A 72,089-nucleotide genomic window follows, 5' to 3' on the forward strand; every position below is an offset into this window, starting at 1 on the left:
CAGAAACTGTTGCAAGCTAAGGTGCATCTTCCACAGAGCCAACATGCAAACAAACAGTGAAGAAATGGAACTGCGCGCGCACACGTAAATACTGCATTCGGAATTCATGGAATTCAAGCAATGCCACAAATAATTACCAATGAACACAGAACTTGAGAACTGAAGGCATAGACGTTAAAGGAACAGTAAATGAGTCCAACTGCACCACAAACTGTGTGCAGGGCTGAGCGATACGCTGAAGGCTACATGGGCGTCTCACACTTATTGGAATTCCACGTCGCAAATGCAAAAGACATTTGAAATTTCAAACTTCAAAATACAAAAATACAATGCAAAAACCCAGGTGAAAATCAGATAATAAAATTACTGCTAGGATCACCAGCCGTAACAGCTGCAGTATCTAATAGTTTTATGTTAACATTGAGCTAAATGACATGCAGTAGGGTCCGTCACAGCAACATACCTTGAGTGAATTATAACCCAATTCTGCAGCTCCCAAGCTAAAGAGCCAGATGTTTCATGAGTTATTGGAGACCAAAACGGAACTAAAAGGAGATAATATTGGACTTCCGTTCATCTGGTCACCAAAGACACGACTCCTAATGAATGCTGTGTCTGCTGGAGGTGTAAATAATTAATAGTTTGTCAACACGTTTAAGCTATTCCATGGCTTGACTTGAGTTATGGTAGTTATACAAGCTACTAGTTAAGGCCCAATTATTTTTGGACATAACTACCAGCTAGCAGCAATAACTTTTTTTTGAGGACTTATTAAAACCTCTTAAACCCTAGGCCTATTTTGAGACCTCTGCTCGTAAATGTCATACCCATACTCAAGAGACTGTAGATCTCTAATTACAAGGTCTATTTGAATAATTTAAATGGCATAACACCACAAATAAATGTGAGCTTTGTTAAGATGTGTACATATCATTGTATATGTTACTGGTAAATGCTGGATCAATGTTACACACAGCTCAAATTGAACATTTTCAGGTTCGCCTGAAAAAAAAGCACTTTTATTGATTTGAAATGATGCAGACTGTGACGACACCTCCCTTCCACTAGGGGTCTATGTCCTGTTTGTCTTTCTGTCTTTCAGGTTGTTGCTAATCAGCTGCCAACACACACCTGAGCCTGGTGGGAGTGCCAGGTATAAAGGCCCCAGCTCCTACTCTTTGGCTCCTGTCTCCTCTCCGACTCGCCTAGGCTGACACGGCTGCCGCTTCATTTGATAGATTGTTTGTTTAGTTTAGTTTAGTTTGTTTATTTGTTCGTTAAATAAATGTCTATTTATTAGTTTTATCACTCGTCTTGTCTCCGTTATGTTGCAGCCTTTGAGCCAGGTCGTAACAAGACGAAGGCATAAACTCTCCCAAATCATATCACAACATGTCAGCAGTCCTTTTAAAAAAAAAATTGGCTTTGATAGAGTGAAGTATGCCTGAGAAATCAAGGCCGGTGTACAGGTCAGCTTAGGTCAGCCAACGTCAATTCTGATTTTGGAAGCAGCACATATAGCTGTTTTATTGTACTTTTATATACTATATAACTATATATTTCACTTCTTTTATCACTAATAGTGTTCAATCTATCTAATACAGCAGTTTGGCATCATTATGAGAGCCTGGGCCATATAATAACCTGTAAAACATGGCTCATCTTCATCTGAATTTCAGTTTTAGGGAATGCAATTGAGCCTTACCAAAGCCTGTGATTGGCCGATTTGCACATTTCACACAGATTTGAACCCGGAAGAATGTGGGCAGTGTAGTGATGTGTTCTTTGAGTTGTTTGACAGAATTTTAAGCCAATAAAATAATCGAAAACCGTAGTCCGCCCCCATGGGTCAAACCCATTGGCCAAAACTGAAATTATTACTCATTCGTCATAGAAGCTCGTAGAGACTCAGTTTTTTCGAAGAACGGAGGACAGAAAGCAGCTGCAAATGGAGGAAAGGATTAAAAAATGATTGGGGCGATTTTCTTTCAGAAAAACATCTAAAAGGTACGGAGCGTTTCAATTTTCATCATCATGGGCAGAGTGATGATCTGCGGGAGAATAATTGTAACTTTCTAATGGTTTGAAGTAGAATAATTCGGAAGCTATGGTTCGATTCAGTGTGTTGTGCTCGTGCTCTTGGATATGCGGTGTGTGTGTGAAAGTGCCGTAGGTCGCACCTGGGATCGGTAACGGTGAACACTGCTCGCCTTCTCCTGGCGAAAAATAGGTGAAATTGTGGTAGTACTTGTAGTATCTTGAAGTACTTTGTCTATATGTTTTTGAGTGATTAAAATAGGTTACATGGTCCATTTTATCAGAATTTCTTCGTCATTTAGGTTTTTGAAAAATATCATTTAATTCGTTCTCAGAAGTGATTTGTACTACATGTGTGTACTCTGATCCCCCTTTAAAGTGCAAGAGGTTTTAACTTGCAGAAGGAAACAACAATAGCCGTGTTACCATTTACATATTTTTATGCGCATTTTGAAGCAATGAAAAATTTGTAAGGAAACGTGAAATTTAAAAAAACGTCCTCAGTGGAGCAAAACATTTTTTACGCTCGCTTATGGTGGTTTTCGCCTTTGCCAAAAAATGGTTGATGCACTAAATGACTTACGGAAAACGCCTTTACCCAACATTTAAAAGGGCCAGTGTGCAGAACTTGGCGGCATCTAGCGGCGGTGAAGTATCTGAAGAAACAGATAAAATGACCCTGTCTAAAGCCAGTATTTCGTTTGTCCATTCTCGGCTACTGTAAAAACATGGCAGGCTCCGTGAAGAGGACCTGCTCACTATGTATATAAACGGCTCATTGTAAGGTTACAAAAACACGATTCTTATTTTCAGGTGATAACTTATAAATACATATAATTATCATATTTTATTTCTGTCAATAGATTCCCCCTGAATCGGCCCTTTAACTCTCATCACTGATCAGCTGTTTCTGCTGTCGCTGTCTTCTCAAATATTCCCATAACTTGTGAATGCTTGTCTTCATCTCCAGACAGCATGAAAGGATACTTGTTTGGTACCGGTTTGCCAACTTATTGGCAGATTACAGCGATGTGTATCCTCTGAGACTACGCTGTAGCCTAGTTTATTCGCTGCACCAGTTGGTGGAAACGCGGCGAAATAAGATTGTTTAAATTCGCTCGACAACTGAAGGGAAACACGGCTGATGTTCGAATGTCAACAGACATAATATCCACCTAAAAATCTCGTACCATAGATGAGGAGCTTCATCCGTGGTGCAAGAAGCCACAGGATGATGACTGGTAATTAGAGACAATGGCATCTTAGTTGTCTACTTTCACAAGCATAATATTCCAGACAAGTCTTGGAATGCTTCCATCAGTTCCAATACCTTTTGAGGGTCTTCTGTCATCAGGAAAATACTGACATAATAATATTGTGTTCACTCCTCCAGTCACTTTGGTAGGTAATCTGTTTTTGTCAAATCAAAACTCAGTTTGTTTTGTAAACTAGATACAGTGGCTTAAAGATTTGTAAACCAAAAGCCACCCGGCAAAAAAGAAAAAAGTTTCCTGCTCTGGTCTTGTGTATTGCCGCCAACAATGGGTACCAAACCCAAAAGAATTAGACAGACCCCCAAAGATAAACGCCAGTTACTGGTGATGCAAAAGCCTGTTGATTCAAACAGGTTAGTAGCAACAAAAGGCAGGGGTTGGATTTGTGCCCTCGTCCTTTTACCTAGAGCCCAGTGAGGTCTACAATGGCCTTGATGAAGATGGTGTCGTCGCGTAAGTAGGAGTTCTTGGAATCCAGCTTGGAGAGCGGACAGAAGAGCGGGCAGCCGCTGGCGATGTTCATGTCGCTGACAGGCCTCTGGAAGGACGAGGAAGAGACGTCGGGCCGGAAGGCATCGATTATGTGCTCCCTGTTGTTCTGGTCGAGCAGCATCAGGGTGACCTGGGTACAGGCGTTAGGAGTAGAGCCGAAAGTATGATATTTTAAGGTGCTTGTTGGAATACGAGTAATGGTTTATTCAAATGTAATAATGGATTGTAGTAAAGGCAAGTCTCTTAAATAATCATTTTGGTGCAATAATGAAACAAAAATGTAAAATATTTTGTATTTTAAAGCCATTTAAAAACAACTTAGCCAAAAGCAGCCAAAATTAGCAACTAAAACAATAGAAAACTTAAAACTTAAAATATCCACACTGTCCATAAAATACTGTGCATTTTATTAAATTATCTGCTTTCTTCTTGAAAATTGGATGAGATGATAACAATCTCACTCTTTACGTTTGAAGCTGGAAGCATAAAGACGGGGGGGGGACAGCTAGCCTGACTCTGGCAAAAGTAAAAAAAATGGTGTGAATTCTAAATTTCAGAGCATATCTATTGCCTCCAAACGGTTTTCAACGTGGCGGTGGCTGAGCCGGCGGCTAGCAACAAACAGCGCTAACAGCACCAACGATGGGCTGACACAGCTAAAATTGTTTACCTGTGGTGGAACGACTTTATGAGTTGTAGTCGCCGCGTTAGAGCAGTGCTGAGCGGCGGGCATGAGCTAGTTTATGGCTCATGCCATAAGCTAGCTCAAGTTTAGCTTATTAACATGCACTTGCAGCCGACCCAGTACACACACATTACTCCACTATATCTTTACATTACAAATAGTTGTTTGATGCTATATTAATGCTACGAACATCACAAAGAGAATCTTTAAGAACTAGCGCAACTTCTCCTAAAGCCACAAATGGTGATTTTTACATTTCTGTTTGTGTACAGATTACACAAACAAGATACAACAAGTGTGTGTGTAGGTGTTGCTTGGTATAATTTTGAAGCTAGGCTAACCCTGTGCTGACTGCAGCTCCGTACTTTAAAGTCACAGTGTCATGGCATGTTTAGCTTATGGATGGGGTTCAGTTATGTGTGTATGCATATATGCAGTGAACGAAGAATTACTGAGATGTTTAACTTAAGTAAAAATATTAATGACACAGTGTTGAAATACTGTGTTACAATTAAAAGTCCTGCATTTAAAATGGTAAAAGTACTAAAGTATTGGCATCAAAACGTACTAATTTTGCATATGGGTCCATTTCAGAATAATAAATATAACATCACTGTATAATAATTATTAAGAAGTAGAAAGTAGCATGCAAGTACAAGTACCTCAAAACTGTATTTTAGTACAGTACTCTAAGTATAGTACCTACTCAGTTACTATATACTGTATGTATATGCATTGTTGAAAGTAATTACCATTGTCCGGTAGCATTATTTTGGTGTGCGGGGTGGAGACCACTGCTTGAAACGTGTGTTACCTTCTGATTAAAAGGCCACTTGAGGAGCGCGTCGCTGTGTCCTCTCATCACCACAAAGAACAGAGACAGGTGGGTGCCACGGCCCGTCCCGTCACCATTCAGGTAGATCCGCAGGCACATCTTGTAGCCATATTTACTGGTGTAAAAGGCTGGAAAACAAGAACACGGCGTTAAAGCGCAACAATGTCTTTTATTCACTGCAAGAAGTGGAAATCCCTTAAATCGGACACACGCGTCATCATTGTCTGGTCATCACACAGAGTGCTTACCGGGAGAGAACATGGCGGGGGCGCGGCCCGCCACAGCGTCCTGCCTCTTCTTGGTGAAATCCGAGATCTTCCAGACAAAGATGCCGTCGTACGTGGCTGCAGACATCTCCCTCATCTTCCCCTCCATCTCCACGATGGACAGGTCCCTCAGACTCACCGTCCTCTCCAGCTGACGGACCTGCAGCGCACAAAGACACGGGACAGGACGGTTCACTTTTCTTAACAACACTTTTAGCAATGTTTCTATTGAGCTAACTATAGGTATGATATAGGCCTATATGGAGTTATAGGGAACTAATTTAGCAACTTTTGCATTACGTTTCACTTTTAGAGAAAAAAGCAAGATGGAAAAACAGGGACACGGAACTTCATTGCACCTTTGACTGCCGCAAGGATCTGTACATCATTTTTATATGTGTGTATGAAGCAGTGGTGGGCCGTCAGGGCCTGCAAAGCCTTCTCTGCTGGCCTAAACAGAGTCACAAAGTTATAGCTATTTTATAATTTTTCTGAAATACACGACATGTATCATAATTCATAAAAATATTTTCCCCATTATCTTATTTTCTCATTGCACAGCTACTGTCTTCCTCAATTGCTCTGCTTCCAGTGCAGCTTGTTTTAAGTAGAGCTTTTATCCAATCAGATTTCACCTCTGTGTCTCTAGGTAAGAAGAGAGGCCCCAGGCCTGCAGACTCACAAGTGCATCCATGTTCAGTTTAAGTGAATGGGGACGATATTGTTGAGTGTCATAGTCTTCAACCAATCAGATCTTTAGTTTAACATTATTTGACGCGCCAGAGCGGCCTGCTGGCCTACAACTACGTCAGCATTACGTGCAGCTCTGAGATTCAGCGTGTGCTGTGATTGGCCAGTGGGCGAGCATGTGACTATCGTGAAACGGATTTGTGAGTTGGGATTTAACTGTGGGATTAAACTCTTTGTCAACAAAGAAAGGAGGATGTGATCAGCATTTGGTAAGTCAACTGGTTCGTTTTTTTACATCTAATATCTGAATGGCCCTTGAGTGTGTAGCAGAATGCATGTTACTGCTGTTGTTTTTCCGTTAAGCTAGTTAGCGTAGCCTCGCAGAACACTTGCGGGGCCCCAGCTGTTTTTGTTCCGGTTCAGAGGTCACACAGACCGCTGTCTCCTAGTGAGCGCAGAAAACATTATATTTCCTACAATTTAAGCTTCTGCATTTTCCAAATGCACTAGTATGATTCAAACGTATTGTTCGGTTTGTAAGCCTCGTACCGAACGGTTTGATACGAATACGTAACGTTACATAGTTACAGCCCAAGAAACGAATAATAACCCTAGCTGTGGCGCCATCATGTGGTTATAAGGTGGTATTTCAGCAGTGGAGGCCCAGGTATAAAATGCACGGCCCGCCACTGGTATGAAGTGACGTTTTCAAATTGTCTTTTAATTTCTGCTGCCTTGACAATCTGATTTAAATTTCTTTATCATTCTGCTTTAAGATGTATTTCAAACTCAGGCTACAGGACTCATCTCACCACATTGAGCAATCGTGTCGTATGGTCTTCAGTTGCTATTGCCCTGCATGCAGCACTGGTTTGTTTGAATTAGTTTACCAATGTACAATATTAGTTCCAATATTGGCTGGGCTCTGAGGTGCCACCTGTGCGGACCGAGACTGGGAACAGGATTCGATTTTGTTATGGGCCTTGGTCTTGGCTAGACTTAACTTAGACTCCCTCATCTCTCTGACCGGACTTAAACTAAAGTTAACAGAAGGTTTTATCACACACTGTTCTTGTTACAATGCAAAACAATTTTGTCATGTCTTTATGCCCTTTTGTCCTTATGTATTACACACTATCTGTGTATATTTAACCTCTTCTGTTGATGCATGGACAATGCATGTTTTATTTTATATAGGAAATCAACGTAGCCTTCTTGGCCAGGTCACCATTGTAAAATATATTTTATCTCGGTTGGTTTTATCTGGTTAAATAATGGTTAAATACATTTAAAAAAAATGTTTAATCCCTTTGGGATCATTCAGATTTCAACTTAATCTTGAGGAATTCACTGCTGGATTACATGTGTCTTTTTTGTCACCTTGTTGTTGAGGATCTCAATCTTGTCCTGGTCCAGCCGGTGCTGGCGGTTGTAGGCCTCCATGGTGGTGCAGGAGCGCTCCATCTCCCGGTTGAGGACGCAAACGATGTTCTCGAACGTGCCCACTTTGAGCTCCAGCTCCTGGCAGCGGCGGCTCAGCTCTGCCACCTTGGCCTTTTCGCTGTGGAGCTGCAGCTCCAGGGCGGCGCCTGTGGAGCTGGGAAGCGGGCTGAAGGAGGTGGCCAGGGACGGGGCGCACGCGCCCTGCACAGGAGTGGCAGTGCCCCCTCCCATCTGGCTCATCTTCAGCTCCAGGTCCCCGAGGGACTGGTGGAGCTCCTGCAGCTTGTGGCTGGCTACCTCCAGGCTCTGGGGCTGCAGGCTCTCCAGGCTCACCTTGATGCCCATGATGAAGTGCAGGAGCAGGTTGAGGTGTTCGTACGAACACTGCCGCTCGTGGTCGTGGAGCTTCTCTTTCTCCACCTCCACTCAAAGAAAGATATGAGCAGAAGCACATTAAGAACACAAACTATAATCTTCATCCATTACATACGAACAGAAAGGGAAAGTTAGGATGTTATGTGAAGTTGTGCCACAGAAGAAGAAAAGAGAAAGTGTACAGCAATGAAATAATGGATCTAATAATGGAAATACACGCTGTACAAAGTATTCATCCCCGCAATTTTTCATGCTTTATCGTTTCACCACATTGACACAAAACAACAGCAAAAATAGTTGAAGTTGAATGGAGACTAGCTCCGGTAATCACAGTGTCTTATTGATGTTATGTTAAATCTGTTGAGCGAAAATTGTTAACAGTTCTAATGTGACTTACTTTTTTTAATCTTACTTATCTTGTGTTTTCTATCTGAATTGAACTTTGGCCTGCGGGCAACTGAGAAGGGGTTTCCGGCTTCTTCTGGGAACCGAAGTGGGGGGCAGCTTCTCATATGTGGGGTAACTTATAGGAAACAGATGGGTCACTCGATCTTAATGTAAACATCCCTCAGACACCAGGATACTGACTGACTGACTGGAGTTTGATTGACAGGCAGCTTCCTGCTGCAGTGAGAACACGTCCCTCAGACGTGCTTAAAGGGGAAGGGTCTTTGTGGAGAAACTAGAGTCTATGTCTGTCCTTCGGGGTGAACAGACATTTTCAAATTGCTTCAGCTGATAGCAAACCTATGACTCTGTGTTTAATCTTGTGTTTATATTCTGTGTTTTAATGTGTTTTTGTTCTGTTAAACTGTAGTGCACATTTGAGCTGTTTGAGCTCGTTAGATCTATTTGATTTTGTTTTGTTTGTTTGTATGCTATTATCATTTTTCTATATCTTTAACTTGTAATAAATACTTAAAAGACAGAAAGCTTAGAGATACTTTTTGATTTCTCTCAAGGAAATACTTTAATTTCCACCACAAAAAAAAAAGTCAGTTTCCTGTCAAAAACAGCATGAAGACTTAAAGACATCCAAACAAATCCAAAATAATAAGTTTATTCGTTCATGGCGAAGGATCGAAATTCGCTGAGCCGCCACGTCGCCACCCTTCGACAACTTCTTACAATCTTAACAATGAAGCATTATCAAGGTTTTAAGGCTTTCCTGGCAACATTTGAGAGGGATCTGATTAATCTGTGAGGAGCAGGATGTCACTAAGTGGCGCTCTTACTATGATTCTAAATTTTCATATAGATGTGTTCTGAGTCAGGATGATATGACATATGAGAGATTTGGAGCAGATTAGACAATGTACGGCCGAGTTACAACAACTTCCTTTTTCATGGCGAATGGTGTTTTTTTTACGCCACGGATACATAGTTCGATAACTTTTTGATCTTTGAGTAACATTTCACTGCCAAGGTCTCAAGAGCATACTGAAAAAATCTCAAGTCGATCGCGTTAAATCTCTAGGAGGAGTTCGTTAAAGTATGATGCCTTGAAACGGTCCAAAAATGTCATAAAATTAAAAATGGCCGACTTCCTGTTTGGTTTAGTGGAAAATTCCAAGAGGGTTTTTTGTACGCCCCATAACGTTCCACATACCTACCAAATTTCATACAGCTAGGTGAAACCCAATGTTGGGGCTACTCAATAGGGGGCGCTAGTGAGCCAACATTTAATAACGCAGCTGGACAACCCAATCAGATTGCAATTTTCACAAATTCTGGCTTACATGCAAAATTTCAAAGTTCTGCCAGTATCCCAAGCACCTCCTTTTTGCGACGAAACACGAAAATTAATAATAAGAATTAAAGCTGCGAGCAGCATTGGTCGGGCCCTCGCACGTTCACGCACGTCGAGGGTACTGGCAGGACTCTGGTTGACGCGGCCGTGCATTTCCGTGACCATCATACACTGCGTGCACGAGTTAGATTATCTTTCCTGCGTCGACCAGCAGCGTAGCAAGATCGTGTTGCCAGGTCTCAAGCCTCAAATGTGTTGAGGGTACCTCCAATACAATCATAAATGCTTCAGTGTTAGTAACATAACAGACTCTCAGTTTACTGGGATGGGGTTCAACTCCCTGCAGTGTCCTGCTGATTGGATTTGGACTTACGTGAAAGTTAAGAAAACAGTAGTGTCATTTGCTTTCACTTGAACACTTTAATTAGGGCCCGAGCCACCGACAACGTGTGTGGGAAGGGAGCTTTTTGGGGCACTTACCATGCATGAAAACTCACCAAATTTGCACACCTTTCACATCTGGTGTAGAAACTCTGCTGCGCAAGGTTGCATATTTGTGTGTAAAAAAATGGCTCTCTAGCGCCCCCTACAAGGCGGATTTGCGGCGCCTCTCGGCCAGTATGTCCGATTTACTTGAAATTCAACACACATGTCCAATCATGCTAGATCTACAAAAAAGCCAATCAGACCCCTAAGCTCCGCCTACTTAGATTTTCCGCCATCTTGAATTTAGTGAAAAACACATCTTTGCGAACTCCTACACGCTGGCTCCGATTACTACCAAATTTGCTGTAGATCATTATTGGATGTATATCACTCAGATTTGTCAAAAGCTTTTTGATAGCTCTTTGCGTTGATAAGATATGGACCAATGAACTTCTTAAGGGCGTGGCTTAATATCAATACACATAACTTCTCAACCATTTATCGAAAATTCACGAACCTTTCAGCATATGTGCACATCGCATCCTGTAACATACCCTGAGATTTTTTTTGCATTCAGCCAATAGGGGGCGCTACAGTAAACCCGCAATGTTGTGTTTTTTGGCACATTTTCCATTTTTCAGCCTTCGTACTTTAACGAACTCCTCCTAGAGAATTTATGCGATCAACTTCAAACTTGGTCAGGATGCTCTTAAGACCTTTGTGATTAAAAATTATTAAAAGCTAGAGTTTTCGTCGAAGAACCTTGACGTGGCGTGGCGGCCATTTTGCATCATTTTTATGAAAAAACAAGTTGTTATAACTCCAAGGTACATTAACCAATCCACACAAAACTTCTTGTGCATGATGCCACTTCAAGCCTGAACATACATGAATTGAAAAAATAAAAAAAAACTCATAGCGCCACCTACTGGCTGAAGGAAATATTTCTGATTTCTTTTTTTGTGGGGGAGGAGCTTTTTGGGGCACTTGCCATACATGAAAACTCACCAAATTTGCACACCTCTCAGGTCTGGTGGAGAAACTCTGCTGAGAAAGGTTGCATATTTGTGTGTAAAAAAATGGCTCCCTAGCGCCCCCTACAAGGCGGACCGGCGACGCCCCTCGGCCAGTTTGTCCGATTGACTTGAAATTCAACACACATGTCCATATCCGCTAGCTCTAACAAAAAGCCTCTCAGGCCCAAAAATGACCCCTGGAAAAATTTTCTGCCATCTTGAATTTAGTGAAAAACACATCTTTGCGAACTCCTCCTACACGCTGGCTCCGATTGCTACCAAATTTGCTGTGGATCATTATTGGATGTAGATCACTCAGAATTATCAAAAGCTTTTTCATATCTCTTTGCGTTGATAAGATATGGACCAATGAACTTCCTAGGGGCGTGGCTTAATATCAATACATTTAACTTCTCAACCATTTGTCCAAAATTCACGAAACTTTCAGCATATGTGCACATCGCATCCCGTAACATACCCTGACATTTTTGTTGCATTCAACCAATAGGGGGCGCTACAGTAAACCCGCAAAGTTGTGTTTTTTGGCACATTTTGCATTTTTCTGCCTTCGTAATTTAACGAACTCCTCCTAGAGAATTTATGCGATCGACTTCAAACTTGTTCAGGATGCTCTTCAGACCTTTGTGATTAAAAATTATTAAAAGCTAGAGTTTTCGTCGAAGAACCTTGACGTGGCGTGGCGGCCATGTTGCATCATTTTTATGAAAAATCAAGTTGTTATAACTCTAAGGTACATTAACCAATCCACACAAAACTTCTTGTGCAAGATGCCACTTCAAGCATGAACACACACAAATTAAAAAAATTTCAATAACTCATAGCGCCACCTACTGGCTGAAGGCAATGTTTTTTTTTTTTACTTTCATTTATTCCTCCTAGCCACGTGACTCGATTAGTCTCAAATTGTGCTAGGATGGCCTTAAGACATTGATGAAGATTTGGCATAAGTATTGTGAGTTTTCGTTGAACGCTGTTTCCGTGGCGACGCATCGTTCGCCATGCAAAATTGAAATTGTTATAACTCCAAGGTACATTTTCCAATTTGCACAAAACTTCTTGTGCATGATGCCACTTTAAGCCAGAACATACCTGATTTGAAAAATTTCAAAAAACTCATAGCGCCACCTACTGGCTGAAGGAAATTTGTTTCAGTAGGTTAGGATGCTCAACAAATCATGTTACTTTGCACAAGTGTCAAAGGCATCGGAAGAAATATAGGGAATGATTTTTGGCCTTGTCCGTTTTAAATTGCCTCTGTAGCGCCCCCTACAATATTTCAAAAGAGCAGCCCCGGCGCTACGTTTGAGCTACATGTACGAAACTCGGTAGGCACACGTATCCTGCGGAGACTTAAAGATAAGTCTCTTGGCACCATGCTCTAAAACCTACCAGAAGTCGGCCATTTTGATTTTGGTGTCATTTTTCCATAGCATAGTAGGTTAGGATGCTCAAAAATTCATGGCACTTTGCACATGTGTCAAAGGTATCGGAAGAAATATGTGGTATGATTTTTAGCCTTGTCCGTTTTAAATTGCCTCTGTAGCGCCCCCTACAATATTTCAAAAGAGCAGCCCCGGCGCTACGTTTGAGCTACACGTACGACACTTGGTAGGCGCACGTATCCTGTGGAGACTAAAAAATAAGTCTCTTGGCACCATGCTCTAAAACCTACCAAAGTCGGCCATTTTGATTTCGGTGTCATTTTTCCTTAGCATAGTACTATTTGCAAAGCATCATTTCCGGCATCGATCGGTCCCACGCGGGATCGACGACGTCTCGCTCGCGGACGCGCGGTCCGACGGTCGCGGACGTTCTCTGACGCGCAGGCCGGAGTCCGCCGCCGGCCCCGACGCGCCGGGGAGGCGAGGGCCCGTTCATCGCTGCTCGCAGCTTTAATTTAACACTGTTTTCATTTTAAGCTCTTCTGTAACTTTAGATTGTAGTGTGAAGCATTCATTGTAATATTTAACCTGATTCTCATGTAGAAGCTCTGGACAGGTCATTTATACTAATGTCGACTGACATGGTTTGAAAACCCACTGTTATCTAACTTTTGCTCTCCAAGCATCTTAGTTTGCACATATTTAGATCAGAGAAGTCTTTTTCTCATGGTGTGCCCACAAACCCTTTTAATAAGTTCAGTGTTTGGTCCGCTGTAATTATAGAATCCTGCTTACGTCCGTGCTTATCAGTAGGTGGCGCTATGACTATGAGTTAATATTGGCATGCAGAAGTCCTAAAGTCATGACCGTCAACAACCATGTCAAGTTTGGGACAGTTTTGACAAAGTACAGTTGAGTTACAACAGCTTGATGGATGATGGTGAACCATGTAAAATGGCTGCCACACCAAATCCACGTCGTTTGATGAAACCTAAAGCTTTTAGTAACTTTTAATCACTAAGGTCTTGAGATTGTTCTGACCAAATTCTAAGTTGATCTGATTAATTCCCTAGGAGGAGTTCGTTAAAGTAGAGCGCCTGGAAATTGCACAAACGACACTATAAATGCATAATAAATTCAAAATGGCCGACTTCTGTTAGGTTTAGAGCATAGACCCCTAAGACCTTTTTTTAAGTCTACATGTGATACACCTGCTTACCAAATTCTATACATGTAGGTGAGACGTACTGCGAGGGCTGCATCGTCGAAATATTGTAGGGGGGTGCTATCGAGCCGACTTGCCACTCTAAAGCAATAATTCCTACAGATACAATAGGGACCTTGCGGACCCGACGTTGTCGGTGCTCGGGCCCTAATAATTCCTAGAGTTTCAATAGGGACATCGCGGTCTGACGTTGTTGGTGCTTGGGCCCTAATAAACATTAGATTAACAATAGGTCCTCTGCTCCGACTCTGTCGGTGCTCGGGCCCTAATAATTAAAGCTGCGAGCAGCGATGAACGGGCCCTCGCATCCTCCCGCACGTCGGGGGTGCCAGTGGTACTCCGGCTTGACAGCGCGGCCGCGAGTTTGACGTTTTTTCCCCGCGTAGACCACCGACCGTTTGGAACAAGTCCAGCTGAGTTACATCAGCTTTGTTGATGGGGAATCACGTAAAGTAGCCACCCGCTAAGGCTAAGCCATTCCGTCAAACGTAAAGCTTTTGATAACTTTTGTGACGGCCCCTGCCTTTAACCGTTGTCCCTGCAGGGTACTGCGAGGGCATAAAAGCCCTGCTCCAGTGTTGCTCAGGGTGCGGCCTTTCTCCTGCATACAAGGAGTGATCTCTGCCAGCGGCGGCTCGATTATACTTTGGTTTTGATCTTCTTGTGTTTACTTGGTTAAAATAAATAGTTTGTGTTGGGGATTCGACCCCTGAGAGACTGGTGTAAAGATGAAAAATTGACCACTACAGGGTTCCGGTCAGAGAACACGCAGACATCAGTTTGTTCCATACATTTCTGTATTCACTCTGGCATACAGTTTTACTGCATGGTGACAGATTTACAGATGTTGAAAGAGTTTGTACGAAGTTGAAAGAGTTTCTGAAATAAACACAGAAAACGAATTACAGAACTGAAGCATTAATACACATACATTGACAGAAATACAGGCTTGCTAGCCAGGTTAGCCACTTAGCTCAACTTTGGGCTATTAATTGAAGGGCTAATTACGTGACAAACACTTACTGAAAGTAAATACACTTAAGAACATAAGTACAAGTACAAACAGAACAGTTTCACCACATGAGTCCAAAATTAGAGTACGATGACTTACATCATCAATGACTCGATCTGATTCTACCGTTGGTCCTACGTAGGATCTACCGTTAGTGCAGGTTAGTGTAGGATCTACCGTTAGTGCAGCATCATCTGTCCGTGAAGAATTCACAACAGTTTGTTTTGCCATCATCCCTCGTGTCTGTTCTATATTTGTCATAGCCTAAGAGCCGGGCTGTGACACTTTTAATCATAATGGTCTTGAGATTGTATGGACCAAATTTGAAGAGGATCAGACAAATTCCCTAGGAGGAGTTCGTTAAAGTATAGCAACTACAAATGTGCAAAAATCTATCGAGAAATGACACAAAAATCAAAATGACCGGTTTAGAGCATGGTCCTAAGAGACTTTCTTTTAAGTATTTACAGGATACATGTGTCTACCAAATTTCATACATGTAGGTGAAATGTATTGATGGGGCTGCTCTTTTGAAAATGTGTAGGGGGTGCTATGGAGGCAAAAACGGCCAAGCCAAAATCCCATATAAAATATGACTTTGCATGACTTAAGACCCATGTACAAAGTTTCATGAGTTTTTGAGCGTCCCAAGCCACTGAACCATCAGTCGGACAGCGCAGCCGCGAGTCCGACGTTTTTTTCCAGCGTGGGCCGCCTGATGCTGGAATTGATGCTTTGCAAATAGTGCACCACTTCCTGTATTTGCTGGTTGGTGCAGTAGAACACGCGCATACATGCATTATGTTCCTCTATATCAAGTGTAAACCACATTGTGTAAAAGTCATGTAAATCGGATGCCGTTTGTCAGAAAACGCAGATTTCCTTTCGCCAGCAGGTGGCGCTCTGAGTATTAGTGAAAATTTGCTTGTAGACATCCTCGCGCCATGAGTGTTATCAAGCATGGGAGGTTTGGGACCGTTTGTAACAAGTCCAGTTGAGTTACATTAGCTTGTTTTATGGGGAATCACCTAAAGTAGACGCCCGCTACAGCTAAGCCATTCGACCAAACATAAAGCTTTTGATAACTTTTAATCACAACTGTGATTGGGCCTTCGCTGGCCCGACGTTGGTCGGGCCCTAATAATAATAAACATTAGAATAACAATAGGTCCTCCGCTCCGACTACGTCGGTGCTCAGGCCCTAAAAAGTAAATTACAACAACATAAGAATAAAAAGAAGCACACAAAGTAAAAGAAGTGTATAAGAAGTAATAATAACAGCAGTGCCTAATAGAAACTAAAATAGAAAATGTATATTGTACATGACATTGAGAGAAATATTGGCGATAACATTGAAAAGTAATAAAAATAGCACAGGATATAGTGAAAGAAGTACTACACATGATAATGAATCCTCCTTAAGATGGATATCATGTCCACGAGAATGGACGAACAACCCGAAAACATCATTTAAAAACTGTAGTTACCGGATAAAGGACACCCTAATTAGGGGTTCGTACCACATAAAGGGGTTCGTTTTGCTGTGTGTGGCCCCCGAGAAGAGTAGCTGCTACCTTTGTGGCAGCTAACAGTAACAAATAAAGAATAATAAACTGCAATCAAATGTGTGTTTTATATTTGCACTAAACTCTCCATAAACAGGTCTGAATCTTGTTTTCACTTTTTCTGCTGATCAGTGTCAAAAAGCCGAAGGAACTCCATTTCATGTGTTATTATAAAACAATAACTTGTTGTTTAGGTGAATACTTTATGTAGGCTTCATGCATATACAGTACACACTCAGGCTTCGTGCTCAACAACCCAGCCTGCATTCACAGGCAAGCAGCAACAAATTATGCAATAACTGCTCAATTATGTAATACATTTGGAAACTAAAGAATATGCTCTAAATGTAATAAAGACTGTTGTTATATCAGTAAGTATACATTTATCTTCTCATATATTAGTTAAAGTATTGTGAAAATGTATGTTAATATTTACCTTTCTACTTAAATCATTGGTCTGAAAATGTATTTTGTAAACTCGTTCTGGGAGATTTTGTTGAATTTTGCCACGTTATTACATAATCCAGTTGTTGTTACATTAGCCACTGTTACACATAGAGCAAATTATAACAAATGTCTACTTACAGACGTATCGCAGCCAACAACATGAAATCTGCAAGGTGCTTTACATTTACTGCAGAACTTAATATGGTCCACATACTGCAAAACAAAACAAAACAAAATAAAAATGAAAGGAGCTAATGATCTGCAGAACATGTTGTAGATTAAATGGTTAATGAGATAAATCTAACAGAAACTATGAGAAATCACTTTAAAAAGAAAGATGTGGGATACCTTTTCTCTGGGGATCTTTTTCTTCGCACAACCTTCGCAAATCATCGGGTACTTTGGACAGATTTCATCATGAGCCTAAAAAAAGAATGAAAAGTACCTAAAGTTAGATCACTATAACAGAAATATTTCATCCAGGTGTAGTTGGCAACAATGTTACTAAATGTATCTTACGGCAGTGGTCCCCAACCACCAGGCCGTGGGTCATTTGGTACCGGGCCGCACTGGATTCTCTCGCAATTTCATCCGCCTGTGGCTCTTGACACATGGCTAGACGCTTGTCTCGGTCACGTGATACGTTACCTCAAAAATTAAGCCCGAAAACTAGCGAAAATGAGTAAAACACTTTTGGAGACCTTCTTTGAAAGGTCTCTACAACTGTAGAGCCTACAACTTCCAAGAAAAAGAAAACTTCATTTAACAGACAATATCAGGAGTCTAATTAAATATCAGGAGTATTTCTTATGCGCCAAGCCTGCTCTGCATAATATGAGGTGACAGAGGAAGATCAGCTGCTGGAGATTGTAAATGACGGTGGCCTTAAAAGTATGTTTGAGACAACAACTCTGCTGGTGTTTTGGATTAAAATCAAGGCTGAATATCCTGAGATCGCCACAAAAGCACTGAAAACCCTGCTTCCAGTTCCATTTCCAACATCCTATCTTTGTGAAGCAGGATTTTCTGCAGTGACAGCAATCAAAACAAAAGGAAGTAGACTGGACATAAGGAACACACTTCTGGTGTCATTGTCTCGTTGTTAGCCGATGTAGATTGTACAGCGATGTTGGCATGTATACCCAGTGCTAACCCGAATATAATTACGGAGGAATAAAACAACTTGGGGCATCACTTCTGTTCAGTGGAACTCTTTTTCCAAAGTAAAACTTTATTGACACATGTCACCTTCAGAACCTCTTATTGGCTGTTCTCTTTGTCCATCACACAGTACCTGAATTAACTCTATAAAGCCTGCATATGACAATACAAATAGATAACATATAATTGAGAACACATTTCTTCGTGTATGTTAACACTCGTTGCAGAGAAACAAGCTCAGGACTCCCACTGATTCAGCGTTATTGTGAGTTGTATTTATTTATGCATTTTTTATTTGTTTTAATGCCGATCGTATCATTTTATTTCGTCGTGTTTATCCGCCACACGTTGAATGCCGGTCCATGAAAATATTGTCTTACATGAAGCCGGTCCGTGGCGCAAAAAAGGTTGGGGACTTCTGTCTTACGGTATAAAGTTTGAGCTGGTTAAAATTCACAACAAATCGTGAATGGTGATTGGTTTGTGGACTGCTGTTTTGAAGCATTGAGTTCAGCAATTTCGCCTTTTCCATCTTGGATTATGGTTGTCACCATGTTGTGTTTTCGCAACTAATGAACGGAAGTTAACATATTTGGAATGTGAAGGAGTGACGTAGAGACAGTGTATATGGCTCTGGTAGCAACAGCAACCTGTCAATCACAGTGTGCCCGCCCTAAAGCATACTCTGTTTTATGGTCTATTTGACTCTAAATGGACTTAATAAATGAAGTGAGAAGTAGGATCATTTTCTCATAGACTTCCATAGTATTGGACTTCTTTTTGCAACCAGGAGTCGCCCCCTGCTGGTCAGTAGAGAGAATGCAAGTTTTAGGACACTTCGGCATTTGCTTCACTCGGCAGGACCGAAGGTTCCCGCCTGGTTCCAAAGCAAAAGATAAAGAGAAAGGTTTTATTTCTCTGAAGGATCATTTCCATACTGTTGACAGACACTTATAAAAACAGTCTGAGTCTGTCAGTGGCACAAACAAGCACTTTTAGTTGACGTACATTGGCGGTGAGGAGTTGGCTCGAGTGATAACTGTCTGCAGCGTTCTACCTCAATACCGGACCAATTAAAAGAATTGTTGGCCCTTAGACACAAAGAAATAGCGTCCAGGTAGAAAAAAACAAACAGAAGTTGCCCCTAAACACAACCCATTCAACAAACCCTAAAGACAGAAAGTCCCATTGGTCATTCATGTCATTGGCTGACTGGAGGAAAACATATACAACCTGTTGTCATGTGACCAGAGTTCTGTCCCGCCAACCGTTATGACAAATGAGACATGACTATTAATAATATACTTTCAACACAACAAAAGTATGTATGTCCCTGGATCAGGCGGCAACCTCCAGTTCTGTCGAGTGAAGCAAATTCTGCAGTGTCTTAAACTTGTATTCTCTCTACTGACCATCAGGGGCGACTCCTCTGATTGTATAGAAGTCTATAAGAAAATTACCATTTCTCACTTGAATTATTACCTCAGTAAACATGAGTGTATGGTCTCAATCTCTAGTTTCAAGTCTTCTTCAATACAGCATAATGTTCAATTAGTAAATGATGGTCCATTTACAGCAGACCTGGGCATTGTACGGCCCACGGGCCATATCCGGCCCGTTGGCTGTCAACGGGAAATTAGGAATAAAACGTAAATAATTGTACATCATGCACGGAATACAGATGCATTGCTTTTATTTTGAAGGCAACTGCTCCTGTTCTTTAGCTCAATTTACGTACGTTAGTACGTTCGTGGATGTGTGCGAGCAGCAGCATCACTGCAATCCCAATAATGGCAGTGTCGGCAGCCAGAACCGGGCCGGCGTGTTTCTTCAGGCATGCCGAGCTTACGCCGGAGCTGGGCCAGGTTATTTTGGCTACCTGGGATGTGATGGTGATGCAGAGCGGACACGGATATCTGAGGCTTTGCTAGCTAAGCTGCAAAAACCAACATGCTCAGAAGATGCTGGTTCCAGATCCTCTCTCACCGACGATCACCTGTCAGCTGTCCTTCACATATACACCTCAGACATTCAACCTGACTTCAGTGCACTCGTTGACTGAACTGAAAAACTGATAGAGGTAATTGGACTACAAACAAAAGTAATAAAAGTACTAATTTTGCAGAAACATGATCCCTGTCAGTGTTTTACTATTATATATGGATATTACAAATATATATTTGTTTGGCTCATTATTCCTGCTACAGATGTTTATGGTGGAGCTCATTTTAACTCCTTTATACACTGTTGTTCAGTTATGAAAGGTTTGAAAAATTATAATGTGCAAAGTAACTAAAGCTGCCAGACAAATGTAGTGGAGTAAAAAGTACAATATTTCCTTCTGAGATGTAGTGGAGTGAAAGTACAAAGTTGAATAAAATAGAAATACTCAAGTAAAGTACCTTCAATTTGTACATAAGTACAGTACTTAAGTAAATATACTTTGCATTCCACCACTGATCATAATATTTACTCTTACCACCATACAAAACCTTATCAAAACCATACAATTTACTTTTTATAAAGAGGTGGAATACTGTTGAGCAGGATTGAGTTCAGTCTATTAGTCCAGCCCCCCACAACAGTCCCTGTTTCTCATGTGGCCCCTTGGGAAAAATAATTGCCCACCCCTGATTTAGAGTCAAATAGACCATAAAGCAGAGTATGCAGAGGGATTACTGTGATTGACAGGTTGCTGCCGCTACCAGAGACATATACGCCGTCTCTACTTCACTCCTCCACATTCCAAATAGGTTAACTTCTGTTCATTAGTTGCAGAAAATTGCTGAACTCAAGGCTTCATAACGGCAGTCTACAAACCAATGGGTGACTACGTCCACTTTTTATATACAGTCTAATATGTTACAATATTACAGTATGTCCCTAAAAACATCGGCTTCCTAAATTAATTTCATATACAGTGAAATACTGTATTTTATAATTCTAGTGATAGAGAGAAGCCTGACCTTGATGTTCTTTAACAGGAAGGGTTCCTTGCAGTATTTGCAGTTGAGCGTCCTCTCTGGACATTCTCTCTCGTTGTGGCGCTCCTGTTCGTTGGCCCTCATCAGCTCTTTGCAGGAGGGACACAGGATGATCATGAATTCACAGTTGCCCTCGTGGCTGGCCTGCAGGTGACCAACAAAAAAACCTTTAACACTTTTTATAATGTCCTGTCCACTTACTGTTCGATGAACTTGGGTGTACCTTGATGATGTCACTCATTGTAGATTGGGGAGTGTATCAGGATTTAACTGACAATTGCCTTGAAAAAGTCCAGTGTGTTGGAAACGTTATGTATACGCTAAAGTCATTCTGTTTTTTACGTAACGTCCCATAACAGGCGCGTCTCCAAATACATGAAAAAAACTTTGTTGTGAGCTTAATATCCATCCAACATCAGACAGCCCTCTAGACGTCCTATTTTGGTCTCACCATAGCACAGGAACAGCACATATAAAAGTTGGAATGATCCGCATATAAATACATGCTCTCATAGAGTGGTGAAGTCCCGCACCTTCCGTTGGACCACAATGGGACCTTATTTCGAAAAAAAAATAAATATGTACAATAGAAAACGGCGAAAGACACATTTTTTTAATTGTTCCATTTATTACACATATGTTTGTCAATTATAAGTCAAGAGAGTCACATTTTGTCCTAGAACTGTTGAAGTTTAAGACCAAAAAAACATATAATTAGAGAGACTGCACAGACAGAAGTTGCGTGAGTGACATCTCTCGCCGTAGCTACGATGACTATGTGTTCCGTAAGGGTACAACAACGGGTATTGCTTGTTCTTTCCCCATCAAAGCTAGACATTGTTTTGTTTTTTTCTGCTACTTATATACAAAGCTCTAGATTACCTTGCACCAGGGCTGAGCGATATGGAATAAATCAAATATTACAATATTTTGACCAAACACCTCGATATCACTATTGCTACAATATTGTAGAGCTCTCTCTCTGCGCTTTTCACAAACTATTCACATAATGAGATTTTTCGTAAATAATCATCGGTAATCTGGATATTATGAATAAATCGGTAAAGGCAATTAATAAAACAGAACGGTCTGGTGAGTTAAAAAAATGACATCACTTCCCAGAAATGCAGCCTTTAAAACCAGGAAATGATAACACTTATTCGATATTTCAATATCCAGAATCTAAGAAGATATCTCGTCACATATCATGATATCGATATAATATCCATATTTTGCACAACCCTACCTTGCACCTAAAAAAAACATGCTGATTAGATACAAACCAGCAAGAGCCCTCAGGTCCACAGGTGTCGGTCTTTTAACCATCACTCGTTCTAACTCGAAAGCAGCTTAAAACATTTCTCTTGAAAAGAGTCTATTGCTAACGTCTTAGCGTGTGATCGTGATCGTGTGTGTCATGTTTATTTTGGCATATGTATATTCCGCACTGAAGTAATTGCACTTGCACTTTTTTTATGTCATTTTTCAAGTAAAGCGCATTGTGTTGCATTTCTTTTACGCATATAATCTGCTTTATGAATAAAGTTGAGTTGATAGTACGAGGAACAACCACGAATTTGCACCTCAAATTCTTTGATGGTCCCCGTCCACGTGCATCCTTCGTTGGGACAGACGGCCCTCAAGGCCTCCACTTCTCTCCGAGCCGCATTGTCGGGGAAAGCCTGCACGGAGAAGCAGAGGTTGTTGTCCGGTTCGTGTCTTCAGTTCCAGGCGGAGGAGTTGTGTTACAAATGCTCTGCATCAGTTTCCTGGGGATCAAATGTTTTATCTCCTGGCTCTAATTTCCACGGCACTTATGGTCATTCTAGGGATGCGGGACTATCATGGCTTCTTCTATTTTCTACGCTTGCCAAAAATATTTTATCGTGCTGGCTCTACACTCCGACACATTGGATCGGAAAACAAACCATGACTGAGACATTACAGTGTTGAGTACAGAGTTTTAACATCCTCAGAAATGTCGTCTCTCCACACCTGCTACTAGGGCTGCAACAACGAATCGATAAAATCGATAAAAATCGATTACCTCTTGAACCCTAGGCCTATTTTTAGCACTCTGCTCGAAAATGTCTTACCCAAACGCCAGAGAGTGTAAATCTCTAACTACAAGGTCTATTTGAATAATTTAAATGGCATAATAACACAAATAAATGTGAGCTTTGTTAAGATGTGTACATATCAGTGTATATGTTACTGGTAAATGCTGGACAAATGTTAAACACAGCTCAAATTGAACATTTTCAGGTTTGCCTTTTTTTTTTGCCTAAAAAGCACTTTTATTGATTTGAAATGATGCAGAAGCTGGCCTAAACTCTCCCAAATCATATCACAACATGTCAGCAGTCTTTTAAAAATATAATAACTATAATAACCTGTAAAACATGGCTCATTTTCGTCTGAATTTCAGTTTTACGTGATGTATTTGAATCTTACTAAAGCCTGTGATTGGCCGATTTGCGCATGTGACATAAGATTTGAACCGGAAGAGTGTAAGGAGTGTATGATGCGATCTTCGAGTTGTTTGACAGAATTTTAAGCCAATAAAATAATCGAAAACCGTGATCCGCCCCCATGGGTCAAACCCATTGGCCAAAACTGAAATAGGTCAAATGTTAGTTACCCTAAGTTAGATTGATCCCAATTTCTTCAGGAAACAGTTCAGAGCCACATGATGGGTTAGGGTTATTGGTATGGACAGGATATATACAGGATGTTGATAGAACAGTAGGACCCGGGGAAATATGCCTTTGTTTACATCAAAACAGCACAAAGGTAAGGAGTTTTTGAAATATTAGCGGTGAAGCTGGTTTGTTGTTCTGGTGCTTGTTTGCTCACAGCTCTGTGATGGTTTCACTTAGATCAATAATGAAGATATCTTTGGATTCAGTGTGTTATTGGCGTGTTTTCTGCTATTTCGGTTTTCCGTGTTAGCATTTAGCTTCTTCTTATTAGCGCCTACCGGAGTGTGTGGTCGGCTCAGCCATGGCGAAAAAAGAGTGATATTGTGGACATTCTTTTAGTTGCTTATTTGAGTTTGTGTAGAATTGTGTTTGGAGTGTGTACACTGGCTTGCAGGATAGTGTTGAACAGAATCTCTTCGTTAATTTGGTATGAAGCATTAATAATATTTTTGCATGAAAAGTCCATTCTACGACATTTGGAACAGAGCCTCGGAACAGAACGGAGACCTTTTGGGCGTCTTCGGGTACAAGAGGTTTTAAAAGAGTTTGCAACGAATTTCATTATCGATTCGTTGTGTTGCATGATTATTACGCCACTCAATAAAGTCGCGGAGATGTTTGGTGTAGGGCCGAGATCCTCCTTGTGGCACTGGCACCCCAGTGGCAAGTCTTTGGCAGGTGTCGGAACTGTGTCAGTCAGGTGCCACAACTGTGTCAGTCAGGTGCCATAACTGTGGCAGGCGAGCGGCACTGTTTGGTACCCGAGCGGCACTCGTTCGGAAGCTGCTGAGCTGAGCGGGCGGAGCCACATTTCCTGAGAACACCCTTTGTTGTTACGAGAGGTCAGCTGCCATAAATCAGTTTTATGATTTTAGTTGAGTCACCGGAGCCACCCGTTCTCTGTATACATTCTGAGAGTAACCACGTTGTACTTTTTTGTTTCTCATTCATTTTATTTAAGTATGATTTTGCTGGTTTTGCAACAAAAGGGAACATAATACACTCTTTCCAAATTATTACTTTTATAGTCATTTACAACAATCGGCTAAAATAATGAAAATAAATCATCCGTTTTATTATCATTTTAAAGTATATATATAAAAACGTTTTAAAATTAAAACCCATAAAATCTTCAATCCAAAAATACGTGTCTGAAAATATCTTCACTCTTCCTCTGCTTATATGTAGGTGTCAGTAGTAGCCACAAGCTGCCAGTGCCAATAGTTGTCACAGGAGTGCCGCCAGCAGTCAGAGGGGTGTCGGAGAGTGCCAGAGAGTGTTGTAGTCAACTATTGTTGCTAACACACTCCCATCAGCCCACATTTATTTATTTATTTGTCTTCTAATGCTACCCTGGTATGTGCTTGCATCATAGACGAACCATTTTCTTGTATATGGTCATTCTATTACCTTTATTTTGACATATTCTTACTTCCGGACTACCTGTCTTACTTTGCGTCGCTCTTCAAAAGAAAAACAAATAAACCATAAAACAGACTATCAAAACATACACGGACCGGGGGGGGGGCACACCCCTCTGACTGCTGGCGGCACTCTCTGGCACCCTCCGACACCCCTCTGACTGCTGGCGGCACTCCTGTGACAACTATTGGCACTGGCAGCTTGTGGCTACTACTGACACCTACATACAGTGGGTACGGAAAGTATTCAGACCCCTTTAAATGTTTTACTCTTTGTTTCATTGCAGCCATTTGCTAAAATCAAAAAAGTTCATTTTATTTCACATTAATGTACACTCGGCACCCCATCTTGACAGAAAAAAACAAATGTAGAAATTTTTGCAAATTTAAAAAAAAAGAAAAACTGAAATATCACATGGTCATAAGTATTCAGGCCCTTTGCTGTGACACTCATATTTAACTCACATGCTGTCCATTTCTTCTGATCCTCCTTGAGATGGTTCTACTCCTTCATTGGAGTCCAGCTGTGTTTAATTAAACTGATTGGACTTGATTAGGAAAGGCACACACCTGTCTATATAAGACCTTACAGCTCACAGTGCATGTCAGAGCAAATGAGAATCATGAGGTCGAAGGAACTGCCCAAGGAGCTCAGAGACAGAATTGTGGCAAGGCACAGATCTGTTCAAGGTTACAAAAGAATTTCTGCAGCACTCAAGGTTCCTAACAGCACAGTGGCCTCCATAATCCTTAAATGGAAGAAGTTTGGGACGACCAGAACTCTTCCTAGACCTGGCCGTCCAGCCAAACTGAGCAATCGTGGGAGAAGAGCCTTGGTGAGAGAGGTAAAGAAGAACCCAAAGATCACTGTGGCTGAGCTCCAGAGATGCAGTAGGGAGATGGGAGAAAGTTCCACAAGGTCAACTATCACTGCAGCCCTCCACCAGTCGGGGCTTTATGGCAGAGTGGCCCGACAGAAGCCTCTCCTCAGTGCAAGACATATGAAAGCCCGCATAGAGTTTGCCAAAAAACACATGAAGGACTCCCAGACTATGAGAAATAAGATTCTCTGGTCTGATGAGACCAAGATTGAACTTTTTGGCGTTAATTCTAAGCGGTATGTGTGGAGAAAACCAGGCACTGCTCATCACCTGCCCAATACAATCCCAACAGTGAAACATGGTGGTAGCAGCATCATGCTATGGGGGTGTTTTTCAGCTGCAGGGACAGGACGACTGGTTGCAATTGAAGGAAAGATGAATGCAGCCAAGTACAGAGATATCCTGAAAGAAAACCTCTTCCAGAGTGCTCTGGACCTCAGACTGGGCCGAAGGTTCACCTTCCAACAAGACAATGACCCTAAGCACACAGCTAAAATAACAAAGGAGTGGCTTCGGAACAACTCTGACCATTCTTGACTGGCCCAGCCAGAGCCCTGACCTAAACCCAATTGAGCATCTCTGGAGAGACCTGAAAATGGCTGTTCACCAACGTTCACCATCCAACCTGACGGAACTGGAGAGGATCTGCAAGGAAGAATGGCAGAGGATCCCCAAATCCAGGTGTGAAAAACGTGTTGCATCATTCCCAAGAAGACTCATGGCTGTACTAGCTCAAAAGGGTGCTTCTACTCAATACTGAGCAAAGGGTCTGAATACTTATGACCATGTGATATTTCAGTTTTTCTTTTTTAATAAATTTGCAAAGATTTCTACATTTCTGTTTTTTTCTGTCAAGATGCGGTGCTGAGTGTACATTAATGAGAAATAAAATGAACTTTTTTGATTTTAGCAAATGGCTAAAATGAAACAGAGTGAACATTTTAAAGGGGTCTGAATACTTTCCGTACCTATAAGCAGAGGAAGAGTGAAGATATTTTCAGACATGTATTTTTGGATTGGAGATTTTATGGGTTTATTTTAAAACGTTTTTATATATATATACTTTTAAATGATAATAAAACAGATGATTTATTTTCATTATTTTAACCGATTGTTGAAAATGACTATAAAAGTAATAATTTGGAAAGAGTGTATTATGTTCCCTTTTGTTGCAAAACCAGCAAAATCATACTTAAATAAAATGAATAAGAAACAAAAAAGTACAACGTGGTCACTCTCAAGATGTATACAGAGAATGGGTGGCTCCAGTGACTCAACTAAAATCATAAAACTGATTTATGGCAGCTGACCTCTCGTAACAACAATGGGTGCTCTCAGGAACTGTGGCTCCGCCCGCTCAGCTCGGCAGCTGGGTGCCGAACAGTGCAGCTCAGGTGCCGAACAGTGCCGCTCGCCTGCCACAGTTCCGACACCTGCCACAGACCTGCCACTGGGGTGCCAGTGCCACAAGGAGGATCTCGCTGTCTCTCGATGTTTGAGTGTTCAAAGCAGGCCCGGTCGCCTGAATACCGCAGTTAGGAATAATGGAATAGGACTCCGGTTCTATTTTGTGGGTTTTTCTCTGAACTGGGGCCATGATTAAGAGGGACGGCCGGGGGAAACCTCAACCGACACGGAAAGGATTGACAGATTGATAGCTCTTTCTGGATGCTGTGGGTGGTGGTGCATGGCCGTTCTTAGTTGGTGGAGCGATTTGTCTGGTTAATTCCGATAACGAATGAGACTCCGGCATGCTAACTAGTTACGTGGCCCCGTGCGGTCGGCGTCCAGCTTCTTAGAGGGACGAGTGGCGTTCAGCCACACGAGATTGAGCAATAACAGGTCTGTGATGCCCTTAGATGTCCGGGGCTGCACGCGGCCACACTGATGGATCAGCGTGTGTCTACCCTTCACCGAGAGGCGTGGGTAACCCGCTGAACCCCACTCCTGATATTAGTCCAGTTTTTTTTTTAATTATTACTTTAACAGCTCAGGGATGTTTAAGGAGCAACCTGTTTGTGCACTTTCTGAAGATTTGTTGCACTGTGAATTTGTCAGTTCTGTTTTTGAATAAAGAGTTGGAAATTAATGCTTTCTTTTTTTTATCCGATTCATCGATTAATCGAACAAATAATCGACAGATTAATCGATTATTAAAATAATCGTTAGTTGCAGCCCTACCTGCTACACAAAGATACCAAAGCAGGCCGAACTCTACTACTAATGACAGACTGGTGATTATGTCAACAAACTAGGGAACTTATGCTGCATTCACATGGAATCGGGCAGACGGTAGATGGCACGGGAAAAACAAACAGTCCAATGCAATGGCAGGATGGCAAACAAAATACATTAAGTGAAATAAATGTATCTCTACAGATAGCAGGTAGCGTGTGTGCATCCATTAGTGAGTGAGTGGGTGTAACAGAGTTAATGATTCCACTTGACATCACTGGCCATTATTTGCCAGTTACTGTATTATTTAAGTTATTACTAATCAATATTATTTCCTCCTATTTCTGTAAATATAATTTACAACTTATTATCATTAGTTTCCCACGTAGACAAGTGTGTTGTGTGTCACATCAGCGCCCTCTGCTGGGCACCTGCAGACTTGAGTGGTGCGCCCTGCTTTCCGTGACCAGTCATCAACACGCAGTCTCCGTGGTAGGTTGATCTGTGACAAGCTCCATTGTGATATCTGTATAAGTTCCATTTTGTCCGTACAATTGTTTCGATTATAATTTCTAGAGCAAATGTTTTATACTGATAACTTTATTTAGCATTAGTAACATGCTAACAACAGCTTAAGCATTTGTTTCTTTACTATGGCAGTTCCCAAAGTTTGTGACCACGAGGTGGGCTGTGTGAGACACCCTGATGTGCATCTGTTTATTATCAGATATGCTACATATATGCTGTCCTATGAATAAACAGTTGGGTGAAGCCAAAGAGACATCAAGTGTGCCTGAATTCAAACACAACGCAAAGAGAGAGTGCACAACTGCTACATGGGCACCTCTGTGTCTGTCCACGGCTAATCTCCCATTCTGCTACAGCAGACTGCATTATATTTTTGGTGGTGAGTTATGGCTGCATTGTCAAGGATCTCTCTTGGTTGCCGTGACTCAAAACACCTTTTGTTGCCTGTTTTATACTGCTATTGACCCTGCTGACTCCTCACTAACTACTCTTAACCGGCTGCTAGGGGCCGCTAGTGATAAGATAAGATGCAATGTAGGGTGAAAAATGTACGTACACCGCCTTGCTTGAGAATGGAGGTGGGTTCCTCAAACAAGTCTTCTTTGATGCAAGCACTGCACTTCTGTGGTCCAGAACTTGAAGGGAGGAAAGGCAAATATTAGATAAGTATAGATACTGTGCCAAAATTAAACTCCCATCTACCGTGTGTCGGACAATATAGATGCTTGATGTTACCATCACCACTCTCCAAATGCTGTTTAGGTCCATGGAGTTCACTCAAGACCCTAGGATCAGTGATTATAAAAGGTAGAATCTCAACTAAAGGTTTTGAGCTTTTGACCGCATCTCATGGTCCTCAAGTGAACACCAGACCAAAACCGGTCACAGCTCCATTTGCTGACGAAGACCCTTGAGATGAAGGCTTCAATAAAGCTAGTAAGTAGACCTTGAGTTGAGATAACATATAGAGCTGAAATTATTACTTGAGTATGTGATTGGGTCGATTGACGAAAATAAATAATCAACCAACATTTTGATTCACTTTTTTTTCTTCAATTAATTGGCTTAGTCGTTTTTTAAACATAGTTGACAAATATTTACTGGTTCTAGTAGTTTGGTATCATTCTGAATATAATATCTCTGGGTTTTTGGACAGTCGGTAGAACAGAACTAGTCATTTGAAAACGTAAATTTTGACAGTAGAAAAATGTGATTTGTGATTTTAATGAAAAAATGATTGACCGATTAATTGAGGAAAACATTGGCAGATAATGGAAATAATCATTAGCTGCAGTCCTACACACGCACTATAGTCTATTTTGTCATTTTATTGAAGGTATTCCTTAAGTTCATTAAAAAAATGGTAAAGTCACAAGTTTAATTTATATCCACACAAGAAACCAGACAACTGTAGCAAATGATATCAGAAGTAATAAGAGAGAATAACATGTTTGTATTGCAATAGTCTCACTGCAGGAAACCCCCGATTACATGCAGTTGGTAAGTAATCAGTTGCCGTCCTGCAGCAAATGCATAACCAGATTTGGGGGCCCTGCTTTTGGGCCCCTATCCAATCTGTGTAACTGTATACAATATGTACCTTGACAAGTTCCCAGCAGGTACAGTGCACAAAGCGAAAATATGTTTTTTGTCATTTAGTTGTGGGAAGTCTATTTTTTTAAATTATTACAGTTCCTGACATAAGACAAGGCATATGATAAAAAATAGCAATAATAATAGTAACAATAATTTAGCAATTAGTGAATACATATCTATACCTACACATGCATGCATACATACATACACACAGAACCATGTAGACAAGAGTTTCACATGCACTAACGTGCACGCATAGCTGGCCAGGTTTTGTAAACAAAGCACAGAGAAACTTGGATTTTAACACACACGGAGGGAGTGTGTCTATTCTCAGGTAGACAATACAACACTATACCTTTTATATAGCACATAGTTGTTTTCGGCTATATATCGAATTTAGCACCATTAACTAAAAAAATATTTAGGAATATGGACTATATAAGCACAATATTAACTAATACAATGTCTGGATTTCAACCAGGGGGACCCTCTCTCTAGGGAGAGTCATTTCACGTGCTGTTCTACACAGGGTTTTTTTAAAAAATAAAGGTGCTTCACAGAGATGCAGACAAGATATGCCTGGCTGTGGCAGCAAATGTTACTCTTTGCAATGCTTGCAACAAAAATTACTGATCCGAAAATACAACTATCTGAAAAAGTAATAAAAAAACGGCGCAGACACATGCGCACTGTAAGAATGAAAAATCAGTGATCTTACAACCAAGCTTGACTTCTCACTGCGCCGTTAGTCCAAATACGAAAAATTATGATATATAGGATTTTTTTAAAGCCTATTCCTGTTTCTGTTTAATGACAAACAAAAGAAACAAACTAAGTCAGTCAAACTTTCGTTCCTACTGCTGTCATTCTAATATAGAAAAACTACTGAAAAGTACACGTAGTAACTTACATGTATTGGATAGACACTTGTCGGGTCACCTTATCCAACATATGGATAAAGGTCATCATAAACTCAGATCAGAAAATGCAGAGTTTAATATTGGCTCGCTTATCGACAAAGATACTAACTGACTGGAATACATTTGAAATGTTCTATCATTTGCCGGACCTTCTAGTAAATTCGACAAACATGTCAACCTGATTTTACATACAAACACTGTGAAGTTCAACTCCACTGCTTGCTTGGGATTGCCACGTCAGAGGAAGCGGGACTAGACTATGAGGGCACCTGGGACAACCCATCACACAGGTTCATATTTTATTGGGATCAAGTGATGATTGGTGAATTACCTGCACGCCGAATTGTTTAGTGGGTCTTCGCACAGTGTTCATCATACTTGTCCGTGTGGTTGCATAGGAGTTGCCAGCAACAATAAGCAGGGCAGCATTACATGTAAGGATATTTAAAGAAGGGTTGGTGACAAGCTCCGATCGCTCATACGGGCTACCCATCTAGCTAGCTCTTTAGCAACGACACTACTCACCTCACAATGTTGTTGAAACAGAACGAACAAAAGCGGTGACCGCATTGGGCTTGTAGGGGCCTTCTCAACACTTTCTGGCACGAGTTGCACAAATGCTTGTCCTCGAGGCTGTTGGCCAAAATTTTCTTTGGGAAGCCAGGTTTCTTGCCTTCCAGGGAAGATGGTGGAGACTGCTCCTGTGCAGCCATTATTCCCCTTGAACAATATCGAGGTTCTCAGCGGGGTGCGTTCAAGAGAGCGAACGCAGCTGAATGCAGTTTTAGAAACAACCGCCGGCAGCGACCCATTGCTCTTTGACAGTTTATTAAAATATGCATCCCTGCTTATGCTAAGAACGCATATTTGATCTTCATATTGCATTGAAAAATAAGACCGGGCGTTTTCATGTGATAGATTTGACAGCTGAGGATGCTACGTTCAGTTGTAAATTACTACGTCTGCCGCCAGGCGCCGCGAGCCCGTGAGAAGAGAGCAGCGACGAGGCGAGTACCACCAGCAAGCAGGCTGCTGCTCAGCGCTAGATTGGATCGCGAGAGCTGCGGCAAAGCAGCGATATTTAAACCGGTATAATCTCGGAATTGTTGTCATCATATCTTCAAAATAAAAGCAAGGTATTCGTATTCAGCAGTTTTAGGATGTGCAGAATCATCTTGTAGAGAGCAGTAGACTATGGTAGAATTGAGGAGTTCCAACTGAAATCATTTGGAAAATATATGAAAGGTCAGTTAATCCAAATGACATAAAATACATACATACATTACTGCTATGGTATTTATCACTGCAGATAGCTTTGCTGGTATTTGCCGAGATTTTCAGATATCTGCCTCTGACATTTTTGCTGCCCCTTAAAATCTACTTAAGAAGTAGGGCCTCCTTTATAATGAGCAGATGGTCCTTCAAAATCTGTTCAGTGATTTATGTTTTTGGATTATCCTAAATAACAGGGAATTAGTTTCTGGAAAAATACGTTGTTGTTGTTGTTGACTTTTCACCACAATGTAGAGCATCAGATGGAGTTCAGTGTCCAGCTATGGAATTTTAGATGCTCAAATTTCGATTTCCTCTTGGGGGCTTTTAGGATTTCTCATCCATTTAACTGTTGAGATTCAAAGTTAATTATTGTTCTTGGAAACTATCCGCTGATATATAATCAACAGTGGCCGAACAGTTACTGAATGGAACTTGTGGTGGGAGTGCTTTCTTAACTGCTGCTTCCGGGGTCAATAATTAACTTCTTGGCTGTCAAATGTATGTTTTTAATGCGCTCATGAGCAAACACGTAGGCTTTATTTTGAAAGATGTAACGGAAGTTGTACATTTGTGTCTCTCGCTTGTCGTGATGTCTATGTGGCCGCTCTCTTTTGCAAAGGAATGTCGCTGCTGCTATATCTCTGTTGGGATGGAGGACTGACAGATGTTTCGAGAAAAAGATGTCGGGACTGCAATTGCTCGTATTAATAAATAACCGTGAGTATTTGTAGCTCATACTACCTGAGAAAAAAGCACCCAGTCTAGCAGCGGTTTAATGCCAATGAGCGTACAAGGGGGGGGGAAGCTAAGCTAGCTAACATCGTCTGGAGAGCTAGCTACAACAGAGCCGAGGGATAACGTTACTCAGCCAGTGTAGGTTACATATCACTGTTTCACTATTGACATGCCCTTCGGAGTATTTGACATTAATCAATTAGGTATAATTCAATCAAAACTTTGATAAATAACCCTGCTAAACAGCCTGGACAGCTAATGCTAACGTGAGGTGGATAACGTTAAAGGGAAAATTCACCCCCAGAAGAATTGAGTCACGGTGTTGCACCGCTCGACTTTACATGTGAGCTGTTCTCTCTTTAAGTTGACCAAAGTCACCCACTGCACGGATGGGAACTAGAGACCCGTCCCGAGGCTGGTCTGGTGGTGAATAATGTAATGGCTCTTGTGACAGCTAGGACCCATTAGGATTTAATAGGGACACGGAGCAGCCATATGGCCTTATTCAGCACTAGTAATTATCTCATTATCGACTAGTCGTTTTGGCTCTAATGCAATAACACATTCACGTAGACGAATCTTACTTATAATTCCAACGTTTTTTCAAATCGTACAAATTTAGCACAGACATGTAATTTCAGGCTAGCCACTTTTTTGTGGATTAGGAAGGAATAGCACGACCGGTGAGAACATTTTTTACTATCGCATTGTAGGATTATTTCTATAGCACAATTTTGGACATGTGCTTTACATTAAAAAATAAAAATATCCATAGATAAAATATGATTAAAAGACAGCACAACGTACATACAATTCTAATTAAACGGGGAGTAAAATATAAAGATAAGTAATGTGAAAGAAAATACTAAGTATAGGAATAAAAACACTGTCAAAACGAACATAGTAGCATCTAAGATCTTCGGGCAGTTTGTTCCAGTTTCATGCAGCATAACAGATACATGCTGCTTCAGACCAAACTCTGTGCTGTTCCAGCTGAGATGAGACATGAATTCTGGTCCTAAACCACTCAGTGATTTACAGTATGCAGCAGCACTTTAAACATATATTCTGGAACTAACTGAAAGCCTAGTGTGAAGATTTCATAACTGCAGTAATAATGGAGATGGAATATTGTTTCATCCAGATGGTTGGAAGAGTGTTTCTGGAAATACATTCAGAATTTAGAACAGCAGGATAAACGACCGTCTGGGTTTTTCCAGTGATCACAGTATCATTATTAATTTAGAATAATTGTTGTCCAGAAAAATTGGATGCTTAGCTCTGTGACTCATGAGAGGCACAAGCTGGGGCAACATCAAAGCAGGTTCTAATGGTGTAATTTCCATCTTACAGGGCTCCACAGTGAGGGTTGCCATTGTCAGTCATTTTGAGTAATTAGCAAACAATGCTTGGCCTTTGGTTGCCATCAATGGCAAACCACTTTTTAACATATAGAAAAAAGTTACAGCAAAAAGCAAAACGTGCCCCCCAAAATCCATTGATATATCATTTTTGTTGCATTAGTGATATTTAAATATGGCTGTTCAAGTCAGAACCAGACAATGTGCATTAGTGTTTTTACTCGCGTGCACAGAGGAATCTCTTTTAAAATGAAGTTGTTATACAACATCACAAACGAAATGTGCAAATTGATAGAACTGACAAAGAACCAGATGAACCTGAATGAAAAACAGTCGTGTGAGGCGAAGTGTCCGGGCATCTTTAAGCGTACGGAAAAATGAGACCGCAAAGCCTGCACAACATATCCCTGACACGTCACATTTCCATTATTAAGCTAACGTATATCTGCATTGTGTCTTCATTACTCAAAATGTAAGCTGACTAAAATTGGCAACCATGTTTTCAGTTTCGGCAACCTTTCTTATCATGTCTACACTTTGAAAGTGAATGGGAGTTAATTCCCAACCATAACTTTTGTATAGCTCCTGGGTTTTGTTTTTCACAGATGATGCTCAAAATTACATAGTAATTACTTCCACCTCTGACTGGCGACCAAGAACATCCAGTCAGATCTAAGAGAACCGCTGCTGAATTCAGAGACGATACTGAGTCACTTGGCTTCATATGTGCTTCTAAGCATGGGTCCTTAACTTCCTCATCCACCAGGACACGCTGTTACAAGACCCCATTGGTTGTTGTGTGACGGACCGTCAGGGGAGTTCCACCACCGTACCGTTACTGTAGAAGCCTGAGACGCACCGGCAAGATGTTTTCAGCGCTCAAGAAGCTGGTGGGGTCCGAGCCAGGGCAGCTCAGGGACAAGAACATTCCGGCTGGCCTGCAGTCCATGAACCAAAGTTTGCAGAGACGCTTCGCCAAGGGGGTCCAGTACAATAGTAAGTGGTGCAGCTAATCTGCAGTCAAATATATTTAGTTTTTAGTTGTTTTTTTTAGTGAAGTTGATTAACTGTTTCCTGATGCACTCTCTTTCCGTATCCAGTGAAAATAGTCATCCGGGGAGATAGAAACACCGGAAAGAGTACTTTATGGCATCGACTGCAGGGCAAGAAGTTTGTGGAGGAGTATCTTCCCACTCAGGAGATCCAAGCCACAAGTATCCATTGGAATTACAAAAGTAAGTCATTGCTGAACCATGTTTGATCACCACTGCTTTTGCCGTGTTTCTATTTTGGTGAATATTTGACATCTGCTGTTCTGTGCCTCGGTGATCTGTTTCAGTGGCTCCATATCAAGGTAAAATTTAGACTTAGCCGCAGCTAACCCAGTTTTAGAGTAGGTGTCCTGTATTTGTGTTAGTCACTCCATACCAAGCAAACCTTTTTTTAGTGTTTGCAGTTGTTGGATCCATAGTAGAGTCGCTTAAAAGTCTGCACATTTGAAGTATTCAAATCAGTGGCCTAAGAGCATGAATAATGCAAACGCCCTTTCTGTTTCTCCTCAGCTACTGATGATGTGGTCAAGGTAGAGGTGTGGGACGTGGTAGACAAAGGTAAGTGTTGACACACGTGCCCATTAAAGAACCAGACTTTCCACAGAGGCTCGCCTCGCTCTAAAGAGTCACGCCTTTGTCTCTCTCTACGGCTGTCAACCTGCCACAGTATTTCATGACACCAAACAGACACATCAGTTTCTGCTTTGTTTGGGTTTCTGTCCTCAGTGTTGACTTTGTCTTTTTTTTTTTTTGCACTTTTCTTGCACTCATCTCAGGCCAAAAATATCCTCTTCCTGAAGGTATAGGTGAGCGCCACTGTAGTGTGTAGAGATTGAACTGGCTTGTGTGCTGTGGGTTTGGCCCTGCCTCGTCTTACTCTTATCTGAATGTCAATATTCCCACGGTTTGCTACGTGGCTACTTTTCTGAGTTTGGCTGACTTTTTTTCTGCTGTGTGTAGCTTAAGCTTAAGAGTGTGGCACCATGTGAGCCGTGACGTGTACCCCTTTCACACCGAGGGCTTAACTGGGGTTGGACCAGCGTTGTTTGTGTGTTTGAAAGGGTTAACCCACATTGACCGACTTTGACTTAACGACACAGGTTGAGAGTTGGGTCGGACCAGGGGGCACACAGTCGTGACGCAGGTCTTCTTAGGTACCGCAAATTCCTCACTTTAGCTTTACTGCTTGATTATTTTTCTTCAGTTTGGCTGACATTTCAACTCGATGTTGTGACGTCCTTTTGTCGGCGACGGGGAAGTAAATAAAATCTGTTGTACCTGGAACAGATGGTAAAGCCCCGGGTAGTCCTGCACTAAATTGATTAACTTCTCCATTCATTTACCGTAAACTGATGTTTACAGATAACAAAAAGATATCTTCCAGCTGTAATTGGTTGTTCCTCGTCACATGACATGTGGAGCGCGCTGCAACGTTCCAGCGTTGAACTATTTTTATCTCAGGGCGAAGCCGTTGCGCCCTGAAAAATAGGCGCTTGGGAACGCAGCGTCGCTTTCGTTTTTGGGTGAGCCCTCCGAGCGTCTACTGACAACAATAAATTTGAATGAGCAAAAAAACGTGACATGGCCCCTTAGTCCATAAACAAACAAGAATGTTTTCAGCTACATTGGAAGTGAAAGGCTGGCGATCGTAACAATATGGATATGTGGCAAGACTTTGAGGTGTGGGAGCTAGCAGTACTACGATCCGTACAGTGGTTTTGGACACACTGCTCTCGCTTATCCGGTACAGCCAACTGTGAGCGCATCTGTTTTTAAAGCGTGTTTGCACATTTTCAATGTGGCTTGGTTTGAATTGACAAAAGAAGGTTTGAACACGGGCCAGATAACCTCGGTCCGACCCTGGTCATTGGTGTGAAAGAGGTATTAATACCAGCATTGTGTTTAAAGGATATTGTGCGTTAAAACACGGCTGCAAGATGCTTTTCCATTAGAAAAGTGGCTGTGCTGCTCTGCTTCTTTTACTTACCGTAATCTAACATAAAGCCACTAGCTAAGCTGTAGGTTGTGATGTTTTTTGTCTTTTCAGCTCGTCTAAAATTGTGATCTCTTGTTCTTTCAGGCAAAGGCAAAAGGCGCGGAGAGAATTTAAAACTGGAGAATGAGCCTCAAGAGGTAATTATCACATGGCTGTCATGTGTTTAGGAAAGAGACTCCTTTATAGTATGTGGGTCAGTGAAGGAGTTTGCCAGAGTAAGAGGTGTAGTAAAAAGAATTAGATTTCCTTCCTGTATCATGTGATTCATGCATTGGTTTAATGTATGTGTTATAGTCGGATGAGGTGGCCCTGGATGCAGAGTTCCTGGATGTCTACAAGAACTGTAATGGAGTCATCATGATGTTTGACATCACCAAGCAGTGGTAAGTGGGTCTGTCCCAATAATAGTATATCTAGTTATTGTTCGATATATGAACATGACCTCTACCCGTTGTATAATTATATTGCCGAGTGTTTGTTCATATAAGACTGTCACCAACATTTTAGTCAACATGTAGAATAAACGTCAGGCGTTCCCAATATCCATTTGACCTTTTGTTTTGGTTGTGTGGTTTTATTTAATTTATGTTTTATTTACTTATTTTTTCACATTCCAATTCCAATTTCTGAATATCTTTAAGAATTAAGTTCATTGCTCTTTCAAATTATGTACTTGCAATACTATGCTATGATATTATCACTATATCAGTGGAATAAATCATCTTAAAATGACTTATCATAACAATATATCGTCCCAAAAATATGTGAGTTATTGTGACAGGCCTCGTGGTCTGAATTGTCTGAGTTGTTGTCCTCACACTGTATAGTCAGTGAGCTCTAATGCTACAATATGCATGGGCAGATTAGGTTTCAGCTGAGAGCTTCCACTGGTAGATTATGTTCTGCTACAAAGGCAAAAACCTTCAAAGACATTTCAACACGGCTATTTTAGGCATTACGTATATTTTCAAATACTATTATGTCTAGCCATGAGGGACATGATGCACCAACAGGTGTTTAGGCGTTTGTTGTTATTGTGGCCATGGCGTACTGACCTGTTACTTTCAGTGTAGTAACAGTATTGGTATCGCTGTTAGTGCCCAACTCTCAGGTGTACATGACGTTTTTTTCTAGTTGAGCACGGACAGGAAATACTTAGTATATTTTTCTTTTAACAAATACACCAAAACCAAAAGTGAATGTATACACCAACAAGTATTGTGTGTGTGTATATGAAATACTGATATATCTTTGTGCCATAGAGGTCCATTTATGTCCAAAAACTATTAAAACCACCACATCAGTCAGTCACACGGGGAGGGGCGGGGCATGTTCTTTCATTACTTTCTTTACATTTATTTCCCTTTTAAATGGTGCCACATTTGTAAGGAACATGCATTTGTGGGATGAGCAGCAGAGCTATGTATGTGGGTTGCGCCCATGAAAAATTTGCCAAATCTTCTCTGCCAATGCCAAACAGAGGTCAGGACTGCTGGCAGGCCATTCCAGCCTCTCCACTCCCAAATTCTGGAGGTAGTCTCTGATAAACCCCACTCTGTTGGCATTGGCAGAGAAGATTTGGCAAATTTTTCATGGGCGCAACCCACATACATAGCTCTGCTGCTCATCCCACAAATGCATGTTCCTTACAAATGTGGCACCATTTAAAAGGAAAATAAACAGGCTTTCCAACGGTATAATATTTATTGCCAAGAAGCATTGTTGCAACAAAGAAATAATCTACCAAACACAAATATCCTTACTTTTTGGGCTATGTTTATATGTGCAGTATACCTTTGAGCCACACAAGGTTTCGTTATTGTTCTGATAATTGTAGCCTGTTTATAACATTGAATTTAATATGAAAGGTTAGCATGCAGTTTGTTGTACTTTTTAGCGATTCACAGATGAGGCCTATTGCGAATTGGGATGCAATGGTTTGTCATTTTGAAAGAGGGGTTCCCCAGAAAAATAAGTTTGGAATACACTGCACTAGAGCACTAAATGTGGATTGATCCACCCCTGAAAATAGTCCCCAACAAATGCAACATTTCCTCCGGTTTGAGTGACATTTGCTTAAAACCACAGTTTAAGTCTCAATTAGGAAGTCAGACAGTATTGAGAGACATAGACTAACATTGTACATTTTTATGAAATTGGTTGACAAAATATAGCGCCAGACTTATCCCATTAGCAGATATGTATAGTATGTGCACATATTGAACTTTTTGTCCTAAGTCCCGTGAAGTTCACCATATATTTTAAGGTATTTTATATTTTAAGAACTTGAAACTGTGCAAAAACATAATTTTCAGCAGCTACATTTTGATATGTGCAGATTTAAACAATCATTAGAGGGAAACCGGTTGATGGGACTGCATCGTACTGAATGATCATTTATAATGTTATTATTTTATCATTATTCGGATCTCATCGAGATGGTAGTTTTCTTTGTTTCTGTTCGTTATTTCACTTTGGGATAGAATGATGTTTACTTCTAGTGTATTGTCTCTATGAGTCACCAGGTGTTTATCAATGTGTGTGAGAGGAGTGTCTGGAAAAACTTGAAGCATGAAGCGGCACATTTAATGTATCTTTGTACCTATTTGGAAAACTAATGTGCCTCTGTAAAAAGAACATGTTCGATGAATGCACTGTGACCATTTAGCACACTTATACGGAGAATTCTTTAGACCTCCACTGAAGTCCACTTAAAGCTGGACAATATATTGATATCGTGATTCGAGACTAGATATCGTCTTACATTTTGGTTATCGTAATAAGCAGTGGCAGGCCGTGTATGTTATACCTGGGCCTTCAGTGCTGTCCTTCTACAGTTGAACAACCTCCTAATAACCTCATTATGGCGCCGTGGCTACGGGTTATTATTTGATTATAGGGGTGTAACAATACACATATTCGTATTAAACCGTTCGGTACGAGGCTTACAAACCGAACAATACGTTTGAATAATACTAGTGCATTTGGAAAATACAGAAGCGTAAATTGTGGGAAATATAATGTTTTCGGTGGACTTCGCTCAACATTGCAACCCACCACGTAAGAGACACTCTGACCCCGGAAACAAAACATTGTACCCTGGTGAGGCACGTGTGTTCTGGGAGGCGTGCTAAACTAGCTTAGCAGGAAAACCAACAGCAGCAAACAAGCTACAAACTCTCCCCGCAGCGTTTAGGCAGCTGTTCCCTACTGATTCAAACCGGGCTAAAGCAATCACCACACAATCCCTATTTTTCCAGACCATAATTCTTGCTTTGTTAAAGAAAACAAAACCCCAAACAGAGAATCAAATGTCCGTCCCTAACCCCGCGCATGACGGGATGGTTCGTCATTATCGGACAATACATATAGTCAAAATCAATGTAATTAACACAATGACAAGAACAAACTCACAAGAACCAGTCCCATATATTTATATGACCACAAAGCATCAATCCAGCAAACCTCCAGCGCTAAAACACGTATTCCACCGCACACTAAAGAGTACGGGCCATTCAAATAGTATTCCCATCAGAGGGAACAATATTAAAACGACACCATAGACAAATTAATACATAAGTAACGCTACTGCAGATGTAAAAACACAAAAGCGCTTCACTTACCAAAGCTGCTGTTCACTTAAAGACAAAGTATATCCTCCTTTCTTTGTTAATGAAGAGTTTAATGACGCGGTTGTACAGTACATCGGTGCGGTTCCGTTCCAGCCAGAGGTCCTCCTGCAAACATGTTCGTTGAGTTGTAGATCCACTCCGCTCTCTCCAAATGTTTTCAAAAGCACCGTAGCTTGCAAGTGTCCTGCCGTCCTATGGTGTTGCTGCCTTGGTTGGCCAACTCAGGTTAGCGTAGCTCCAAACAGCTCCAAACAGCTCCAAACACCAAGACGCTCAGTTGCAAATGAAACGCATTCTTAGCCATAATGCAATAGTGCAACGCTTCTCCGACACTGTCAGCCAGGAATACCGTTCGTACAAATCCTTTTCCTGGCTTGGTCAGGGCTGCAAGCTGTGGGGTTGGCCGACCCTTTCTTAACATTTCTTTCTGGAAATGTCCTTGAGAAATCCGTTTCTCCTCCTCCTTCAGCCATTGAGTCTTCAAAAAACAAGGCTAAAAAAACAAAAGAATCTACACCAAGCAAAACGCTAAAAATGTCATGTCAATGTCATAACTTCTTACATATCTTTCAACTTGAACTGTTACTACTACTACTAAATTCTGCTAGCTGCTTCAGTGTCACAACAGTCATGCTAGCCCAGTGATTTTCAACCGCTGTGCCGCGGCACACCAGTGTGCCGTGGGAGATCGCCAGGTGTGCCGTGAGAAAATGTCCAATTTCACTTAATGAGTCCAACAAAAATATTATTTAGTTGTTGCAAATACTTTGCCATTGTTGAACGTCTGAGCTGCAATATAGTGGATGGCTAAGTAATAAATACTCTTCCATGTCAGTGGGTGGCATTAAGTAGCGCAAATTACCTTGTTAATTTAGGACAGTATAATTAAATGACGCGCGGGAGAGGTTGTGATGACAAGACGAACAGCGATGGAGAAATATTTGAAAAGGAAAAATGCAGACTCTGAACTGGGTCCTGGACAAAATAACCCAGATGAAAAGCCTAGTAAGGATCAACACATTTAGAGACTTGCCATTAAATTGACAGCATATATCCGGCCCTCGGTACAACGGCCCGCCAGAAAATATCATTGTTCATCATAACTGGCCCGCCGCACCACAGAGCTCCGGGACGAAAAGTGGCGATGTGAGCTGGCTTTATGTGCAACATAACGAAGCATCCCACTGCGCTACACCTCCAGCTTCAGGGATCACGGTCGTGTGATCACAGAAATGTGTGATGCAGTAAAAGACTCCACCGCTGTGTTCCCGACTGCGCATTTTGCTGATAAACTTGGCGCACTTGGCACAGAGTTCACTCGGCGATTTGCCAACTTTGCAGCTCAGAAATTTACTACTCAGCAATCCGTTTGCAGTTGAAGTGGAAAGAGCACCTGTGCACATCCAAATGGAGCTGATAGACCTCCAGTGTAATGACACACTCAAGGCAAAGTATGACTCTGTGGGCTGCACAGTTTCCAAGCTTCATCCCCGAAACGATGCCTTAACTCCGCCTACTGTACATGCTGCTCAAATGCTCTGCATGTTTGGAAGCACATACCTGTGTGAGCAGCTTTTCTCTGTGATGAAGATGAACAAAAACCCACACAGGAGTCGTCTCACTGATACACACCTTCACTCCACACTGAGGGTTTCCACAGAACCTAACCCCAGATATTAATGAACTGGCAGCCAAGAAAATATGCCAAACATCTGGCTCTGGCACGTATGCATAAAATAATGTAGCCTACCTAAACATGTATTCTTTTTGCACTTTGTCTAATATCCCTTCTATCCTGTTTATTAAATGGTGACTCTATTTGTCCCTCAAGGTAGTCCCAATTTTTAGTTTTGGCCCTATCTGAGATTGAGTTTGACACCATGGCATATATGCTGTATTATGATAAAAGGTGTAATTTTGTAAGGTTTTTGGTTGTTGGTGTGCTGTGGGATCTTTTTAATGTAAAAAGTGTGCCGCGGCTCAGAAAAGGTTGAAAAACACTGTGCTAGCCCACTGACCAATTACGCCGCACGTTAATGCTGAGCTGCACATTAATGCTGACTACCTCGGTAGCTCTGGCACATCAAAGAATACGCCCAACATGTCAAACTAAAGATCTGATTGGTTGAACACTATGACAATCAACAATATCGTCCCCATTTACAGAGAAGGCTTTGCTGGCCCTGATCACCATTGGTAATAAGGTATAAGTGTTGTCTTCTCCTGGTTAAGGGCTGCATTGCAGTAAAGTTCCAGCTGTTTGATTATTTGGCTTTACCCACTTCGTCATAATATCCAGATTACTGATTTTTTTATCAAAATCTCATTGTGTGAATAGTTTGTGAAAGCAACACAAAGATATCGTAGCAAAATTGATATTGAGTTATTTGGTCAAAAATATTGTGACATTTGATTTATTCCATATCAGCCTGACTTCACGAATACATTTCTATCAGTCTGAGCGTCTTTTAAGTTTCCTTCGCCCACCCACACATGCATGTTTTTGTCACTTGCAGGACTTTTAACTACATCCTGAGGGAGCTGCCCAAAGTACCCACCCACGTGCCGGTGTGCGTGTTGGGCAACCACAGGGACATGGGCGAGCACCGCGTCATCCTCCCCGATGATATAAGAGACCTGATCGCTGGACTGAACAGGTAGAGATCAGCGCTGGGCTAAATGGTAGCTATGGGCGGATGAAGCCTTGTGAAGCTTTGAGGCTTTTTTTTGTCTGTGCCGAAAAAAGATGAGAAGCTTCTGGGCTTCAAACGCTGCCACAACACTGACATCTGCTGGTTTTTGAAGCGTATAGTAGCCCAACACCTCTCTGACTGAATAGTTTAGTCTTGTGTGTGCAAACAAAAGAGTTCAACAAGCCAGCATGTTAGCATTCAATATTTAGTACTTAAATGTAGATATAATTGTGCAATATGGTACATTAACAATCACTAATATATTGTCCAAAAAGCCAAGATTTAAAACTGGTATTAAAACAGTGGAAATCTATGAAATCTCTATGAAATGGTCCAGTGTTGGGGATGGGAACTTAAAACATTCACTGCGATGGTTGACGTGTAAGTCGTTGTATTTATAAGTCAATTCTCCGACTTGATGCAGCGGTGGAGTCTGACCGTAAAGGTGGATTTCGAATTTGAAAGATGTGCTGTAAATAAAAAGTATCATAAAGGCTGCACAGTTACCTCTGTACGAGTCTTGCATGACGATTCTCCCACGCCCTTGTGATTAACCTGTAGGCAGCATCAGCAGATGACAAGACTGCATCACACCATGTGATAAGGTGTGCACAGTCGGAGGTGGTGGAAGTGACAATTTTAACAATAGTGTTTTGGAAGAACTAAATGACTCGGAGAAAGCCCTTTGATGGAGAAAAATAATTATCCTGCCCTAGCTAAAAATGAATAATAAAAAAAGCTCCCATATTGTGTGATCCTTGATGAGGTCTTTTCCACTTGATTAATTTAACTTAAACTGTCTTTCATTCTAATGCTTAAATAAATAATTTGGGTTTCAAATCGTATTATGCCCTCCCTCAGATTAATGATTTATTCCCTCAGATTAGTAGAATAATAAAAATGTTTGCCCAGATACCTGCCAGACTCTGTAAAAGGCAGAAAATCCATGCGGCTCGACCTCCAGGAGCTATGCTGATCTTATATCTTATAAAACTATTAAAGCTGCATTCATCAATATTTTTGTCATAACAGCGGATGAAATCCCTGTGTGAATTGTTTAAAGAGGTTGCTCATAGTGACGAAACCCACATAGAACTGTCAGCCAATAATAGTTTCCCTCAGCTCTACAGAGCTGTTTATCCAATTGTTCTGGTTTTACTGCCCACAAACTCGGCTCTCCTCGACTTCATTCCCAGCAGCAGCAGCAACCACAGTACTCAAACAGCTGACAAACCCAGTTAGAGACCAGCTGGTGAACATAGTGGAGCATTTAGCAGCCATAGAGACAGATATTCTTTTCTGGAGTTGGTGGAGACCAAACAAGAGCAAAAAGGAGAGATTATTGGACGTTTATCAGGTGGACACATGACTCCTAATGAATGCTGGGTGTGTGTAAAGAGAGGGGTTTGCTAACACATTCAACACAAAGTGATAATTATGTCTGATGTTGTTTTTAAAGCTTGTTCTGATACAATGAAGAGGATTATGCTGTATTTGTAGGAAATTGTCATGAAAGTAATACCTGTGTTTTACAGACCAATGGGAGCGTCTTACATCCACTATGCCGAGTCCTCAATGAAGAATGGGTTTGGTTTGAAATATCTGCACAGGTTTTTCAACATCCCTTTCCTGCAGCTACAGGTAAAACAAATTTCACTTTTCATTCGTCATCATTACTATCATAATTATGTAATGTTTTTTGTTAGTTTTCCATCCTGTACTGGTTTATAAGGATTTTAATACATCTGCTTTAACTTTAATAGGAAACTAAGGTGTGTGTGTGTGTGTGTGTGTGTGTGTGTGTGTGTGTGTGTGTGTGTGTGTGTGTGTGTGTGTGTGTGTGTGTGTGTGTGTGTGTGTGTGTGTGTGTGTGTGTGTGTGTGTGTGTGTGTGTGTGTGTGTGTGTGTGTGTGTGTTGCAGAGAGAGACCCTCCTGAGGCAGCTGGAGACAAATCAGCTGGACATGGATGCCACCCTGGAGGAGCTCTGTGTCCAGCAGGAGACTGAGGATCAGAACTATGATATGTACAGTCTGCTTTGTTTCTCTCTACCCGTGCACTGTTGTAGTACAGAGGGACATGAGCAAAAGCTTTTTCGTCTACAAGTTTCTCGAGCACGGCTAAAGCGGCGTGTTGGGGCAATTATGGGTACAAAAATAAATAAATGACGGGAAGGGGGTAATATTCAGAGAGATAACTCTATTAAAGTCTGTTAAAATTTAAGTCATTCATTTATCAGAGAAAATAATATGGAGTGCAAAACTGAGGTAAAGACATTTTAAAGAAATTGGGCCTTCTCTGTGTTGTTTTGGCACAGTGACAGTTGTATTGGGCACGGCCCCTTAAAAGTGTTGAGTGTGTCGCTATGGTTGGGCAGTGTGGTCAATGTTTGGGTATTAGTGTCCGCTGTGTTGAAATACGACACACGCCTATGTGTAGTCAAAGATCAAATTTGTTCGTCTCTACTTTCTTGTAACTTCTACAACATTAGTGTTTAAATCTGTTCATGTAATACCAGAAAGAACATGAAAGAAAATGTATATGTATTTTTCAGGACCTTTCCATCCACTTTACTTACTAACACTTTTGGAGCAACAAAATTCAGACGGCTAGCATTACCACAGTTTTGCACTCCATTATTTATTTATTTTCCTCTTTGCATATTACCCCGTTACCCGGCTCACAATTTTATTTTATTTATTTTTTTAGCTAGAATGGCCCTAAGTTGTATACTATGTGCACCTGATACTTTCTTGTGTGCACCAGAAATTTGAAAAAAAAAAGTTTTGCACCGTTTTTGCACAATTTTAATTATATGTTGTCGGAAGACACAAAACTCTTTTGAGAATTTTAAGAAGGACATATCCACATTTGACTGGGCAGCTGTTGCTGAATCTGTGAAATGTTTTAACAAAGACGAGTTCCATCTCAGTTTATTGCTAATTTCTCGTAAAAGGAACAATCAGTAATCTGTTTTTCAATGCAAATGATAAATAGATTTGTGAAATTGTGTTCGTATCCAAGCTTCTAACTGATATGGGTTTTCTTGAGTGATTAACCACCTTAAAGAACAGAACATCGTCAAGACAATTGAAATATTCCTGATGACTTTACAAGAGCAGCATTTACACTATACAGTCTCTGCGCTGTCTTAATAGCCTCAGATCTTGTTGCAGGTGAATCATACTTTATTAACCAGCCCCATTGTGATTCCTGCAGTTTCTTGGAGAACTTGGAGTCTCGCAGTAAGGGCTTCGGCTCTCCTGGTCCCGCTAACGGTCAGAGTCCTGACTCGGGCTCCCAGTCCCCCGTCGTCCCTCCCAGCGGGGCCTCCACGGGCAGCTCCAGCCCCAGCACCCCTCAGCCCCCGGTTCCCTACCAAGTGCTCCCGCAGTCGCCGTCCGTGTCCACCTCCTCCCCTCCGCCGATAGCCGTCAGCGCAGCGAGTCCCCCTGCTGTTGAGTCGAAGCCTCCGGCCCAGTCGCCCGAACACGTTCAGGCCTCGGCCGCATCAGGAGTGTCCGCCCTCCAGAAACGCGGTTTCATGTCCCGCTGGTTTGGTTCATCTCCTGCCACTGAGGCTCCTGCTTCTGCGCCAGGTGAGTCTTCTCTGAAGATTACCGGAGCAGTAAAAGACTCACACACACAGTCTCCTCTGTCACGTGCACACTGTCTGCTAACTTTTTTGATACTCTCATCCTCCAGTCTGAAACTTACCAACTTTAAAATGATCACAGCACTGGCTGGTGTTGGAATGTCACCTTTTCATTGTGTTATTAGCAAAGCAACATTTATTTATTTTACAGTAATTGGTCTCTGTTTTCCTCAGACGACCCAGCCGAACCAGTGTGTCCTGCTAAGGTTCAGAGTGTAGACGACTTTGTGCCAGATGAGAGGCTGGATAGAAGCTTCCTGGAGGACAGCTTGCCCTCCAAGGCCAAGGTGCCTCAGGCTGCACCGGCTGTGGACAGCGACAGGTGAGATGTCCTCTGAGGCTTTTGTGTCATTTTCAGTTAGCTTCTTAATCCTTTCAGATGATTTGAGTATGTTTCACTGTTCTACATTCCTTTTTTTCCCATAGTTTTTTGAATAGCCTCAACATGCGTTTTTATTTTTGATGTGACGAGATTTACAGTACAAAATGCACAAAACACCCTAAGTTAAGATTTTCCTAAAAGTTTAAATTTACATTCCCTTAAAATATAATCAGTGCCACAAAACACCCTTAAGTCATCTTAAGCTTTCCTTAAAGTTTTCACTTGAATATTTAAAGGTTTTCTCCTTATCTTGGTCTTATACTTAAGAAATCCCATAAAGTTAGTCAAACTGTTGCACAAAAAATCTTAAATACAACATGGCTGAGTTTGTCAATAAATTAAAGCAATGAACGCATCCGGAAGACTGTTCCGAGACCGGCAGAACCCATTGGATATGCTTAACGATGAGCAATTGATTTTACACTAAATTTGAACAATGGCTGCATTAGGCACAGGCTTGCTGCCAGGGAGGTGACAAAACGCCGCCATTTAACGGGAGAGGACCTGTAAGTTGTAACTTTGATTTACACACGTGTACGGGAACCGGTGAATAGACAAAGTGAATACGGTTTTGAACTTTCCAGTCAGTAATAGACAATGTATTTCATGTCCACTGGTCAACTGTGTTTAGTTTAAAAAAGAACCTTATAAGTTTGTTAATAGCAAAAAAAATCAACATCCAGCAAGTCTGCAACCATGAAAATATAACAACCAGTGTTGTGGCTCAATGGCCTGGCAATACCAGCAACCGGTCTCCATGGAAACTAGTATTTTACCGCTGTAAAATCTCTCTCAATGCAGAAAATACCTTGAAGCCTTAAGTGTCTCTGTGCAACCGGCCCCTGGTATCAAACACCAGGCTGTTTGTAGTCACAATAGAAGACCCTCCTCTCTCAATGAGTAAAGGTTAAAAAAAGACTTTTCCTGTCTCGTGTCTGTCCCAGTGATGGCGAGGACAGAGGAAACCCCATGGTGTCTGGTTTCCTGGATGAGCTGGATCCCGACGACACGGAGCCCAGCCTTCCCCAACCGAAGACTCTGCCCCCCAGCAAAGATATCACTCTGACCAGTGACGAGGATGAGGGGGGTCCAGCGGACCCCGCCGTCACACAGAACCAAGACCTGGACAGTGAACCTGAGCTGAAAGCGTAAGTCTTTTCTCACAATGACGTGGATATATGTTGTGGTTATTAAGGGTTGATGTAGAGCAAATGTGGCTGAGTAAGAGCAGAGCCGTCATAGTAAAGGTTAACAACCAGGGGATCAATATTTATGAGCCACATCTTATATAAATAACCACAAAGCCACCGATCGTGTTGCAGCAGTTAATGCCATGAGTACCATCCCCAAAGAGAAGTCCAAATAAGATGATATTAGCAATATATTGGCTTTTCATTTAAAGGGAACATTCAAAATGTAAATACAATGAATCTGAAGTTGTGTTGATGGAATTTCACCTAGATCAATGAAGGAATTAAACTTATTTTAGCTTATGGCATATTTTCCCAAAGTTGGTGCTGCGGCTCTCTGCCGTGCCTTGAGAACGGGCGAAGGGTGCTGCAAGATTTGATAATTTGCTTGTTTTTTGTTTTTTTTAAAGCCTCTCACCAAATGGAAACATTGTTTATGTTTTCAAACTGTGAAGAAATAAGCATAAAACCTGAAGTTATTCAGCAGTTGATGACATAGTGGTACATGGTTGCACAGGTACACAGAGGTCAGTTATGGCGATCGTCGGAGCAGTGATGGAAAGATTTCTCGCTCTAAAAAGAGCTAAAAGCATATGTTGATGCATCTTGGCGCTCGACTATGTCCAGAACGAATTGACTACATTCAGACAGTTCACTGAAAAGCTACATGGCACAGATCTCCATCACTGTCTGATTATGAAATCAGTGTGAGATTGCCGTTCCTGACACCTTGAGCTATCGTTTTCTTCCCTGGTGTTAAAAAAAAATAAAATAAAAGATCAGAAACCAACCATCAGTAGTCAGGTTGCACTCTTTTCGATCTCTCTCCACATGACATGCTACAGCAGGTTCACGTTTCACGTTTTCCCTTTTTCTGTCATATGGGCTCGTGTTTTTAATACAACAGCATCCCCTTTCGCTTGTGTCTTGCTCACACCAACAAGAAGAGGGGTATAGCAAAAATAGTTAAAATAGTTCCCTCCACTTCACATGTGAAAAACACAAAACTCATTTATTCCATTTGAAGGGATCTTTGCGATAGACCCTTTTTGTGCCGAAGTCATAGGTTTGGTCACGGTGTTAGCTGGAGGCAAAAACAAAGGAAAGACGTCTGCAAAGGGCCTTCAAATACACCCTCTGTGGATGAAAGTTACGTTACACAGACCTTCACATACTCGCAGATGTGGAAAGTCTAACATCTACTTTCGTTTGCTTTTAGGAATATACCGACCGTTTATGACCCAATACAGATTCCGGGATCATCCTTTTAAATGTAAGGAACCATCAGGCTTGATTTAAACATTGCGTTCCTAATTTTGTAAAACAAAACTGATATAAGTGCACTGAATAGTTATTTATTCAAATAATGGTATCTGATACCAGATTGGCCAATTGTCACCGATACCCAATCCAGCTATTTGAGAATCAGACCTATATCCAGTAGGGGTGGGAATCGCGTGAGATCCCGTGATACGATATTATCACAATACTTAGGTCAAGATACGATATCACAATTCTGCGATATGCTGAGTATTGCGATAACATATATTGCGATTTATTACCTTTTTTCAACTGCAAATGATGTCCCCAAAGGAAAACTGTGTCAACATGTTTTTATATAATAAGATAACGTTTTCAGTCTGTTCATCTCACTTCAATCATTTTTATTGCAGCAAAATGGGATTGTCAAGCAGACAGACTGACCAACACTCTCATAAATGTTGCATGCACCGGACAAACTTAACTGAATGCAAACATGTCTATAACTTGTAGAAGTACGATATAAGAGTTATATAACTGGTATAACTTGCGATGCGTGGACGTCGAGGGCAGAGAGCCAGTTATGCGCTGCACTCTCCCCATGAGCCTGGCTGCTGTTGGCAGATTTAACGACCGTTGTGAGGCCAGATTGAGCGGGTGAACGAAACACTTCACATGCAGCCAGGCACATGCACCATATGGTGCAAACAATGAAAAGACGCTGCCGTATTTACGTCTAGATGACGTTATGTTGAGTGTTGATGGAGCTGCTACAATGTTAGCATAGAATAGCACCGATCGATCCAAGCTCCATTGAGAAAACAAGTACAAATCGGCATCATTATGTAGTTATTTCGGAGTCCCTTTTTGTCGGTTTATTGCCATTAAATCACAGCCAAATCAGTTTATTGTGTGTTCATACAGCTGTAGTAAACAGCCGACGTGTGGCTTGCTAGACACAGTGAGCTCGATGAAATCCACGGAGCTCCTCCGGACTATGTTATGAACCAGACATGACGGCGTTTAGTTCCCCGTGATATCTGGGACTTCCACAACACATACTAAGCAGAAATAGAGGTTATTTTTTCCACGGTTGATGGCGGACAGTTGAAAGGCTTTAAGGGCGATAAGCCACGGCCCCTCTCCAGAGCGGCAAGCGCGATTCACGCGAATGAACACAAATAGTCCCTGGCGGGGCGAATGACGCTCTTAACACGATTCGCGGCGCGTTAATCTCTGTAGAGTTTGGGCACGGCTGTGTCGGTGAAAAAACACCGCGACGGCCTTCTTTGTTAAATAAAAATCCAAATAAGTCCAGACGTCTGATTCAAACGCGGACAGCGCATTTCTGATTTCTTTTTCCCACCGATGTCTCCCTTTGTTTTGACCAACTTCCTACCAATCTCACTGACCCATGACCTCTGCTGACCTCTCCAGAAAACAACCTAGCACCATCTAGTGGACTGAAAAAGCGATTGATTTTATTTTTCTAGTACCAAAAGGTTTATAGTTTATAGAATAAAAGATCAATACTTGGCTTCCGTGTATCGATACAATATCGCCATGCAAAATATCGCGATACTATGCTGTATCGATTTTTTCCCCCACCCCTAATATCCAGTATCGGTGCATCCCTGGTTGCTTTGCAGTTTAGCAGCTGTTGCCAATGCTGGAATAGCTAGCTTTTTTCCTACAGCTTTTTTCTGTAGGATAGTTGTAGGCATCTCAAGATTTCTACTCCCCCAATTTGTCTTTACCATGCTTGGTTTCTACATCTTAATCCAGTCCCTTTGGTTAATGTTTCTCAAGTAACACTCACGGTCCCGTAGAAAGAGCGGCTGCACATATAGAGAAACTCCTATTTTTATCAGCCATCGTTCAAAAACAAACAGCAACAACAATGCCAACAGAACTTGCTAGCTAACGTGCTCAGAGAATTATTCTGCCCACAAAAACACATCATCGTGGTTACTAACAGAAACATGTCTCTTTTTTTTTCTTTGTGACTGGATGTTCTGTGAATCTTAATATATTGCAATAGAAAATACATAGCCTGAGCCATGAATCACTTCGATGTAGCCGTGGAGATCCTGTAGCTTCTGTGAATTTTCGAAGAATCTTCAATGTTCACAACAGCTGCAGCAAAAGATCCCAGTGGCATCGCAAAAAGAGCCTACAGAAAAACATGGAGTGAAAGATAAAAATGTATACAGTGCGTGTTCCATGTCGCCCTGTTTCAGGCCTGTGATCCACGTCACAAAACCAAAGGTGGCATCTAAAGCTCCAGAGCTCAGAGACCAGAGCGCAGCACCCATCTCCCTCACTCTAACCCCAGCAGCAGAGCAGCTGCCCCGACACCAGGGCAAGAAGAAGGGAAGCCCACCAAGAGCCGAGGACTCCGATACAGACCCCGAGGCCCCTGCGGCCCAGCAGATGCTCTCGTATGTCATGGATGACCCCGACTTTGAGTCAGAAGCGTCGGACACACCGAAGATAACGAAGGTAAAGTCGAGCAGATTGAAGTTGACTCGGTTCGCGGCTCTTTTTTTACTGCAGAAAAAGAGCTTTTAACCTTCTAACCCCGAATGGGACCCACTTTGGTCCTACAAGGGGGGCGACATGTAGTACCAATCACTTCTGAGAACGAATTAAATGATATTTTATGATATTTCAAAAACCTATGTGACGAAGAAATTCTGATAAAATGGACCATGTAACCTTTTTAATCACTCAAAAACATATATATATATATATACATACACACACACACACACACACACACACACACACACACACACACACACACACACACACACACACAAAGTACTACAAGATACTACAAGTACTACCACAATTTCACCTATTTTTCGCCAGGAGAAGGCAAGCTATGTTCACTGTTACCGATCCCAGGCGCGACCTACGGCACTTTCACAGACACACCGCATATCAAACAGCACAAGGACTCCACACTGAATCCAACAATATCTTCCAAATTTCTCACTGTGAAACCGTTCAAAAGTTACATCGAAGAAGCCACACAAAGCACAACACCACACTGCCAAAACATTAGAACCGTATCATAACTTGAGGTGGTTTTCAGGGCGAAAACGGAGAAACACGAAATAAATCCAAATGAGAAATGTGTTCCTTAGCTCACTGTGAGTGTCTGAAAACTAAAATGGCGATTTTCCATTCATCTGAGCCAAAATGGTGGTCAATATGCTGGCCGGCGAATCATATAGGGGCTTGGGGCTTGGGGCTTGGGGCTTGGGGGGGGGGTTGGGCAGCACGGTTTTGGATTTTTAGTGGCTGAAAATTCTGTCAATCACTTCATGGAACTTACTGGTGTGCTCGAAATAACCACCCGGTTCGAACAAGGGGTCACATGCTAAGATCCGCCCACCATAGACTTATCAAGGGCTCCATACACACACAGAGACGAGGAAATTGCTTGGGGGAGAGATATGATGACCCCCAGAGAGGTCAAAATGATGCCAAACAGATGCCAAACAGCTCTGTTATGATAGATTGTACAATATGAGTTATAAACAAAGTGAAATATAGTGAAATATATAGTTTTATAGTATATAAAAGTACAATGGAACAGCTACAACTCCTGGTTCGAAAATGAGAATTTGGCATGTTTTTTCGTACATAAACTTCTATAACTGGGGTTTGCTTCACTTTATTTACACCAAATCTTTTTGTGAGGCACCTGCACCGTTTTTGCTATGAATTGGGAATGTTTCGAGGCTAGCCAGGGCCTCATTAAAAAAATCACAGTGCTTTTTCGTCAGGCGAACCTGGGAACTTTCCCTGTTTGCTGTGTTCTGTCTTCAGCTACTATTAACCAGTAACATATACACAATATTTACTCATCTCAGCAAATCTCACAATTCCTAGTGTTATGGAACCATCAAAATTATTAAAATAGACCTTGTAGTTACAGAATTAGTCTCTTTAGTATGGGTTACAATTTTCGAGCAGAGGCCTACAAATAGGCCTAGAGGTTAAAAGGTTAACGCAAGTGTTGGATTTGGGTATCTTTTTGTCATTCAGTGATTTCCACAGCAAGATACAAATCAGACAGAATTTTAACTTTTTGACTAACACCAGTAAAGAGATTATAATTATGTCAAATCAGAGGCCTTATTTTTCTTCACCTCTTTTTGGAAAAATTAAAACATTTCCTCATGCCATCGTTCATTTTTCAACTGACCCTTTTTCTTCCCAGGACATATTTCCGGTCAGAGACGAGCTTCTGTCCGACCTCTCTGATGAAGATTTGCAGTTAGCCAAGGTGCCAGAACCCCTGAAGCCCACCGTGATCTCCTTCAAACACAAGGACATCACCGACCTGTTTGGCCTCGGCATCCAAGAAGAGGCTTCCGCCACCAAGGACAGCAGCGAGGAGCAGGAAGGCAAGTCATAAAGTATCTGTCCATGCGCCTTTCTAACTCTGAAGTGACGTTTTGATTAGAATCCACACTAGTATCCACAAATAAGCTGTTGTTCTGTTGAGTGACTTAACATTATATCTGCTTTGTTGAGTCAGTATATCACATGGCAGTCTTTGGGAATCTCACGATTTTATTTCGCTGGTGCGGTGTCGAGATTCTCGCTTCAGAATCGTCTTCTCAATTTGAAATTGATTCTTTATTCAACAAAAAGAAAAGTTGGCACTAGCTGCTCCACTTTCTCGGTTTTGCAAAACTAATTATTACTTTGTTAAATGCAAAAATCCAAAATGCTTGTTCAGTGGATTTGGAGTTAGTAATGGTTAAACGTTGTGTAATAGTGATAGATATAGGTTTCTAAAACGTTACGTTTCTACGTAAAGACCTGCGGAAATAACATCAGCAGAGTACGTCAGTTCATCATTAACTAGCCTTAGCACTTCCATGCTACGCTAGCTACTGAAGGTATACTCAATGTCTCGACACATGCAGATTTTTTGCTCATTAATAATGATAACAGTGAATAAAGACCTGCCCATCTTTACAGGAACAGTGTTGTTCCTTAATTTCATGGTCTTCTGTCTGGATCACCAGGTGTTGTAGTGGTTCACTTTTACTCTGTGATCTGCAAATTTAGCTTCTATCTTTATCTTTTCAACCTGTTTTCTCTGCTGAATCAGTTTGACATCCTGAATGTATCCTTCAAACACAGATTGTAGGCACTTTTAGCAACGGCTAAAACACCAAACTCAAGTCTTCAAAACCACAGTCCACAAACCAATGGGTGTATCTGTTCCTCTTTCAGACAAAGAAATCAAACACTCTATCAAAGACAAGAAAGAGAAGAAAAAGAAGAAGAAAAGCAAAGAGGTAAAGTTATTGTTGTTATGTTACACACAGTAAGTTGTAACGTGTCTAAAAGACAGCAGTGTCAACACAATAACTTGTATTCTTTGGTTTTTAGGAAGACGAAAAGAACAAGAAGAAACACAAACTCAAGAAAAAGGAAAAAGACGAAGCTGCAGCGGGAGACGAGAAAGAAAAAAAGAAGAAGAAGTCCCGGACCAAGAAAACAGAAGTGGACGAGTTGGAGGACTTTCTGGGCGGAGGAGCAGCGTTGATCAAACGAGATGATGGGGATTATGAAGAACTATAAAAAATTAAAAACAAACTCCTGGTTCCTTGACTTGTAAGCGCATAAAGCATCTCCAAGCCATACGCAATACGCAAGGCTACCGACAACACCCAGGTAAAATCACTAAAGACTCTGGTACCTGTATGTTCCTTCTGATTGATTTCCCCATCTGCACTACCGCAGTCACTTCCACTCCAGCAAGACCCACGCGTACATAAATAAAAAATGTTGATGATCGGTATAGCCACAGATTGGCTCTTTGTACTTTGACACGTTTGAATATGTTGGCTGAACATTTTGTCTTTGATTTGATACACTCTGCAAGTGATCCACTCCGACTCTGCTACTGTAAATAGGGTCACCGTTTTGTTCTGAATTTGTTTGTTTGGTGTAATATTGGAGAGCATGCTTAAAGTGATGAGTCACTCCTTTGAGACTCCATCGTGTTCTGTCTTTTCTTTTTTTCCTACATGTTGGCTCAAGTGCTCAATGGCAGATTTGGTCTCATGTCTCTGAGGAACAATTTAGATTGAGTTGATTGAAGAATTTTGGCCATCAACAACAAAGGAAATGACTTTCCCTTCTTCACTCTTGGAGTACGTCCACACTAAGCCAGCATTGAAAGCATTAGATGTGACAGTTGCACTCCTCTTCCCTTGTAGTGTGTCAAAGTGGTAGACAAATGATTCAGCAGCTGGGACGCCTTACCGTGTCCTGAAGAAATATGTATTTTTGCCTGGTTTGAAAACTCCTAAGTGGTGATCCATGATGTTGGGACAGTGAGTCAGTCTGTGTACTATAGTCTGCCGTGTCTCTTGGCCAAGTCACAGCAAGAATGTATGACTGATTGTCTAATGTGACCGTGACCATCTTGAAAGAAACACATATTGTGTAATCTGATCCTGGCATTACCAGTTTCCACAAAAAAAGTGTGATGGTGTTCTCTATTAGTCGGCTTATTGTGGACATAGTCTGTGTGAAACAGACGGGCAATATCGAGGTCAGTAAAAATGATCGAGGTCATGTTCATACATCGTACGATAACGTGATTATCTTGACAGGCCTCATTTAAAGCCACATGTCCGCGCCTGTGATTTCATGAATGGTTAATATAACTTGTATAAGTTATTCTCCTGTCCCGTTGGCACAAATCAACAGTTGACAAGCGAACCTAGCGGCCCCCTTTTCTCTGCTTCACCCTGAGGGCGACACACAAATGTTTTCTGCAACTGCCTTAACGGAGGTTTAGCTCCAAGGGAATGACTTTCCACCGTCCTCGTTAACCGTTTTTTAAGTTTTCCTATGGTAAAGCGTTCGCCTCGCCTTTTATCGGTGGAAACAGAGTCTCCGTCATCGCTGAAGCCTGTTATCAGATTTAAGTGAATCAGGACATCTGTTTGTCTTTTGTTTTCCTTTTGATTCTCCTCTGACAGCAACAACACCATCCTGCTAAGGGAGTGTTATGGAGTCGTGTTAATATTTCTCTGCAAGTGAAATTTCCAAGATGTCCCTGTTGTTTTATCCTAGTGTTATTTATTGCTTCCGTTTTGTTTTGTTGCGAAACGTCAGGATTTAGTTTGCGTGAGTTTGTGCTGAAACTGTCAACGATCAAATGCAGCTTTCTACGGATCACAGCTGTTCATATCTCCTATAAACACTAATGGTTCACGTCCACTGCTTTTAAAGACATGTGGTGATATGAACAACAAACAGTATCTTCCATAAACCACCACCTTTTTTTTTTTCAAACAAGTGAAGCATTGTTGCATCTAATAGAAAATAATGATGTGTATATTTAGACAGATTTCATACGGTCTCCATCTTCCATTCATACGTGTTGTACAAAGAAATTGTTTGATATTCCAAAAGTTGAAACTACTCAGCATTGATCCTGAATACTGTGTGCTCTTCCTTTGTTTGTTGTTTTTGTCATGTGATTGAGGATAAATGCTGAAAGTAAATGTACAGCAAGAAAAGAATGTATAAAGTATATAAATAATATCCTTTTATATCTGAAGAGCTTTGTTCCAAAATGATACATACTGAATGTGGAAATATGGAAAAATGTCCATAAAAATCATTGAAATGCTATAAAATGATGGAACCAAGAAAGATCCAACACGGGGGGGGAGAATCTGCTCTCCGGAGTACTGACTATGTGAATGGATATGTGTGTTGTTTTCCAAATGGATGTGTGGCATTTTGGAATGTAACCCTTCATTTATTTTTCACCCCATGACATGTTCCATCTTTACACTGAGTTTGCCTATGTTTGGTTTGTCCAATAAATGCAAACTTATTTCTTCATAAAGATCATTTATTGTCTTTAAAAAAGCAAAAACAAAAAACACCGTGGTTTGGATGATTCTGTGCATTTCTGCAAAAAGAGAAGTATAGCTGAAATGAAGCCAGGACATCTTCCTCCTCATCATGCTGCGACCTCATACTGTGGATCAGCCAGAGCTCTGCTCAGGTGATGTCATCAGGTTGCTCTAAAGCCCAATCCCCAAAGTCCCCTCCTAAGGCCTTAAACCCTGAACCCTCGGGGACGTCACTGAAATCAGCAGGTTAGTGGTTGAGTTTGAGGGGCTTGAAATGGTAGAAATACAAATGGGACGGCACTTTGGCACGTTACCTTGACGACGATCAAATGTTGTCAATTGTGTTTTTTTTATTTTACTCTTACCGATTAAGCGATAATCAAGAAAACTTAGCGTTTGTCAAAACTTCTTCAATAAGCCAAATTAAAAGACATACAGTATGAATAAATCAAGTGTAGTGACTGATTCCTGTAACTAGCCACTCGGCTGGGTGCAGGAGAAGATCGTGTTTTCTTACTGGCTTCGACATAAAGATTCCAGGCTTTCCGTATCTTTGGGTGAGGTTCCCATTTAATTAGAGTTCACAATTGACAATACTACTTGATATCACTTAGCTTTCATGGTCTCCCTCTGGTGTGTCCGGTTTTGTGGTAAAAACCGTGCAATCTCCCCGTCACCCATGCATCATCACCCTGTTAGTTGCACCTGTGCCCCATATATAAACTACCTGCCACACAAATACACACTGCCACCCGTGGTCAACCTGAGTGAGCGCTTCCAATTCATTGACTTCATCAGAAACCTTGGTTATAGGGCGGTCATTGAGAATGGCCTCTACTTCACATAGGATTGTATGAAGGCTTTCATCGTCTAAAGATTGTTGTTGAAGCACAGAAAACAATATCTTCCTGACCATTCTAATGAGTCGCTCCCAAACGCCGCCGTGGTGGGATGCAGAATTCCTCTCCTTCAAACCATTAGCAAGCTGCACTCCATAAGCCACAGATCAACACAGAGCCAAACAGTAGAACATTTTAAACGCTTCGCACCTTGAGATGGTTTTCTGGATGAAAATCGGCACAAAAAAAAAAGCAATCCTTGCAGCCATGTGCTGTCGGTCTGTCTCCGTTCTGTGAAAAAACAGAGTCTCTACGAGTGTCTATAAAGAAGGGGTAATCTTTTAAGTTTTGGCCAATGGGTTTGACCCTTGGGGGCGAGCTTCATAGTTTTGTATTTTTATAGGCTTAAAATTCTGTCAATTAACTCAAAGACGTATCATTACACTCCTTACACTCTTCCAGATTCAAATCTGTGTCACATGCACAAATCGGCCAATCACAGGCTTTGGTACGGTTCAATTGCATTCTGTAAAACTGAAATTCAAATGAAAATTAGCCATGTTTTACAGGTTATTATAGGGCCCAGGCTCTCAAAATGATGCCAAACTGCTGTATTAGATAGATTGAACACTATTCGTGATAAAAGAAGTGAAATATACAGTTATATAGTATATAAAATTACAATAAAACGGCTGAAAATGCTGCTTCCAAATTCAGAATTGACGTCGGCTGACCTGTACAAAAACATTGATATCTCTGGCCTGCTTCACTTTATCAAAGCCAATTCTTTTTTTAAAAGGACTGCTGACATGTTGTGCTATGATTTGGGAGAGTTTAGGCCTTCGTCTGCATCATTTCAAATCAATAGCATCAATAAAAGTGCTTTTTTCTTTCAGGCGAACCTGAACATTTTCAATTTGAGCTGTGTGCTATATTCATTCAGCATTTACCAGTAACATATACACTGATATGAACAAATCTCACAAGTGTTAGTGTTATTATTCCATTGAAATTATTCAAATAGACCTTGTAGTTAGAGAGATAAGCCCCTTTAAGTATGGGTATGAAATTTTCGAGCAGAGGCCTCAAAATAGGCTTAGGGGTTAAAAGGTTTGTTTACAGTAATTGCATGCTAAATGTTTGAACCAGCATATTTATATACTTTCCTATTATACTGTTTTTTTTTGTAAATGTCCACCGAATTGATGAATTGCTCTCATGTGAATCGCCTTCGGTGTTCTGGTCGTTGTGTTAGCGAATATGTTCACTCATCCACCAGACATAGAGCAGCATTAGCATTTGTTAAGAATTGTGTTTCTGACCACCTTGAGTATCTAGGTGGTCAGAGATATTGACGTCTCTTTGAGCTCTGTTTTTGGTCTCCACCAGCTCCTGAGGGAAATACCCTTATCTTTAGCTGCTTAATGCTCCGCTGTGTTCTCCAGGTATAGTCTCTGACTGTGTCCGTCTGCTGTTTGCAGCTGAGCAGGTATTGAACAGCTGGTTTATCAGCGCTTTGGTGGCTGTAAATGAGGTTGATGGGAGCTCGGTTGAGGGCCAGACAAAACAGAGACAATGATCCGACTGCAGAGCTGGTGATCATTTCTGTAGTTAATCACTACGACCATCACCTTTCAAATTGTTCATTTGATCCAATGTTAATATATTTTTTAATGATTAATGCGGCTCTAAAGATAGGTACCTTGCCAAGATTGATGGCCATTGAAGCTCTACTTACAGCTGTGAAAGTAGCCCTCGGCCAGCTTTATGATGGGGTTATCCCTCTCCACTGCTCGGCTAAAGTTGGTGGAGCTCTGCCTACACCAAACCCTCAGCAGGCTCTCATGCTTTAGCTCAGGGACATGTCACTTTCTGCCAATACATTAGCTCACAGGCACCTGCACACAGTACCAATAGTGGTAAATAAAAGAGCTGGTAAACTGCATAACCTACCAATACAATACAAAAGTAGCCAACCCATTAGAAGAAATTTCACCACCTTCACAATTGTCTCAATTTATTCCCTTATTCCCTATACTGATTTGTTTCACTGTGTAATGAGGTCTTTGACACTATGCATTTACCTCATTGAGATGGATAATCTGCACATGTATTATGCTTTAAATTGAAATCAAACAAATGTATGATTTAAAATGATGTGGATACTTCAGCTGTACCCCTGATATGCCCAATGGCTTTATTACAATATCAGTACATTTTATTACGAATTCCAGGCAGTCGTACAGCCTCTAACATCTATTTCAGCTATTGATACCAAATAAAGCAGTTACAGTACGCATCAAGTTGTTTAACTCTGTAAGGGAACATCTAGATTGAAGTTCTCGGTGAAGGTTTTACATGTACCTACTTGCCAAAAGCAATATCCCCCCCCCCCCAGAAATAATAATAAAAATAAGCATAATCTGACCACAGAAAGTGGTTATGCTCAAATTGGATATAGAGTGAAGAGGAAGAGAAGCGATTCCTGACTTTGTCTCACAGTGGGGGAATTTGCAGTTTTAAATAGCAGCAAAAAGGATAGTGCAATAACAACAAGCATCAGTAAATATATAAATACAACAATGAATGAATATGAATACAGTATCAAGTAAGAAACTGGTTTCGAAGGATAAGTGATAATGGAAAAGTGTGAATTTTTTGAAGAAGTTTCATTGTTTTGTCAGGAGCATGATTCAGCGAGAGAAGTTTTAAATAATAGACTAAAAGCGAGGAAACCGCTTCAAGAATAATATTACTAATATTTTTGTGTTTGTTTGTTTCATTCGTTTCTTTTTGTTTGTTTTATTATTTAGTTTTTTTGTTGTTGTCGGATGAGAGAGAGGGTAGGTCCTTAGTCCACCCTCCAGATAAGTGGGCGGCGGTAATGCAACCGAAAGCTGTTTGCCAACCGCCAGGAAAAACAAAAGAAGAAGTCAGTATCGAGCGATTTGGTTGGCTCCTCCTGTCAGCCAACGAAGGAAGCTCTTGTACGCATGTCCTTCTACCTCCACGTGAGTACTCCTCGCCTGCTACCTGGTTCCTCTTCAAAGAAACACCATGGTAAGTCTAAAAATGACTAAAATAATGATATTTATTAGCATGTAGAGTTTTAATAGCTTGGTATGAAATGTTTCATTAGCAGTGCAGCTATGTATTAATGTGACGTTACTGGTCATTCATGTGCGCGTGATATCGCCATTGAATGTAAACATCACAGTTCTGGTCTACATCTTGATAAAGGCTGTTGAAGTTCGACAAATCGACTTTGTATCGTGTATTTATAAGTTGCATAGTTAGTACGAAAATAGCTCATTTTTGAGTCTTGTACAAAGAAGACACCCAGAACTGCGTTTTAAAAAAAACTTTTTTTATAAGGTTTTTCGATAACCTCTAACCACGGTGTCGTAGTGAAAAGACTGATTAGATTGATTTCGCTCTGTCACACAAACGCCATAGTTTCTGAACCAAGCTCACCTTTCCCTGTCCGAACGACATCAGCGTATTAAGAGCCTGTGTTACGTCCCTACTGGTTTTTGAACCTATTGGTTTCCCTTCCGTGCGTGTGTTGAGTCCGCTTAAAAGCAGCTGCTGTTTTCTGCCTCGCGAAAAAGCGTTGATAAAAAGGTTTGGAAGAGTTCGAAGATACGCCCCCAGGTAAACAGTTGTTTCAGTTCACTCTAAACCAAAACAATTCCTGGGCACTGACGAGGTGTGACTTAATAAATAAATTAATGAATTTACTATTAAGCACAAGTGGTGGAGTGCGTACTACCTTAGGGAGTTTTACTATTTTGCTGGACAGGGTTCGAATCCAGGTTGTTGCGATCTTTCCATAAATGTATTTTCTTTAATGTATTTCTTCATACGTGGCTGTGATGTAGTGCTCACTTATACAATTGTAATCCCTGCAATTGATATAAGATGTGGTATATAGATCTCCAGCAATATGTTTGTGAATGTGTGACGAATCAGGCGACAGAGGCAGAAAACAGCTGCAGCTTTTAAGCGAACTCAACACACGCACAGAAGGAAACCAGTAGGTTCAAAAACCAGTAGGGACGTAACACCTGCATCTCTTTGCTTGAGTTGATCTGGTGTGATGTTGTCATTGCAGCTTCGTCGGGAGGTGAGACTGAGACGAGAGTACCTGTACAGAAAGGCACAAGAGGACCGGCTCCGAACAATTGAGGAGAAGAAACAGAAGCTGAAGGGCGCGCTTGAAGGTGGGACGACGTTATCATTTTTCATCCTGCTGTGTTTTGGTACGAAGGCTGGTCGGCAGCGTAAACCATCCTGGTGTCAACACAAGCTGTTCTTTTTTCCCCTCTGCAGAAAATCGCCTCCTTCCAACCGAGGTACGCAAAGATGCTCTGCAGCTGCAGAAGCTACTGGAGTACGATGATGAAGGGGCCGAAGGCGGGTGTTATTATTTCTTATTATGAACAGCATCCTGTCTGATATCATCCCATTTCTGTTTTTTGCAACAATGTGTTCGTTCATATTGATTTTTTGGGTCTTGTCCGCGCAGGTGTCAGCTCCCACATGGACGATGAGTATAAATGGGCAGGAGTTGAAGATCCTAAAGTCATGGTCACCACATCCAGAGACCCCAGCTCCAGACTCAAAATGTTTTCCAAGGTAAGACCGGTTTGTCTGCAATTAATGGCTCAGTCAGGACAGCAGATGGACCTATAGGATATACTACTACATTACCGCACATGTAAAAAAAAAAAGATCTGTTTCTTTTTTAACTAATTATAAATAAATTAGAACAGTACCAATTAATTGCTAGCATGTCTGTAAAAAATAGAGCACAATATGCCATCTGAACACTGTCCACTGCAAACTGGAAATTAAAGTATCCAGTAATAAAAAGATAATAAATGAATGCCTATTGTGGTTAAATTGAGCCGTTTCTAAAAACAAAATTACCAAATTACAAGTTACTTTATCATCTGTAAATGACAAATCTTAAAATGCAGTGTTGTTCCATTTGCTCCAGATTTTTAAAATATTTTATTTATTTATTGACAGACCAAAAATGGTAATTAAATGGATAATATAATGATTAATAATATAATAAATGATAAAATATTTTCAATCCAACAACAAGGCTAACATATTCTTGTTTGGAGCCTTAGATGAACTAAAGCATATCCCAGCATGCATTGGGGGGAAAAGTCCTACATTAACATGTTTGGCCAGTTTAAGGCTGCTTATAATCAGCAATGGAATACTTCAGCCACAAAATGACCATTTGTAAATCACTCACCTCCTCTTATCTGTAATTCTTGAAGGAAAATTTGTTTTTCTCTCATGCCTCGGTGTAGGAGAATCAAAAAACATCAAAAGGTCTTGATGAATTGTAGTTTAACAACTGCCCCGCCCCCCCAACGGCACCCTCTGCCCCCCCCTTGAAGATCGAGTTAATTTTGTTAAATTTTATTTTCTATATAGCGCCAGATCACATCAGAAGTCATTAAAGTTACCTTTCCTATAGAACAGGTCTACACCTTGTTCTTTTATTCAACAAACTAAACAGTCTTATGTTATTTATCTTATTTATAGACGGCATCATTTCTGTCTCTACATGGTTGCGCGTTTACAATTCTCCTCTGCTCTCTATCGCGCACGGTGGAGTTCCGCCCCGATGCGCGCACACAGACACGTGCATGCACACACAGGTGAGCACACTCCCACTAGCGGGCAGAGAGCGCGTCGGAAAATATGTTGCGTCAACCAGCTGAAGAGCAGACAACAATATCTGCGTTTTTAATAAATAAATAGACAGATTAGATGGATAGATAAAATACAGTACATAGAGAATGAATAGGGGATTATTTCAGTTTTCTTTTTGGTTTTAGGAATGTTCTGTCGAATATGTAGACAGCATAAACGGGCCATTTATAGAGTCTCCCTGCCAGTCAACACCATGATTCCTTTAAGTCTTCCCCCCTCCCCCAAAGCTGTAAACCTAGGGGAAACACTGGAAGAAAAAAAAAAGCACAAACTACTGAACAACAGAGACACTTGAGAGACGTGTTGGAGTAAAGAGCAGACTTACAAACAACTTCCTCTTCAACTGTCTTTTCTTCATCACAAACTTGACAGCCGAGAGCAACCAAAGAGATCGGAGATCAATGTGTGTGTGTGTGTGGGGTTACAGGAGGTAAAGCTGATGTTCCCTGGAGCCCAGCGCATGAACAGAGGAAACCACGAAATCAACGCGCTGGTGAGAGCCTGTAAAGCCAACAACGTCACAGACCTCGTCATCGTGCATGAAACCAGAGGACAGCCAGGTACGCCTGTGTTTTACATCAGTCTTTTATTAGGGCCCGAGCAACTGACAACGTCATTCAACCACTAGGGGGCGCTACAGTAAACCCGCCATGTTGTGCTTTTTTGTCACTTTACGCAGTTTTCAGCCTTTGTACTTTAACAAACTCCTCCTACATAATTAATGGGATCAACCTCAAATTTGGTTAGGATGCTTTTCAGACCTTTGTGATGAAAAGTTATTAAATTTGTGAGTTTTCATGGAAGAACCTTGACATGGCGTGGTGGCCATTTTGCCTCATTTGGCATGAACACTAAAGTTAGTAATAAACTCCAAGGTACATTATTTAGTCTCCAGAAAATTACTTATGCATGATGCTACTTCAAGTCTGAGCATATATCAATGCCAACATTTTCAATAACTCACCTACTGGAAAAACGAAATGTCACATTTTATACTTTTATGTACTCCTCCTAGCCAGTTGACCAGATCAGTTTTATATTTAGTAAGGAAAGCCTTATGACATTGAAGATGCTTCATCATGAATATTGTGAGTTTTTGTTGAATGCTGTTGCCGTGGCAATGCATCATTCACCATGAAAAAGAAGCTGATGGTTCAGTGGCATGGGATGATCAAAAACTCATGAAACTTTGTACGTGTGTCATATGTCATGGGAAGACATATTTTATATGTGATTTTGGCTTGGCCATTTTGAATTGCCTCCATAGTGCCCCCTACAAATTTTCAAAAGAGCAGCCCCATCGCTACGTTTCACCTACATGTATGAAATTTGGAAGACACATGTATCCCTTAAAGCCTTTAAAAAAAGTCTCTTAGGACCAGGCTCTAAACCAGGGGTCCCCAAACTTTTTCCTGTGAGGGCCACATCACTGAACATATCGTTTGACCTAGGGCCCGATTATGGGGGGGGGGGGGGGGGTGCGGGGTGCTACGTGCGTGCTACTCGCAGGTGAGCTACTGTTGCATTGTGCGCGCGGATCGGGGCGGAACACCGCCGTGCGCGAAACGGAGAGCAGGGGAATTGAAAACGCGCGACCATGTAGTGACAGACATGACATGCCGGCGTGTAAATAAATTAAGCACAAGTACTCGTCCTTCAAGCTCCCGTCTCTCTGCTCTTCTACTTCTTCTACTCTTCTACTTCTACAGGGTGCGCGCATGACAGCTCTCATCTCGTTCGCCCCCTGGTGGTTGGCTGATTCAGGAAGCGTTTGATTTGATATGTAGCAGAGCACGTATTTTAAACGTTAATATCGCAGACGATCATGCTCATTTAATCGTGGCAGCCCAAATCGTGATCGCGATTAAAATTCGATTAATTGTGCAGACTGAAAAAAAATCATAATGCGTCTCTGGTATTGTTCAGGGGGCCGGACCAAATGTGGAGGCGGGCCGCATCCGGCCCGCGTGCCGTAGTTTGGGGACCACTGCTCTAAACCATACCGGGAGTCTGCCATTTTGATTTATGTGTGAATTTTCCATTGATTTTGGACAATTTATAGGCGATATACTTTAATGAACTCCTCCTAGGTACTTTGTCTGATCCTCTTCAAATTGTGTCAGTACAATCTTAACACCGTTAAAGTTATCAAAAGCTTTATGTTTGATCAAATGGCTTAGCCGTAGTGGGCAGCTACTTTACGTGATTCTCCATCAAAAATGCTGATGTAACTCAGCTGGACTTGTTCCAAACGGTACCAAACTTCCCATGCTTGATGACACTCATGGCCTGAGGATGTTTACAAGCTAATATTTACTAATACTCACAGCGCCACCAGGCCAAAGGAAATCTGCATTTTCTGACAAACAGCATCCGATTTACAGTACATGACTTTTACACAATGTGGCTTACACTTCGGTCGCGGACGTTCTCAGCCGCGCAGTCCCGACGTGCGGGAGGATGCGAGGGCCCGTTCATCGCTGCTCGCAGCTTTAATTATTGTTTGTTTTTTCATATTTCTCACATTAAATTGGTCCCCATGGCTCTGCGCTCCGTTTGTGTAGCAGCGATTATACGTCCTGCTGAAACCACAGGAAGCAGCCGCTAACGAAGCTAAAGTTCTCTCCCAGTTTTCTACTACACACTCATTCTAAGCAGGTTTTGGTTATGTAGTGTGTTCAAGTATACTGAAAAAGTCCCATTGCACAAGTGAAAGAAGCAGCTGCTTTCAGCTGCAAATCATTTCAACTAGTTGTCAATGCTGATAAAAGAGCTCCATCTTGGAAAACAAAGATTAGTAATAATTCTTCAGGAAAAACATTTAGCTCTCTTTTCGTGAAGTCTAATGGACTGTGGCATCTCAAAGTCTAGACACATTTCTGGCACTGTGGAGTATGGCTTGGCGATATGGCCTACAGATAATGTCACAAAGTTTTTATACTTTACCGTAAATATGATACATAGCTTCGTATTTAAAAAAAAATTCTAAAATAATTTCACTGTTTAATTGAACCCTCTGATGCTTATGATCATACCAGCGTGATCATTCTAGTAAAACTAATCTGAATTTCGAGGGAGCACATGTTAGAGGTGCTTTCATTTTGAAATTCCACATCAGAATATCCTGGTACTCTCTGAGCAACACTTTGAGGTGGTGAACTATAGTTTGAAGTCAGATTGGTCATTTGAAATGTTTTATTTATTATGAAGTTTGACTAATTATTCACAGTTAAAAAATTTAACAGGCAGTCTCTTCATCATCATTCATTTCATTTATTATTTAATAGTTATTTATATATTTATTTGTATTGTTTACAGCCTGACTGCTTTATTAATGAATGGGAAATTGCCTGTGATGTTCACTGGGTGGTTGCTTGTCACAAGCCTCATACGTCACACACACACTCGCCCAGGAGAGTTTCTATGAGAGCGAGGGAAGCGAAACACCAAAGTGAGTCTTTGGGCTGCCATGGAATCATTTTAGGCCATTCATACTCCCCAAAGGATGAACTATAATTGAATTACCCTCAACCTCAGTTGTAGCCTTCTAACAGACTGATTACAAATGGCGATCATGGGAAACACATCCGCTTAACACCGTAATAGCATGTTGTGTGTTGGCACTAAATTTAATGACAACCAACCCAAAAGTCGCCTATTTCTTCTAAATTTATCTGAGTATTAAAAGGAAAACAAGATTGCATGCGATTTTAAACGGAGTAGTAGTAGTACGGAGCCTAGTAGTCTGATTTATTTATTTTGGTGCCTGTATATTTTCAGACGGCCTGGTGGTGTGCCACTTGCCGTTCGGACCCACGGCTTATTTCACGCTGTACAACGTGGTGATGAGGCACGATGTCCCAGACATAGGCACCATGTCGGAGGCCTACCCCCACCTCATCTTTCACAACTTCTCCTCACGACTCGGCAGTAGGGTGAGTGAGTGCCGGACTGTGCTTTGTGCACGTGCTGTTGATATTCTCTGTCACCTTTTTGTTTTTTGGATACAACTAATTGATAATTTTGCTCACGCAGGTTTCAAATATCCTCAAGTATCTGTTTCCAGTGCCGAAGGAGGACAGTAGGCGTGTCATTACATTCGCCAACCAGGAGGACTTCATCTCTTTCAGGTCATTGTGAAGCGGCTGCCTCGGTGTAAATGCCATAAAGACTTTGCGGTGAACAGTGATATGAGTAACGCGTCTTCTTTATTTTGATCTATTACAGGCATCACACCTACAAGAAAACGGACCACAAGAACATCGAGCTGACAGAAGTGGGACCCAGGTTTGAGATGAAACGTAAGTATGAATAGATGTTAAGAGATTTTTCATCTTCTATATTTATATATTAGCCTAGCTTAGCACTAAGACTGGAAGCCGGGGGTAAACAGTGTAGTAACTTATCCAAATACAACATGTACCAGCTTTGCATGGTTAAAAGGAGCATAGAAACTGATGGCATTTCATCGTGTGGTCTGTCCCCAGAGAGCGCTGCTACGTGTATTTACTACTCGTGAAACGTCCCACTGGGTTCATAACTTGGACCAGATATTTAAATGACTAAATATACGGTATCCCTTTAACAAAGTCTTTGTTTTGTTCTCGTATAACAAAACTCTAAAAAAGAAAAGCTTTTTTCTCGCAGTGCTAATGTCGGTCTCAACAGAGCCTTGAGTCTGAGCTAGGCTAAACCCAGTCCAGAATTCAAACGGCTGAGAGGGCTGTGAATGTTGTGTAAAAATATCAGTGTTGTTAAACATCTCTGCAGCACGAGCTAAAACTGAAAACGTATTACTCATGAGGAAATTAAACGAGAGAGGAATTACGAGAGAAATACATTTCTAAAGAAACTGCGTGAGTGAATCTTTGACGACAAGATTTTTCACCCAACTTTGTTTATAGAGTATATTATGTTTGAAATAAGTGATCCACTGAAAAGCACCTTCTACTGACCAGTCAAAGCTCGGCCCGTGGATCTTTAGATAATATTACACAATACAAAAGTTTAAATCATAATCCAAACTAAAAGCAACACAGTTGAAATGACAGCTTCATTAATGTGTAAATTAAGTTATAATTTCACTGCTTCATCTAGAGCACGATAGATCTGAATCTAATTACATGTGTCTATTGTATTATATTAAATGAATATGTTGCAGATGTATTCTTATGGGGTGTGACTACATTTTAGCCTTATTCTTTAAGCTGCAACCCCGGCGGTGTGAAACGAACTTGGGGGGGGGGGGGAAGAATCGGTACATATTCCTTGTCATATTTTCATATCATATATTCACTTATGTGTGTCAGCTTCTTGAGCTGTGTTGGAGTCGTGTCTTAGTCACAGACTGGATGTGTTGCCTTGTGTTACTTTGCTTCAGTTACTTTTATGTACGCTGTGTGAGATTATAAATTATGGAGGAAAACATTTTTACCTCTTTGAATTATGTTTTTACATTTATTTTTTATTTGCCTCTAAGTGTTTTTCTCACCGGGGTTACAGCTGAAAGAATAAGGCGAAACTGTTCTCATACACCATAAGAATACATTTAAGCTACAAATATAAAGCAATACACGTGTTAGTATATTCGGATCTATCCTTCCCTATGAAGCACTGATATTATAAATCAGCGATTTCTTGCCAGCTGTCCTTCCTGTCTCAGTCAGTTTAAACTGTTACTTTCAGCCTGAATTATGTGTTTAACTTCTTCGTATTAGTCTAATATTATAGTTTTCTCCTCTTTTGTAAAACATACCGCTCTGCTGACAGCAGACTTGTCCATGTTTTTTTTTTTTATGTGAACACGCTCACAGACAGTTTGAGCCTGGGTTGATTTACCGAGTTGATAACCAGCTTCGTGGGGTCGTGGTTGTTAGGGTTATTTGAGCCAGATAACCAAAATAAATTGTGGGTATGTTGATCCCGCTTCGTACTGAAGGCTCTTGTTCTCATTAAATAGTATTCCTCTGTTCTGTACCACTTTTCTTCTGGGATGTGTAGAATGTTAATATCTGTCCTTTGGCTCAGTGTATATGATCAAACTCGGCACCCTGGAGAATGAGAGCACCGCGGATGTGGAGTGGCGTCACCATGCATACACACACACAGCCAAGAAGAGGAGGTTCCTCAGTGTGCAATAGGAACTAATAAAGCAGAACAAACTGTCAAAAAATGCTTTTTGGACTGTTTTTTAAAATATCTTCAAATGTGGAGTTTATAAAATGACATGTGAGTTTTTGTTTGTTGCATACCAAATATGATAGACCTATAATTTGTTAAAATAAAGGGTTTACCATAGTTGAACTGCATCAAATCCATCATGAGTGAAAGTACATTTCAACTAAATTAAGCCTTTTTTGATAAAAAACAATTGATTAACAAAGATCTAATGCATGTTCTGTATTAAAACTGTTATGTTATTTTTTTTTAATAAAATGTGTAATGATCTATGTTGGCTCAATGGTGTTCAAATGGTGTTCATACTAAGTTTATACTTTATACCATATGTGCAAATATTTACTGTAAGTGTATGAACAACTGCAGGGGATTGAGCATCTCCCTATGTAATTTCATCAGTTAGGATTCAGGTGACACAGGTACTTGTTCTTTCTCACCTAGGGAACGGTATGGTTTGGTCCTCTGCTGCAAAAACAAGATCCCACATTAATTTGCTGTCTGAACGTATAGTTGTGTTCATGAAGAACACATGGAGCAAAATATATGGTGGTCTAATAAGAATTCACAAGCAAATATTAGTTATGTAATTCCTGAAACGGCAGAATTAAATGCAGAGTTATCTTTAAATATGTGTCTCGTAGTACAAATAAATGCAGAGTGATTTGTATCTGAAAAAATGCGTGACAGCGTAAGCGGTATTCAAGAAAATGACATGAAACTGTTAAATCAACTCTCCTGAGGCACTTTATTGAAGAAAATCAAGTACACTATGCTTTCTTTCACAAAATCCACTTTTGGCCTCTTCTCAGCCTGAAACGTCTTTTAAGACCATAAAAGGCTGAGAATGTACCCTAACCGAGTAAAGGTGTGTAACATCAAGAT

At 41.1% G+C, this 72,089-nt stretch overlaps 3 protein-coding genes across 4 annotated transcripts; 2 read left to right on the forward strand and 1 right to left on the reverse strand.

The window, feature by feature from the left end:
- Positions 1–3,714: 3,714 nt before the first annotated feature.
- Positions 3,715–32,036, reverse strand: LOC306697958 (TNF receptor-associated factor 2-like; the record flags this gene model as incomplete). The annotated part of the gene is made up of 10 exons (XM_079162069.1): positions 31,835–32,036; positions 29,350–29,428; positions 22,670–22,768; positions 21,069–21,230; positions 17,290–17,364; positions 17,080–17,154; positions 7,660–8,142; positions 5,572–5,749; positions 5,303–5,451; positions 3,715–3,933 (listed from the first exon to the last, which is right to left on the reverse strand). The coding sequence occupies exons 1-10, from the start codon at positions 32,020–32,022 to the stop codon at positions 3,715–3,717; spliced, it is 1,707 nt and encodes a 568-aa protein (XP_079018195.1). The 5' UTR covers positions 32,023–32,036.
- A 1,124-nt stretch (positions 32,037–33,160) lies between these two features.
- rabl6b (RAB, member RAS oncogene family-like 6b) lies at positions 33,161–58,450 on the forward strand. 2 transcript variants are annotated; one of them, XM_079161424.1, is made up of 17 exons: positions 33,161–33,301; positions 35,447–35,676; positions 35,781–35,915; positions 36,243–36,290; positions 36,509–36,538; positions 37,813–37,865; positions 38,023–38,111; positions 43,877–44,017; positions 45,589–45,694; positions 45,975–46,078; positions 47,272–47,651; positions 47,882–48,029; positions 49,034–49,237; positions 52,780–53,041; positions 54,774–54,960; positions 55,802–55,866; positions 55,961–58,450. In XM_079161424.1, the coding sequence occupies exons 2-17, from the start codon at positions 35,547–35,549 to the stop codon at positions 56,150–56,152; spliced, it is 2,274 nt and encodes a 757-aa protein (XP_079017550.1). In that variant the 5' UTR covers positions 33,161–33,301; positions 35,447–35,546; the 3' UTR covers positions 56,153–58,450. The 2 variants fall into 2 exon arrangements, with proteins under 2 accessions (XP_079017550.1, XP_079017551.1); XM_079161425.1 differs by lacking the exon at positions 36,509–36,538.
- Positions 58,451–62,286: 3,836 nt separating this feature from the next.
- On the forward strand, positions 62,287–71,473 carry imp4 (IMP U3 small nucleolar ribonucleoprotein 4). The gene is made up of 9 exons (XM_079160588.1): positions 62,287–62,351; positions 63,406–63,514; positions 63,624–63,707; positions 63,820–63,929; positions 65,458–65,590; positions 68,811–68,965; positions 69,066–69,160; positions 69,258–69,331; positions 71,058–71,473. The coding sequence occupies exons 1-9, from the start codon at positions 62,349–62,351 to the stop codon at positions 71,168–71,170; spliced, it is 876 nt and encodes a 291-aa protein (XP_079016714.1). The 5' UTR covers positions 62,287–62,348; the 3' UTR covers positions 71,171–71,473.
- The last annotated feature ends 616 nt before the right edge of the window (positions 71,474–72,089 follow it).

Source organism: Pholis gunnellus, assembly GCF_910591455.1.
Source record: "Pholis gunnellus genome assembly, chromosome: 6".
Classification (NCBI taxonomy): domain Eukaryota; kingdom Metazoa; phylum Chordata; class Actinopteri; order Perciformes; family Pholidae; genus Pholis; species Pholis gunnellus.

Excerpts from the sequence above, each read along its gene's own strand:
- rabl6b (XM_079161424.1), top strand. The coding sequence starts at position 35,547 with ATGTTTTCAGCGCTCAAGAAGCTGGTGGGGTCCGAGCCAGGGCAGCTC. Across the intron at positions 47,652-47,881 it reads GGCTCCTGCTTCTGCGCCAG|ACGACCCAGCCGAACCAGTG; the intron begins GTGAGTCTTCTC and ends TGTTTTCCTCAG. Across the intron at positions 53,042-54,773 it reads ACACACCGAAGATAACGAAG|GACATATTTCCGGTCAGAGA; the intron begins GTAAAGTCGAGC and ends TTTTCTTCCCAG.
- imp4 (XM_079160588.1), top strand. Across the intron at positions 68,966-69,065 it reads CCTCACGACTCGGCAGTAGG|GTTTCAAATATCCTCAAGTA; the intron begins GTGAGTGAGTGC and ends TTGCTCACGCAG. Across the intron at positions 69,332-71,057 it reads ACCCAGGTTTGAGATGAAAC|TGTATATGATCAAACTCGGC; the intron begins GTAAGTATGAAT and ends CCTTTGGCTCAG.